We start from the raw sequence: 72089 nt of genomic DNA, 5'->3' as shown, positions 1-72089 counted from the left end.
CTGTTAAAAGAATCCTTAGATACTTAAATGGTACTCAAACTTTAGGGTTATGGTACTCTAAGGACTCACAAATAGATTTATTAGGATATTCTGATGCTGACTTTGCTGGATGTAAACTAGATAGAAAAAGCACAAGTGGAACTTGTCAATTTCTTGGAGTTAACCTAATCTCATGGTTTAGCAAGAAACAAAATTCGGTAGCACTGTCTACCGCTGAGGCCGAATACATTGCAGCCGGAAGTTGTTGTGCTCAAATCTTGTGGATTAAGCAACAACTCGAAGACTTTGGAATTAAACTTAATGAAACACCAATAAGATGTGACAACACAAGTGCCATAAATCTATCTAAAAATCCTATTCAACACTCAAGATCCAAACATATTGAAATAAGACATCACTTCATAAGAGAACATGTTCAAAACAAAAATATAATTCTTGAATATGTTTGCACCGAAAATCAATTAGCTGATATCTTTACAAAGGCCCTTAGTGAGGATAGATTCTGTGAAATTAGGAGAAATCTAGGAATTCTTGATCCATTTGCCTGAATTAATTTTCAAATTCCAATGATTTATGGTCAAAATTTCCTAAGAGCTCAATTTCCAATACCTTTCCTGGTCCCAAAAGCTCAAGTTTTTCATTCTAAAAACTCATCTTAGAGCTAAACTCCTTCTCCCCAAATTTCAAATTTTTCTGGAATTTATTCATATTTTTCTGATTTTCTGAACTTCATGAGTCGACCCCCATGAGTCGACTCAATGGCAAACTTGTAATTCCCAGCAACTTCCAACGGGCTGAAGGGTTTATATTTTGAATTACTGTTCGTGAGCCGACCCTCACGCTCGTCTTCCTCCTTCCGAAATCCATTCTCCCTTCTCCCATTTGCTCCATTTCCAAGGCTTAAGCTTGTGGAACTCCTCCCGCCTCCTCTCCACCGCAAATCGCCACTCGGAGAAAGGTTCTTTTGTGACCTCTTCCCTTGTTCTTCACGGTTGGAGCGTGCCCTAGCACTCCACCGTCCCTCTCAAATCCACTCTTTCTCTCCTCCAAAACCTCAAATCACTGTCTTGTGATCCTTCCTCCACTCTCTCACTTGCTCCTCAAGTCTCCTCGCCTGGTATTGAAGAGGGTATGGCACCAAAAATGAAGCTTCCCCAAAGGAGAAAGTCTGTCCGAGAACTTGAAGAAAATGTCAGAAAGAAAAGGCAAGCGGCATAGTCCTCCTCTGCTCCCACTCCAGCTTCAGTTCAAGGTCCTTCACAGTCCTCTCAAACTCCCAGTAAGAACCCTCTCTCAGATAGAAAAGTAGAAACCGGAAAAACATTGACTTCCGGTTCTTTGAAAGTGAGGGATTTTCTTTAGCAAGTAAGATCAAAAATCAGGGATGGAGCTTTTACTGTTCACTCAAAGAAGTCACCTTTGTTGACCTTGTTAAGGAGTTTTATCAGAATCTTATTTATGGAAATGGGTCAGTAACTTCAACTGTGAAAGGGATTGATATCTGTCTGGATCCTGTCATTTTAGGAGAGATTTTACACTTACCTAGTGAAGGTTATGCATACATGGAACTCCCCGTGAAAGAAGAAGGTATAAGTGTTATACTTGGAGGAACCTACCAAGGGAATTTGAATAAACTAGAGGCCAAGATTTTACCTATAGAAATGAGAATCTTACATCAAATGGTCACAAAACTTTTCTTCCCTAGGAGTGGTAGGCACGATCTTCTGTCAGGCAGGGACATATGCATTATGTTTCACATTATCACAGAAACCCCTCTAAACCTCCCAGCACTTATGATAGAGGCCATGAGAGAGACTCTGAACAGATCTAAGGCACATTTGCCTTATGGTATGGCCCTGACTAGAGTTTTCAGGAGGTTTGGAGTTAGTTGTGAGGGGGAGGCTCCCACCAAACTGTCTCATGTTGATACCTTCAACCTACACACCTTGCATCGAATGGGGTTCACAAAAAGTGGTGGTGGTTGGATCAGGGGAGCTGAGGAAAGAACAGAAGAAAGAGCAGAAGAGAGAGCAGAAGAAAGAGCTGAAGATACAGCAGGAGTCAGAGCTGAAGAAGAAGAAGGTCCATCATCTCCTGTTCATGACTTCAGGGCAGCTTCACCAGATATACAGTTCTTTCTGGATCCAGAGGCTGGCCCTTCTGAGTTTACCAGGATACCCACACCTGTGCATCAGCCAGAGAGCAGAGCACCTCCGCCAGAGTTCACACTGTCCGATTATCAGATTGAGCGGATTGCACAGCGTATGGTCTCTTTGATGTCGAGTCAGATGAGCAGTACTTCATTTGTACCAGGGGCTACTTCTACTGATCAGACTTTGACTCCCCACATCTCCACAGTATATCAGATGATGGCAGATCAGTCCATGAGGATTCAGCAGCTTGAGGACACTGTACTGAGACTGACTGGCAGAGTTCTCGAGTTACAGGGGCAGGTCTTCGATTTGGCACACCCTCAGCCTCAGGAGTCTACGATTGAGGTCACTGATCTCACTGCAGAGGCCGGCAGACTCAGAGGAGCTCTTGAGGGCAGTTATGAGTTACTGAGGAAGGAGATCAGAGGATCAAGTGAGCAAGCTACTACTCAGTTCACTGCACTTCTCCAGGCTGTCTCCAGGGCACTGACTGTACTTGATCCATCAGACTTACCCTTTCGTTCAGTCCCTAGCTTCTCAGCTTCTCAGCCACCCAGTTCCTCCCGTTCGCCTGCTCGTGCCAGTACTTCCACTCATGCCAGAGGCAGACGGGGTAGAGGACGCATCTCTGATCCAGATCCATCTGCTCCTCATCACATTTCTGATGATTCTGATCATTGATCATTTCTAGATCCTAGGTCTTAGTGTTTAGTCCTCTCTAGGATCTGTATTTTTGGGCCATGTATTGACATGAGCTAGTTGACTTTGTATGATACTTTTTATATTACAATCTATGTACTGAAACAATCATGCTTTACCTTTGGAATGATGATTATCTTACTTTGGTTATATATTCTCTTTTGTGAAATATTGTCTTCTCTTTATGGTATTATCATTTTATGATTGCTGTTAATAGTTGCTTCATTAAGGGGGAGCAAACCCTACAAGAGGAGAAATTAAAGAATGCTTCAGAAAAAGGACTTAACCTTGTTTGATGATGTCAAAAAGGGGGAGAAATTAAACACAAAGAAATCCATCAAAAGCAAACACTACAAATTATGAGAAATTAATACATTGATAATTTTAAGTACAAATGCTAAATATACTGCAAATAAGTACCTTTTAAAATTACTCATACTCTGATTTGCTGTAAACCATTGAATATGCTTTGATAGGCTTTCAAATTCCAAACCCACTCTGATATATTGAATACATTGCTCTAATACTTTGACAATTTTTTTTTACTACTCCGATACATTACTCAATTTTACTCTGATACATTGAAAAACTGTTTTTATTACTCTGATACTTTGCAAAATTTTTCTCTGATACTTTGTAAAATTGTTTTCCCTACATGATACATTGCAGATTTTCATTTCTCTTGCTCTGATACATCTTAAACTTTAATGATCTAATACTCTTTCCAAATCAACTATTAAATATGCTTTGGCACACATGACTAGTTTTGAGAATTGAGAAAATTTTTTTTCTTGCTCTGATAATAAAATCAAATTTTCTGCTCTAACACCAAAACAATAATCCAATGAGCATATCTTCCAATCTTTAAGCAAATGGACAAACCATTTATGCATACAACCATTTGTATCACATGCCAAAAGAATCATACTCTTTTCAAGCATATGCACCTAAAATACAATCTGTTGAAATTCATGATTTAGAAAAATACTTTTGTTCAAATGTTTTGTCATCATCAAAAAGGGGGAGATTGTTGCTCCTAGATTGATTTTGATGACTACAAAACAGTTTGAAGGGATACAAATATTTTTTATTTGAAAAAGACCTTATGCTCTACAGGGGCAAAATTGTAATTTCATCAAAACTCTGATTTGATAGCATCATCGTGTAGAACAAATGATATGTAATCTATTGGTGAAAGTTTCATGGTTTTTGGACTTATATTTTTGGAGTTATGAAGGTTTGAAGTTCATGAGTCGACTCATGAGTCAACTCATGAAACTATGAGCTGATTGGCACGCAAAGATTAGCCATGGCACGCTGGTTTTCTGGCTTGGCACGACCTGTGAGTCGACTCATGAGTCGACCCACAAGGCATGAGTCGACTCATGAGTCGACTTCTGCTGTTTTGGGCCAAGAAAATCCAGAAACCAAATCTCTGGACTTTGCAACAGAGGTCGACTCATGAGTCGACCCCTGAGGCATGAGTCGACTCATGAGTCGACTCATATGATGGGATTTTCCTGTAACGGCTAGTTTTTGGCCAGATTTGGTTGCTTTTTAATGCTGCTTTTTGTGCTCTAACGGCTCTTTTTCTGCTTAGTTTGTTTTTCCTTGTCTCTTAAGGCTATAAAAGGTTTCAAAAGGTGGAAAACAAAAAGGAGAGAGATCCAAATATCCAAGAGGCATTCAAGTGATTTGAAAAGAAAAAATCAAGAGCATTCAAGAGGGCATTCAAGTGCATTCAAGAGAAGGTTTTTCAAGCCAACTACTCAACATCATACAAGAGCTCATTTAAAAGCCTTCAAGAAGCCATCAATCAAGCTCACCAACTCCTCAAGCATTTACTTCATCTCTCATCCACTTTGAGGAAATCCAAGAGGGACTTCTTCATTTGAGTAAAGCGTATTTATTGTTATATTCGCTCACTTAAGGAGCTATTCTTGTACTTATTTATGCTCTAAACTGATTTTATCTTGTGAGTAATTATTTTTATTTTGGAGGGTTTTCAAAATAAGGAAAGGTTGATCCGAACCTGAAATCGGAGTGTATTGGGTCGGCTTGTACCCGGGAAACAAGTGGACTAGCTTGGGATAGCTAGTGTCGGAGTTTCCGACGGTTGTATTCGGGTTGAATACAAAGTATAGTGGATTGGAATTCCCAAGTAGGAGCTTGGGGAGTGGATGTAGGTGCAAGGTTGGCACCGAACCACTATAAATCATTGTGTTTGTGGCATGCTTTATTGTTTCTCTTTAATTCTCCATTATATCCTTGCATTCTTGTTTTAAGTAATTAATCTCAAACTAAAGTCTCTCTCCTCATTCATCAAGCTTTTGATATATAATTTTTACAAGTAATTAGTTAAGCCTAAAATTTTTAAAACCCAATTCACCCCCCCTCTTGGGTTGCATAGCTGGGCAACAATAATATCTCTAGAGTGAGGTCCTAAAGACTGCCATCAATATCTTAAATAGAGTTTTTAATAAGACAGTTTATAAGATATCTTTTGGGTTGTCGGTTGATAGAAAGTCTAGTACTAATTTTTCATGTCTAGGGCTATCCTATAAAGATTAAGAGGTATAAATCCAGCAATGAAAGTTTGGACTAGAATTGCTTGATGTTATTTAATAGGCTATCCAGATAATACCAAAGTATATAGATTCTATTGCCCTGACAAGAAATATAAAGATAGTTGAGTCTAATCATATCAAATTTCTAGAGTTTGATATGGATAATTACATATACTCTTATATTGGAGATATGATATTAAAAAAAATAAGTTATTATTCTTATCTTATTTATCCAAAAAAATATCATATTTCATCCTAGAAGGATAGTGGAAGAGCAATATTAGATATATGAATCGATTATAGCACCTCCATAGCTAATTAATTAATAAAGTACTAGTAAAGAAATCACATAAAAAAAGAGGAAACTCATCATTTCTAATGACCATTTGATTTATTTAGATGAGAATGACTATACCATTGGCCATATAGTTAATTCAGTCTTATGTGATCAGACTATTACATATTCTTAGTCAGCTAAGTAGCTGGAAGCTATGTATGATGAAATGTAATTTATAGTTAAAAATAAAGTATGGGATCTGGTAGAATTATCTGAAGGTTTTAAGTTTATAAGGTATAAATAGATATTTAAAATTAAAAAAAAAATCTAAAGATAATATTAAACACTTTAATGCTAGATTGGTTGCATAAGGATGCATGGAAAGGGGCATAAATTACAATGAAATTTTTTTTCGATCTGTTGTAAGGATTCTTTAAGTGTAATCATGGCACTGATAAATCATTTTAATCTAGAGCTTCATCAGAAAAATTTTATATAAATCAACCATAAGATTTTATTGAGAGTTGAAAAAACATATAGTATACAGATCTAAAGGATATATCTATGATCTTCAGTAGTCATCGAGGAAATGATATCTTAAGTTTGATGATATTGAGCATTCCTTAAGACTTACAAATAATAAAGTACATAAATATATGTATCTTAAGATCAGTAGGAGTAAATTTCTTTTCTTTATCTTATATATGAATGTTATTTTCTATTGTGGCATGAGATCAAACTTTGCTATCTAAGGTCTTTGAGATGAAAGATCTTAGAGAAGTTTTATTTATATTCAGTATTAAGATTCATAAGAATAGTCTATGATATATTAGGGTTGTCTTAGAGAGCTTACATTGATTGTATATTGAATGAATTTGGTATGTATAATTATAAATATGGAGATACATATGTGGTCAAGAGAGATAAGTTCATGAGAAACCAGTGTCTTAGGAATAATATAGAAAAGAATCCATAAAGAATGTGTCCTATTCAACTACGGTTTGTAGTTTCATATATGCAAAGATTTATGCCAGATCGGAGATAGCATATATGGTGAGTATATTTTATGGATATATAACAAATCCGAATATGGAGCATTTGAGATATAGCTAAAAGGATATAAGGTATTTATAAAAAATCATAACAAAATGTATGCTAACTTTTGAAAGTCTGATTATCTTGAGGTGATTGAATATTATGATTTTGAATTTTGCTGATTGCATGGGTTGCATGAAATTTGATTTTATTATATTTTAATAATAGTTGGAGAAGCTATTTCTTAAAACGATTTAGGATAAATTATGTCTGTAGTCCTTAAACTATATCAAATTTTTTTAAATTATCTCTAAACTATAAAAATCTAAATTTTAGTCCTCGAACTTTTTGAACCATTTTAATATTGCGCTTCGCCCATTTTCGATGCCTTTCTCGCACCGAAAATCCTATGCGGCAGTAATCGGTGCTTACATAGCTCCGTTCATTTGAACAAGTGGCACTGACACTGACTGGACCATTTTTTTTCATTCTTTTTCTTCTCTCTACCCCCCGCCCCCCACACCAGCTCGCCACCCATGCATCCCCGCATTTCTCACTCCCACCGGCCTGCCCCTCCGGTCGCACCCCCGCCTGCTCTGGTGCCGGTGGACGTGCCCTATCGTTTCTCCGCATGAAGGGAGAGGAGGAGCTGCTCGAGCTCCTTGATGAAGTTGATGGCCCCACCGATAATGGAGGTCTAGTTTTCCTGCAGCCAAAAACAACATCGTTAAATGAGGAAACATGGATGGAATTGGTAGAAGATGAGAGAGAGACAGTGAGCATACGCATTGGACGGAGGAGGGGGGCATGACGGCATGAAAGGCGGCGAAATGGTCGCCTCCCATCCTGTTGAGCCTATGGGGGGTCGCAGAACCCACTGGAGGGGGTGGCGGTGGCAATCAGGGGGGCACATGGGGGTGGGGCAGGGTAGGGAGTGGCCGGGGGGCACCAGCGCACAACCCATTAGCATCGGGGTAGGCGGGGGTGCAACTGGAGGGGGTGGACGCTAGGGTCGGTGTGTGTGCGGCTAGAGGGGGTGGGCGGGGTGGGCGCCAGGGCAGGAGGGGGTGCGACTGGAGGGGGTGCGGTGGGGTGAGTGCCAGGGTGAGAGGGGGGGTGTGCATCGAAGAGGGCGGGGGTGCAGCGGGGGTGCGGGCAGATAGGTCGGTTCGGAGGAAGGAGAAGACTCCTGTATACAGGAGACTTCTTTGTTCCTTTTTTTGAATGCTTTGCGATTCGTGTGAGACACCAATTGAGCTTGATTGTCCACGTAAGCACCAGCTCAGGGCAAAAGAAGTAAACTGATGAGAGAAAGTCGTCGGAAATCGTCGGAAGGGCAATATTAAAATGGTTCAGAAAGTTCGAAGATCAAAGTTTAAATTTTTGTAGTTTAGGAATCATTTAAAAATTTTTGATATAGTTTAAGGACTACAGATATAATTTACCTTAATATTTAAAACAGACTCTTATGGTATTTTATGCTATACTGGTAGAGTTTGTGGCATGTTAGGAGTTGCAAATCATATTGTTTAGTTGAGAGACTTCATCCCAGGGCTTATAATTACTGATTTTATCTCAAAATTATTTTAGATTTATTATGATAATAGTACAGCTATATTTTTTTGAAAAAATAACAAAAATTTTCAGCACCTCTATCCATATAGAGATAAAATATCTTTTGATAGTCAGAGATTTGATTAAAGGGAGACATTGTAATTGAACATATAGAGATTGATGTAATGCTAACAGACCTATTGACCAAAGGACTTAGATTCACTATATTTATTAAACATGTGAAAAACATTGGTTCATTGAAATTTGTTGGTATACTTGGTTAGTGGGAGCATTATTTTATTGAACATCATATGGATATTATAAAGCTTTTATTTTTATTAATTTTATAATAAAATATTATATTTACATTTGTGTACATATAGTTGTTTGTAAATGTTGTTTAAATGAAAATCTTAAGCATCAAGGTGTTGGTTAAGCATAAATGAATTGTTTTATATCGAATTCTTAAGCATAAAGGTACTGCTTAAGTATGAAAATATTTCTTATATTGTAATTGATATCGTTGATATCATGATTCATCTTGAGACATAAAAGACTCATCTTGAGATATATGATGAAATTATGACATAAGCTTAAAATTGTTGTAGCTTTCATTGGAAAGCATAAAGGGGTTTCATTTGAAACCATAAAGTGGTCTAATGATGAGCTTTGTATGTTTTGATCAAATGGATATAAAGTTCACACTATATGCACTATATCACTGAAATCTATGTCGATAAGGTTATCAACATTTGTAACCATAGAGGGGTCTAATATCAATAAATAGTATGAAGACTGCCGTGATTTAATGTTAGTGGTTTTAGCGAATCAGATTTTGACTAAAGATATTATTCATTCAGGACATTTACATATATGGCCACATGAGATGCACTTAGCCCGAGAGACGTTTTCAAACTATATATATAATAAATATATTTTCTTGAATAATAAAAAAAGATGTCTTAATCAATATCGCTTAAGTGGAAGAATGTTAGAAATTCTCATAAGGTAGGCTTCCATTGATTATAGACTGATTTTTCATTCAGATTTATTATCAAAAATATGGGCTAAGTTGTCATTTGAATGAATGGTTAAGGAGCTCATGATTATCTGTGATCATATTATTTTGGATCCTATCGTCTTAGTTATGTGATGTAGCAGATATCGGTGTAGACCTGATCGATTAATGGGCTCTGTGATGGATGGACCCATTAACATTACTAACTTGACTAGGTCTCTACTCCACTTATATATATATCCGCCTGTAGAGAAACTCTACAGCATCAAAATCTGTGTATTTTTTGGATGGACCTATCCTATTGAGGAGATAAATATAAGGTGGAGATAGAGAGGAAGATCTATGCCGTCATTGTTGATTTCTTTTTCTACAGGATGCTGGTACTGCGATCGTTAATGGCCGCTTAGGGATTTCAAGGTATGATTTATTAATTGGATATTATTATTGACTTCTTAAAAGATTTTCTTGTGTTCTAATCTTCTGCATGAGATCCATGAGAAAATTTTCTTCAATAAATTTCCCACAATTTAGTCCTATATACCTTAGAAGGAAAAGATCTTGTTGTGGACAGGCTGCGAATCTCCTCACCAATTCACCTTCATATTTAGTGATATCCTCCCACCCTACTCGGTTGCTGAATGTTTTTATGCTAGAAGTTCTTTGCTGAATTTTCTGTAACAGGCTTTTTCCTTTCTTTTAATCTTGTACGTCCGTAACATACACACTCCCTTATTTTGATAAATTCGGATGCCTTTTGCCTCCCTTTTCATCAAAAAAAAAAAAAAAAGTTTTATTGGCCATGCATGATGGTGAAGAATGTGACCAGAGAGAACTAGGAGGATTTCAAGCTGACTTGCTGGGAAAGTGGATGATATTATTTGAGAGATTAAATTTCATTCTGGTTATTTCTTCTAAGTATGCTGATGAAATGCTATCATAGTTTGATACTTTGTCTTGATTCATTTCTACATCTCATAAAATAAACTAATGGGAGAACCCTTCTTTCTCCTTAAAAGAAGCCTCATGTATGCGAAAGGACAAACATTAACAAGAAAATGTATGTATGTGAAAGGACAAACATGTGGAGAGAGAGAGAGAGAGAGAGAGGTGTTTATTCTGAGAAAGAGATAAACAGAGAGAGCGATATGCATGGCATATAAGGTTGTAAGGTAGCAAATGGCCATTGGGAAAGTGAGTAAACAGTACTTGTGCATTTGCTAGTTTCTGTAATACAAAAACTTCTGGAATAGAAGAGAACGTGAGAACAATAAATCCTCTGAGTCGTTTCAGAAGAACCACAAGCAAATTACAGTGCCACCATACGGGTAAAGCAAGACAAATCACCATTCAAAGAAACTTTATCCGTATCTGTGCATCACCAATCACCATCCTCACCAAATCCATTGAAAACTATTCTGATGGCATGACTGTAATTGTCTCAAGGGATTCCTGTGACCATCCTTGACTGCCCCATCTGCCTTTCAGGTACTTGTTTGTACACACACAACAGAACAAAGCATCTCTGACACCAGCATAAATGACATCTCTGCAAGCCTTTTCTTATTCAGAAGCATATTAGAATTAGATAAATGGGCTGATCAACGACCTAAAGACCAACTGTTCCACCAAACAATTTAATCTTATATTTTTTTTGGATGAAAGTCTAACCTTAAATGTTAGCTTATAAGTTTATAAAATATAATCTAGAAATTTCATTATCTTGTCATGTGCTACTCGCAGAGAGCATCTTTCTTTGTCAAGCTTTTCTAAAGAAATCATGACCTGAAAGTTGCAGCAGAGATTCCTGTAAGCTCAGCAAGATTAATCATTGGAAGTGGCAATGGTTGAAGAAAGGGAGAGGTTTCACCAAAAGTGAAATAAGAAACATAAAAGGGTATTCATCAACATACAATGGAAGAGTTTTTGGTTACAATTTATGGCAATTTTTCTATATTTACTTTGGAGCTGCTGGACCCTTGTCAGCAAGGGAGCCAAGGATTGAGCTGGCTAGCTGGTTGATTGCAGTAGCCAGGCCTTCCATGGACTGGATACTGATCTCTGCCTTTGACTGCTCTATCTTGGCCTTTCTCTCCTCTATTCTCATGAGATCCTTGTGCCTTCTTTCCTCCTTGTCTTCGCTAGCTTGGAATGCTTCTGCTAAAATGGAAGCACTTTTGGAGATTGCTGAGCTTAGTTTATGGGAACTGTTCTTGCTGCTGCTTCCTTCTCCTCTTCTCCTCTTCCTTTCAGGTGAGTTTGAATGCTCATCATCATCAGAATCTGAGCTATCACAGATCTCCAACAAATCCAATGGAATCAAACAAATGAGTGATTGTAGAAAACAGGGGGAAGGAAGATTTAGTTAATGAAAGCAAGAGTTTTAGGATTAAATTTAGCACATATAACTCTACTATAGACTTCAACAAAAACACATGGAATCAAAGAAATGAACAGCTATAAGGTGAGACAATGGATAAGGGTGAGTGAATAAAAGCAAGAGCTTTAACATTAGGCTGGCAAACTAAACCCTAATCTAGATAAGATATTTGTCAAAAGAGTTGAAGAGAAATAGTCATTTCTATCATAAGTTGATTAGAATAAAAGAAAATCAGCACTTGAAGTGGAAGAAGAGGAAATAAATTGCAGTTACTAAATAATAAAACCCATCAATGCATGAAGAAAGTGAATGAGAAATCCACCAAACAATACTAAACTAAGGACATGTAAAATTTAAGGGGTGCATGTAAAAATTTTAAAAAAATCTAAAAGTTTTATTAAGAAATTTGCAATTAATTAATTTCAGAAAATGAAATTGGCAATTAATAAATAGAAGAAAAGATTGTCAAATAAGTGGCCCAGAAGAATAAATCTACAAGAATTCATCTTGCAGCACTAACATAAACAACCATAGCAAATGGCTGTATCAGTCGTATAAATTAACTATATATTGCGAGAGAGAGAGAGAGAGAGCGAGAGAGAGAGAGAGAGATTTACCTATGGTGCCTGCTGCTTGTGCTTGTGGGAGCGCATGAGTAGGAGATAATGGTGGTGGTGCTTGTGAGGTAGGGCCTGGCATCACTGGAGGCAAGGAAGCTGAGATACTTCCCATATGCCCCTCTTCTCCCCCTAATTCTGCCATGTTAGAAGTACTACCACTCACTCCTTCAACACCCCTTCTGTCCACCGCCTCAATCAAAGCCTCATATATCTCAGGCAAGAGATTGGAGGGCAGGTTCCTCTCCTTCCTCTCATGCCTCTCAAGCTTCCAATAAGACAGCCTATCACCTTCTTCCACTCCCAAACTCATGTCATATGCTCTCACCTTCTTGAAGTCCCTCATGAGGTTATCCCACCTGTCATTGCACTGGTTTTGGCTCCTATAGCAACCATATCTCCAACAATAGTCTTCCACCCATTTCCACCTCATCTCTGACGGTCTACTGCTACTGCTACTTCCACCCTCCCTCCCCTCACTCTCTATGGACCTTTTCATCCTCCTCTCATTGTCAATCTTCTTTGCCTCAATCAAAACCATTGTCTCATTGAGGGTCCAGTTCCCTTTTCTGTACTCCCTCCTCCTCTCTTCTCCTCCCACCACCGCAAACATGGTGCTCTTATCAGCCATATTCCCCTTGCACCCAACCCTACCAGCCAACAAGGCTTTCCATTCTTTCCCTCATCTTCTCCTTCTCCTAGGAGGCTTGATTTGATGTTAATAAATGTTGTTGCTCTTCAAACTTCAAACCTCCAAACTAGAATCAAAAGGTGGAAATCTTCATGTAATTTTTGTTCTAAGGCTATGGATTGCATGCACATAAAATATCAACAGAGGAGAAAAGAACAAGGCATGAGGAGGAGACCTTTTAGCTTTTCCTTTTTCCGCTTCTCCCCCTTTTTATGAGCTTTTGATATGATGTGGGTCACACTTTGAGACTCTCAGACTTCAAACTCTTTCTTTAAAGCCTACGACCTACTTATTGGTGCCACCCCACCGGAGTGAGGAAATGGACTCCATGTGTGCTTCTTACAAATATATATATATATATATATATATATATATATATACACACCTCTAGATAGGGTTTGGGGGTACATAATCTAAGGTCCCAGCTAGCATCATTGGGTTATAGAAAATAAGCCAAGATCAAAAGAAAAAGCCAGGCAAATCTACTTAGCTGACAGCTTCAACAAACCCAATAGATCTCCATACATAGAGTGATTAGCTTTTTTATTTTTTTTATAGCATCACTAGTTTATTATATATATTATGTAACATCACTTTTTTGCATGTATATAATTGTGATAATTTAGACATCTTAGGTAATTCCATTTGTATTTTTCTTTTTCGGGGATGCTGATTAAATGAAACCGACAACAACATGGACTTAAGGCCTATTTGTTGCATCAACTTATCCACGTTCAAGGTTTGAGTCATGCTGACGGAGGTATTGTTTGCCAAATGTTTGATCTAAATAATTCTGAGAGGAGATTCTCCCAGCTCATTATTCTCATGATCCAAAAGAAAAGAAAAGAAAAGAAAAGCAAAAAAAAAAAAAAAGCAACCATGTTCGTTGTATAACTTGAACATGAAATGATGAAACAGGAAAAAAAAAAGTTCTCTTAAGGTGACAAGGCATCAATTTCTTTTATGATTAATGTTTGACTCGTGTGTCTTTTTCTTCCCAGACCATAAACACCTTATTGATGGAAAGCTCTGTGCATGGGTATTGTCGTGTGAACAGTGTAAGTGATATCAAGTGATTTTGTCCCACTCAGTACCCCCTGCGAGGAAACTTTGCAAAGGAGACATTTGCTTTGCCGTGATGCCCGTTAGATGTTGGGCATTCAGATTAATGCTGGTACTCCAATCTTATCTTTATTATTCCATTTTTTATAAATTATGTGATTCATGCATTCATCTGATAGATGTAGCACTCGTTTATGCTTGTGATCCGATCCGCATCCCCTCTGATACTTGATGCTGGTAGTTTAATGGGTGGTGCGGCTTTGAATTAAATAGAGCAACACAAAAACAATGAACAATTCTCAATAACAAATAGTAGTAAATAGCAATTGTGAGAACTATTTGATATTGGTAGCTTAACAAATAGCATAGCTTTGAATTAATTGTGTTATGCAGCTATTTTAAAACATCATAATTCTCCCAAACAGTTAATAAGAGAGCATCAACTCACGTCTGCCCCTCAGTATGTGCACCCATAAACATGATCTTATTATCTTATACGTGTAGCTATACCTGTTAAGATTCTATTTAAAACCCAGACTCTTGGATGGATCTAAGAGTGTATAAGCACCACAAGAGTTCTTAATCTATCTGATATGGGACTACTATTTTTCAATAACATTAATGCTAATCTTTTTTTCTTTCCACTTATTGCAAAGAGTTTGGTAAGAGCTGTCAGGCATGAGATTCTATCTAAATCATATATATATATATATATATATATATATATATGTATGTATATGTGTATGTATATGTATATATGTATGTCTAAGTATAGATGTGCAAGGTTTAACATATAATGGCCATTGAGCAACTGTTATAACAGTTTTGGGTTACTTGGCATCACTATAACAGCCCATTATCATGCATATAAAGAAGATTATTTATATCATTTCTTTTAATAAAATAAAATATTATTTTTAAAATTTAAAATTTTTATCTCAAGTTTCTCTCCAAAAGAGTTTGTACCATCTCAGAGAAAAAAATTATTAAATAAATTGTGATTTGTAAAATAATACCTTTTTGTTATCTTGTGTCATAGTGCAGATATAACAACTGTTATAGCAGTATCATTTTAATATTAAAAAATTGAGTTATGAAATAAATAATAGCTGGTATAATCATTATAATGGTTAATAAACGACTTTGTTGAAGGTCCATTATGAAACCTAGCACACAGAAGCAAAGTGAAAATATCCAAAAAAAAAAAACACAATAAAAACAAATATCCAAATTATATGTGTGTGTGTGTGTGTGTGTGGTTCATGGATTTTGGCATATTACTTAATTATCCGTTAGAGCACGGCCTTCCCTTCTATCTGATCCGAGCCACCGTTTGACCGGGTGGGTGATGACTCGCAGGTTGCGACAAGTCGTCGCGATCGGTCTTCGTGAGTTTAGCTTTGGATCCCTGAGGGGTTGCCGAGAGGCATGACTTGTCTTTTTCATCGAGATAGATAGATTAAAAAAAAAAAAGAAAAAGAAAAAAAGAAAACATCTCCAAGGTCTTCTAAAGATGAGACCAAGCCTTGCTGCCTCGCCCGCGAGTACCAGACTACCTGCCCAATTTTAGCAGAGAATATAAGCTTGTCCCCTCCCTTTACTAGTTCTTAAACCATTGATTCATCACTCCTTCACTCTCAAGGGTTTTGCACTTTCCATTTTCTTAAGCCAACGTGTCTGTGCACACTTTACTATAGTTATTTGATTTGATGTAATTGTTAATAAAATTAGGATGCGTTGGGTTTGCAGTTAGAATCGGACTTGGAATTGAGATTGGAACGAGAATTAGAATGCCGATAGCATCTGATGTATTAGATTTATGACTGGAATCAATATCAGAATCAAAATAGAATATGAATACTAGAGAAAAATAAGATTTGGATTTTGAGAGATTAGGGCATTCATGTTCCTCCCTAGAATTAGAATAGAAATGAAAGGAATAAATATAAAAGCCACACATTCTGATTTTCATTTCAGAATCCAACTCTTTCTAACCAAATAAATCCTTAGCATTTTGGTTGCACTTGAGTCTCAACTAATTTGTATAAGTATATGACTTAATATTGCATTTATAATTCAAATAGTGTTATATGGCCCAACAATGGTATCATTAGAAAGAAGAAGAACAAAGCTATATGCTACATTGGAGGAGAGAATTGCTAGGATTGATGTAATGCATTGCGGAATGATGTACTTCCCATGTTCTTTGTATATAACCATCCATCCGAACCTATTCGGATATCGATAAAAATTTAAAATCTAATGAATATCCATAATTATATCTATATCGATAAAAAAAAATAGATATAAATATGGATAGACAGGTATTCGATCTATATTTAAATATCTAATTTCATTTATAACCTTATTTGATTTTATATATAATTCAAAAACTTCTAAAAAAAATATATAATTATATTAACATGCTATTAATTTGATTTACTATCCACTTAGTAATATCTATGATTCTATGATCATAAATTTGATTGTTCGATATATCTGTATTTTTATCTATATTTTTACTATCTGTATCTATCTAAAAAAAATATTAATATAAATTTTTATATCTAACTAATATTCATATTTGTATTCATCAAATAAAATAAAATATAGATATAAATATACTGATATCCGAATTTAGCCCAAGGCATCAATCACCATCTTTTATATATCTAAACTATTGATTATTTGGTTGCTTAAAAAGTTGCAACTACTATACTTATCATGCATGTTCAATCAGATTGCAAATACTCACTTTTCTTTTGTGGAAGAGAAAAAAATTCTTTAAATATTATACCTTTTAAAAATTTTTTTGTACACTATCTTTAGTAGAGAAAAAATATACAGCTTCACTAGATTGGGCTACGTAGCACAATTAATAAGAAAACAGATATTTAATCCAGCTTAACTTTTTTTCTTGATTTTTTTTGATCAAAATATTCTTGCTCACTTTTTTACTTTATTTTGCTCAGTCAGGATATTATAAAAGCTAACAGAATATCATAATAATATTATGACATCTTGTTACATCTTATATATAATTATTAGAATATCATAAAAATTAATATGATGTCATAATAATATTATGACATCTTATTGCAATTCTATGACATATTGCATCCTATATGCCATTATCAAAATATCATAAAAACTAATAGGATGTTATAATAATATTATGATATCCTATTACATCTTATAGACAATTATCGAAATGTCATAAAAACTAATAGGATGTCATAATAATATTATGACATCATATTGCAACTCTGTGATATCCTGTTGTATTCTATAAATAATTATCAAAGTATCATAAAAATTTACAGGGCGTCATAATAATATTATGATATCCTGTTGCAATCCTATAATATTCTGTTGTATCCTATAAATAATTATCGGGATGTTTTAGAAACTTATATGATGTTATAATAATATTATGATATATTGTTGCAATATTATGATATCTTATTACATCCTATAAATAATTATCAGAGATGTTATAAAAATTAACAAGACATTGTAATAATATTATGATATCTTATTACAATCCTATGATATCCTGTTGCATTTTATAAATAAATATCGGGATGTCATAAAATTAACAGGATTATTATGACATCCTGTTTGTATTTTATAATATTTTATTGTATCTTATAAAAATATATAAAAAAGCAACATGATATCATATCATTAAAAAAATTTATTTTGATTAGAAAAAAATTGAAAAAAAATTAAATTGTATTAAATATTTACCTTTTTATTAATTATGTTATAAGGTGAGATATAGGGATGGCAATGGGTAGGGTTTGGGTCGGGTAGTATACTACCCATCCCCAAACCCGAACTTAATACCCTATACCCAAATCCTACCCGATACCCAATCGGGTAAGAAAAGAGATACCCATCCCCATACCCAACGGGTTCGGGGATACCCGTGGGTAACCCATTTCCCTATACCCAATCCATACCCGCCCCATACCCAATCCATACCCATCTATTCTATACCAAAAAAAAAGTAAAATAATTTTATACATATTATCAATCAAAAATAGAATTACCAATTATATATACATACATACATACATACGCACATACACACTTCTAACACACACACACACATACATACATGCATACATATATGCATGCATACATATACATACATACATATATATAATTATATATATATAGAGAGAGAGAGAGAGAGATCATATATATGTGTGTGTGTGTATATATGTGTGTGTATATATATGTATATGTATATGTATATGTATATATATTCGGATATGTATATATGTATATGTATATGTATATATATATTCGGATATGTGTATATATATATATATATATATTCGGATTTGGGTTCGGATATTATCCATATCCATAGGTTCGGGTCGGGTTCGGATAGAAAATAGCACTACCCATACCCTACCTATACCCGTACTATAGTTTTCGGGTTTTACCCAAATCCGAACCCAAACCCAGTCAAACCCTATTTTTCGGGTTTGACCGGGTTCGGGTAGGATGTATACCCATCGGGTCGGGTTAATTTTGCCATCCCTAGTGAGATACAATGAAATGGTTCATTTTTTTCTCTATCTCACGTGGTGGACAAAGAATTACTTTAGGCCATATTAGGGTGAGAATTGGGTCAGATTTGGTGGACCACCCTTTTGCATGAACTTAGCTTTAAACAAATTTTTGGCCTTCAACCCGGACCCATGCTCCATTAATTTTTTAGGACTTGGCGCCAACCCAAATTGGCCTGACATAAATCGAGCTCGACTGGGTTTAAACTATCGGCCCTATTCTAGGAGGGGAGGAGAGACAGGAGCAGAGTACTTGGAGAGAGAAAAAGGAACATATTTTTTTTTATGATGTAATAAGAGAGAGGAGAGACACCTTGAGGAGCCTTTATCCGTACTGAGCCATCACCGCCCATTGTTCGCCATCATTACTTATTTGCAATCTTCCACCATTGCTCATATTCTGCATCCAATGACTACCATGCCTTGGAACATGGGCACGGGAGGAGGGGAATGGAGAATGGAAGGCACCTGGGCAATCATGAAAGCAACGTTCAATCAATGATACTTGGTTGTCATCATTTATAATTGAGACTAGAATGGCATCTGATCATCTTCAAGTCCACCAACTTTGTTCTTAACTGATAAAAATATCCTTGGTGAAATGCTTTTCATAGTGGTGGCTTGTCTTTCATAAATCCAAAATTTTCATCTAAATATCTTTTTTTTGATGGAAAAAAATATATATGAATGTCTTCAACCGACCCTTTTAATCATCACCCATTCTCAAAAGCTCAGGACCGAAATCCTATGATATTGCCCCATACTAAAGTTTCAAAGAATGGGCTCACATTGAACACTTTAATTTCTTCAAAACAATTGCATCGGAGGTGCAACTTGTCAAGCTGAAAGATGGAAGCGCACCAACGGTCGAAAGGACAGCATCAGCATGTGGGCAGACTAGTTGGCCCAGCCCAAGGTCCAATGAGCCTTTTAATATTTGAACTAGAATTTCCAAATTATGGGTTGGCATTTGAGTATGAATGTTGGGTTGGACCAACCCTAATCTTCTAGGCCCAAAACCTACTATAACCTTCTCGGATCAGGCCGAAAGGCCAATTCAAAGTGGGTCCCTATCGTTCCATCACCATGCCAAGCTTAGCACATTATATATTGTGGATATAGAAAGGGAGATTTTCACCGCTTTTTAATGCATGTATAAATCTTTTTTCCTACAATAAAAATGATATTTGACATTATTTCATGGGACACGGATACGAAATAGGCCAGATATAAAATAAGAATAAGAATTTGGCATTTTTCTCGGGCCAGGAGGTGTTGATGATACGAATAGTATTTTTTTTATTTTTTTTTATTTTTATTTTTTAAAATAAATTATAAAAATAATTTTTTAATTTTAATTTAATTTTTTTATATTATTTTGATTTTAATAAATATTAAATTAATTTTTAAAATTTTTAAAATATTTTAATCATTTATTTACCAACAAATGAATGATGTTAACTTTATCACTCAATGAACGAAAATATCTCACACTTAAAGCATTATTTTAACTATTTATGCCTCACCTTTAATCATTATTGTTGGCCTAATCAAGATTGATGGTCTACTCTTTTTTTTTTTTTTAATGGTATAAATTGATGGTCCACTTTCTTCTTAATAGTTTGATCTCAAAAGGATATCCCAATAGACTCCGGCCACATCAAGAATTAGGAATCATCAGATATATCCTGACTTAGGCTGGTTTCGTATTTCGAACCATGACATCTAAATTACGATGGAACAACTTGCATTTCATCTAAGTATCATGAAAAAATAATTTTTTATATTATTTATGGCTTGGTCTAAGCTCCCATTCCAATTCTTGCGGTGTTCCGATCACACTATTCTATAAGCGTAACCCAGAAACCGAAGATGCGTTAGCGTCTCATATCATTCAGTGCCATTCTTTTTGTTTGTTAACGGTTCCATACTATTCATAGAGCCATTTACTGAATACTATGATTATAAAATATTTTGCAAACAATTTTTTTTCTCATTCTTGGTAGTTGTGTGAATTTTTAGATCCAGTTTTAGGTTGAAGTTGCTGCATGCACTATGCCTTGGGGGCATAAAGGATTTAGAAACTGCAACTAATTATGGAATAATTCAATAAAATTTCGTCGACGATAACGCCACCCGCTGGTCCCGAAGCCGACCTAACAGTCCAACGCCAAACGCGCTTCCTTTCCGGGGAAAAAAATCCACCAAAAACCCTAACTCTCTTCGTTCGCGTGGGACGGTTCTTCATTTCTTCTCACCGATGGCCTCCAATGGAAGCTCTGCGGTAGGCCTTTCTCTAGATCCTAGGGTTTCCTATCGGCAATTATTAGTGTTTTTACCCAGCTCGACCGATCCAGTTTGAATACGAAAAATACGGGTTTTTTGGGTTTTCTTTTTGTGATTTCAGATGGTGGGTGATGCGGAGAGCAGCTTGGAGAAGATCAAACGGCAGCTGACGTCGGGCTCGGGGAGGTATCTGCTGCAGGGCCCGCTTCTCAAGCGGTCCGAAACGGTGTGGCCTCGATCTCTTGTTATTTTATCGGAATTGGAGTCGTAGTTCCTACATTTTGCTCTTTTTAATGTGAAAAATTGGATTGTCCTGGAATTATTACTTGATCTGTGGCTTTAAAGGGGATTTTATTACCATTCTGATAGACATTTGAATCTTAGACCAATCAGTTCAAGCACATAGAAAGTCAGAAATGTAATGCTGCAAGAACTATTATCACGGAGTTGGTGTATGGAGAATTCTCTGGTGTCTTTGGGTGTTGACAATTGTTGCTTATGAAATGTAATAAGAGAGGCTTTTGTGTGCATCATCAACAATTAACAACATTCTCTGCAAGAGGGTTTGTTAAGGATTGCAAACATGATTTCATTCTGAAACCTGAATTGACTTGGAAGTATGTAGTGCTCAGGTATGAATTCCATGGAGAAGTTTTCTTAAGTTGAGTTGTCATGTACCAGTTCTGGCACATTCTACAGGAATTTCACAAATTTTTCTCATATAATGTAGTATTTAGAATTTCACTGGGGTATGCTTCTTCCACTGTTGCATTCTTGTGATCGGGATCACTTGGTATTATGCTACTTTGTTGAATTGGATAATCTGAAGCTCGGTCCAGTTGAAATGCTTAAACACTTCATCCATCTTTTCCCTTTACATGAGAATTCGAGGAAATTCATCATTTTGATTAACAAGAACCATCACTACTGTGCTATGCCATAACATATGCCACTCCAAAATTCTTTCATTCAAAATGTAAATTACTCCAAAAATTTTTTACTCAGAGACAATTGCCTAACATTCCTCTGGTCTTTTACACCAGTTACAATGTTTGTTGGCTGATTATATAGGCACGAACAGATTTACAAGTGTGTGATGTTGTCAAGTAGGGGGTGTTGGATGTGTTGGTACATGGGCAACACGTACACAAGCTGCAACGAAATCATATTTGTGACCCTCTCTCTCTCTCTCGCTCGCTCGCTCCCCTACCTCCCTCATTTCGAGACTTCAAAGTTTAAAATTGGTCTTTTCCTTGAAATGGTTTCTCATGAGTCATGAGCAATCATGAGTAGAATTACTTGTTCTCATCTGCTAATTTCTTTGAACAGATGACCTGACTAACTTTGATGAAAACCAGCACACTAGTGCTAATAAATTGCACTCACCTCATACATATATATTGGAAGATACAGAAGAGATGAGCACAATTATCAGTTCAACAAAATTAAACGAGTTGATGTTCCATATGGTTCACATTACATAACTGAATGGCAATACTCGTGATATGGATTCATATTGAAGAAGGATTTATAAAGCACATACCAAGTAATTGAGGTTGGAATGGAAACAGCATTGATGTTTAATCCTTACAATATCTTTCCAAAAATGTAGGTTGATTGATGTATCCTAGATTTTCTTTAAACAGGCTTAACAAGCATTTGCTAACTTTGCTAAACTTGTTTTCCTAAATATTGTTCATTTGCAATTTTATTTTTTCCGCTTGTTACAAATATAGTCATCCTTGGTGGTTTTGGAGGTATGCTATGGAAGAGCTCCAATGTGGACAAGCTCTGACAATGTTTATTCTCATATATTTAACAGCTGAGGAAATGGAATGAGAGATGGGTGATCTTGGACCCAACATCCGGAAAAATGGAATACAAGTATGTTAGCTTGGCAAGTCTTAGAAAAGTTTCTACCTTAAAACCCTGCGTGGCTCATGATAATTTACCATTTTATTGGCATAGGACTCGGAGAAATGAGACTGTTGTCAAGGGAACAATCATATTTGATTCAAACAGTACCATCACTGTGTCCCCTGTGAACTTCCAGTAAGACTATCTATGCGCCCATTGTTTGATTATACATTGCATTTACATAAAAGCTCTTAACTATTCTTGTTTTGCTTCTTGCAGTGGGCTTCCAAGATATGATGGCTGTTGTTTTTGTATCCATTTGCTCTGATTTTGATTGAGTACATAGAAAAGTATTAACTGTTTCTGATGTTCCTTTGCTTCTACTAATACCTGTTTGGTTATTACTAATGCAAGGTTTTAGCACATTTCTTGGGTTTCTTAACTAGCCCTCTAGATATCGGAACTCCACGTAAGAAGGACTACTTTCTTTGTGCTGAAACCCCTGGTGCTGCAAGAGCTTGGGTATCCACTTTACAGTAAGCTTGTGGAGCTACAACTTTTCACTATATCAAAGAAATGATGCATTATAAAAGAAATTTTTGTTTTCATTTATGCCGTTTCACCTTCTATTGTTTAGATTATGTAGATGTACCATTTTGGTAGACCTACAGGTCGCCGGGCATGCAACAGAATTTGTGATTGATAAAAGGGAACATGCACTTTTAGTGTTAATGTTACTGTATATTGAATTTCAACCTAAATTAGTGAAAACAAGCATGTCCCTGCTGATTTATGCCCCAATGCAAAACATCTGAACTATACCAATTTAAGACCTTATAATGATTGGATATGGCTGGACGAAAGCTTCTGGTAGACATCATTTGTTTTCATTATATTATAATTTTTATTTTGATGAACTATTGTGAAGCTCTCATGATATAAATGAATGATTAACATTAATTATATGTATCCGACCCAACAACATTGTGGTGACAATATACAAAATTTCTCGTACCTTGCAATCTTCATTGTTGATGCTTATGTAATTATGATTCCTTTTTCTTCAATTTTAATTAATGAAGCCAAATTAGTGTCCAAGGTATAAAGTTATCTTCAAAACTGTTTCCTAATGTCTTGTCATCTGGTTTTTGGATACCTTATGTTTGTGCTTGATTAGGTTCATCTTTTAACTGAGCTTTCTTGCCAGTTGGTTTTTTGATTGCTAACAATCTGGTTTAGTGATAGATAAGGGCAGCCCTCCATTTTAGACTCAACTTCTTTTTGAGATAATCACACAATTATAACCTGCTTGAACTTGTCTATATTTAAAAAGCAACCATGTTGCTATCCTCACCCATTTTGTCTCTATTTATCTTCATTCCCTATGATTACTCATTGTTTTTGCATTCAGCAGGTGTATTGTGCATGTACATGCACCACGCTCTCATGCATGCCTAAGGTGTTTGTACATGCAGATATGTGGATGAGCAACTCTTATATAAAGTATTTGTCTAACATAGATTTGTAATAATTCTAAATAATGTGTCAGGAAAAAGAGCTGCAATGGTTTTAAGTGTGGCTGAACTATTCAACATATAAACCATTGTTGTAGATGAAACTGTCCCATGGAATACCTGTAGTTGAGGTGGAAGGGTAACTGACAGATGTTGAGGTGGAGGCTGTCAATGTCAACTAGACTGAGCTGTAAACCTGGCAAGAAAGAGGTGGAGGGTTGGGTGGAAGGAAGGAAGAGGAGAGAAGGGGAAAAAGACTACTCCCTTTATTTCATGAAAGAAACTAGGGAAGGTTATGTGATCCATCACAACTCCCGGGTATCTTAGAGACTTGGATGTTAGAAAGAGATCTAATGGGTGAGAGAGTTACTTGGGAGCAGAGCCAGCTTTTAAATCAACCTTTTCTCACCCAATAATGCTCTCAGCCATAAGATCTCAATCTAATGGATGAGATAACATTACCTGTATCTTTAAATTTCTAAACTTTTTATAACTTGTATAAATGAAATGTTAATCAAGTATTTCAAATATTTTAGTAACAAAGGATATACGTTATATTTTGTCTTTTATTTAGAAATTATGTGAAGATTATTGAGCCAAACAGAAGCGAGCTAGGTGTATCTCATGTTTGGCTTGTTTATTTTTTGAGGTCAAAACTTCGGTTCAAACTTGGTTCCTTTATTGTTCAAGTGAGCCTACAGTGAGCCAAACATAGCTGCTCATGAATATCTCATCTATTTGACAGCCCTACGGCCAGCCAGTTTGCTTCTCATTTGAGCTTTTCCATAATTCAATCATGGGTTTTGGGTTATCTCGCATTCATCTATATGGATGAACTCAGGGCCCATTCTTTTGTAGGTAAATATCATGGAAAAATTGATGAATTTTTTTATTGACCAATTTATCGATATTTTCATGCATTTCAAGATGGGTTAGTTACTTTTTCATGAGTAGCATTTATCCATGAAATGAGAAAAAATCTTATCCACTTAAGGGGTGGCTAAATCATTTACCCATCAACCGAAAAAATAAAATTTTTAATTCATTTCTAATATACCCTTAACTTTATAAGAATAATATAATATAATATATTATATTATATTACTATATATAATAATATTTATATAATATATTATACTATAATATACTATAGTATAGAATATTATATTATAATAAATTATTATAATACAATATAATATACTTAATTACTATAATATAATATAATAATATAATAATAATATAATATATTATCCTATATTATTATATATAATAATATTATATAATATATACTATTTTATATCAATTTAAGATATGAGTATAATATAATATATATTATTGTAATATATAATAATATAATTATATATAATAATATATATATTATTATATATATAATAATATTATATAATATATATTATATTATATTAATATAATATAATATATATTATTATACTATATTATTATAATAATAATATATAACAATATAATAATATAATATATTATTATAGATTAATATAATATAATATAATATGTTATAATATATTATAATATAATAATGTAATAATATAATAATATAACAATATAATATATTGTATTGTTATATATAATAATATTTATATAATATATTTTGTAATATATTATTATATTCTATATTATTATAATATATTATAATTATTATAACAATAATATAATATATTATATAATATCATTATATATAATAATATTTCTATAATAAATGGTATTATGGGAAATATGTATAGATCTTAGTAACTTATCCAGAAAACTAGTAATGCAAGAGAACATAGATAATAGATTTCTGAGCCATTTTTCAATGCATAAACGAACATGGATAAATTATTTTTCTATCTAAATATTGCCAGAAAAATACTTACCCAAAAAAATACAGATTCCTAGGTAAATTTTTTAGCCTCAAAAGAACGGGCCCTTAACATTTTCCACAATTAATGATTGATGTATATAGATGTAAGAACCTTACATAGAACAATGATGGAAATGCCATTTATGTGTGTGGAACAAGGGGCATGGTGCTAATAGATATTGACAAGATGGGCATTAATATAAAATTCAAGAACGTTCCAGCAGTTGCTAAGGAAAGTCAATAGCCTATGATGCACAAGTTGTAATAGATACCTAACTAATTCCGAAAGTTTAGGTAGACTGTGTATATAGGCCATATTGATAAATAAAAAAAAATATTATTATTTTTACCCCTACTTTGAGCTATCTAAATCACAAATAGCATATGTTTTAAAGTTAACATGTAGAAGATCTTTTCAATGGGAAATAATAAAAACTAAATGTATTGAAGAAAAGATTATGGACCTATATTGATGCAAATGGCATGAAATAACTCAAAAATAGATGGATGGAAAGCAAGGGTTAGATTATGAGACAAAAGCATCAATGAAGAATTCTGTGCACATTTGTTGGACAGCATATTCAATTGCTCATAAGATAGCAAATGTTAAAGAAGTTTTATTCATGCCAGAGTCTAATCCACTTGAATTTTGTTGTCACCATGGTTAACATTCTTTCCTGGTAATTCATTTGGCCACATCAAGAGGTGCCCCCAGTTATAAATTCTTTGTGAAGATGGTTAGTGAAAATATGAACTGCTGAGAGGGCTAGTCTTAAGCTTGCAAACTAAACTGGGTAAGCAATGTCTACAATTACCTGTCCAGTCATCTCTATTTTTCTGCTTGCATCTTAAGCCTTTTATGTTAGCAAGCCTTATACCACAAAATTTAGTAGACTGCATCATATCCAAGTGTTAATACGTGGAGTTTGTATTTAAGTTTTAGGTGCGTGTAATGCATATGCCAGTTTAGTGGCCTACTGTGCACAGATTTTTTTTTGTTGTATATCATCCATATTTCGTGGCCTACTGTGCGCAGATTTTTTTTTTTTTTTGTTGTATATCATCCATATTTCAGTACACTTATGGGTCTCCTGTTCATAACTTGGTCCCTTTTTCGCTATGTAGCTTTAGATATTGACATGTGGATCTCAAGCTGGGTATATTATTTTTGTCGAAAGCTACACTTTAACATAATTCAATTCTCAAAGGGCTTTATTCGGTCCATTTTTTCCTTAGCATTTAATTGTCATCTTTGTTTGTAATCTCTTAGCGTGCAGTTTCTTTTTGTTTTTTTTTTTTTTTTGCACAGTGCAACTCAGTTGGTCCTTCGGGCCCATAAAGAGGCAGTTAATTCATTGAGTGGGAATGGCTCTGCAAAATTAGGAACAGTTGCTGCTGTAATTGCAGCTGCCAACTCAACTGCAGTGGAAGCATCCAAAGAAATAGAAGCAGCAATGAAGATATCTATGAGAGCAGCTTTGGGCTTGTTGACAAATAAAACAAGTGAAGGTCACCTGGATGATCTGACAATTATGAAGGTACGTGCTGTTATTGTTCATCCTTGTTTTAGGTGGTGGTTTTATAAACCAGATATCATGAATGCTTATCACTAACCTTCATTTATTAGCTTCAGTTTGGGTGATCTGAATTATGAATAGTATTCCAGATGTATATGTACTGCTGGGATTTGAATGCCTTGATTCACAATATCAGCTTGTGACCATGGTCCACAACAATAGATCTTCTGGTGATCTTACATCAGCAACAGGAGAGTTTTCTCCCTTTTTTTTTTCGTTTTTCTTTTAAGATATTATTGGTATCTTACTGACTTGTCAATGATCACATGGGATCATATCCTGGTCATAGATTTAATGGATATGATGATTGTATGAGTTAAGATTGCTTAGCTGGTGGTATAAGCAGTTGTGCTTGCAGGCTAGTTAACCTCTGACAAATGGAAAAGGTGGGGATTGACATGAGACTGACTACTGATTGTAGAAGGGAGACTTATATTTTGTCATGACTGCTGATATTTTTTGATGATTTGTTATATGGAGGAAGATTTCAGAAGAGAAGGGACTAATATTGAGTTTGAATTAATAAGATCAGGAACTGCAATTTTACTAAATGTAGGAAGGAAACTGAGACTCCAACTAATAAATATGGCCAAGAGATACTTTGTGTGACCTTTAATTTATCATAGAATACTGATAGGCGAAGGAAGACCTGATAGAGTGATATTCTAAAGCAGATGAAGAGGTGAATTCAGGGCATTGGGTCATAGGTGCATGCTTTTGAAATAAAATGAAATTTTCAAAGAGTAATTAGACTGACATCCAAGGTATGCTGAACCGGTACTGTCGATCGGATCGACAGGACAGTGGTATGGTTCGGTACGGTTTTGTACTGTACCGAACCGACGAAGGCAAGCGGACCTGAACCGGAAGAAAAAAAGAGAGAAAGAGAGAGAAATAGAGAGAGAGAAAGAGGAAGAAAGAAAAAGACGGAAGGGAAGGAGCCGGCGGGGCCGCCGGACGGCCTCCGGCTGGCTGCCGTGGTCGCCGGAGGGTGCAGTCCACGCGCGCGGTGCCACGAGCGTGAAACAGGGGCGTCGCCCTTGTTTCGCAAATTTTTTTAAAAAATCTAGTTTTAAGTGAAGTCGGCAAATAGTTTGCCGGCTTCACGATTTTTGTATTTTTTTTTTTAAAATCTCTTAAGTTGGCAACTAGGTTGCCGATTTCATAAGTTTAAAACAAAAAAAATAAAAATAAAAAATTGAAACAGACGGTCGTCTGTTTCGAAAAAGAAGAAGGGAGCGGAGCCGCGGAGGGGCTCCGCCCGCTCGACCGCCCTCAGGCCGTCGGCGTCGGCTCGCCGGCCACCGGGGCTCTCGCGACAGAGACGCCGTTTGTCTGGTAAGTCCCTCACCCCCCCTCCGAGCTCTCTCTCTCTTTCTCGCTCTTTTGAAAGTTCTATCGGGCGATACAGGGTTCGGAAGCCCTCCGACGGCCGCAGCCGGCCACCGCCGGCCTCCGACGGCTCCCACCTCCCTCTCTCTTCTCCTCCTCTCTCTCTTTCTCACTTTTTCTTTTTTTTCCTTCCTTACCGCCCATGTATCGAATTTACCGACCGAATCGTGCTGGTTCTCCATCGGTCCGGTACAATACGGGGTGTACCGGCCGGTTCGGTATGGTATGGAAAATCTTGCTGACATCACTTATGGATCAGAGCATATTGGATATTCAAGAGGGCCTGTGCAGAATATGAATGATGTAGAGAATTCTGAGGTAGATAAATTATATAACTATATGTAATAGTGGCCTGAAATGAGCCATTATCAGAAGCATATGAATTGCACTATCTTTGGATACAGGGTTGCTACTCAAGACGGTATTGACATGTCTGTGAAGATCTGAGAAGGTCCTTGAACCAAAAGGGGCTAGGATTTGCGATAAGTGAGCTAGGTTGAAGGAAATATCTAAGATAACACAGATGTTGTGAAAAGTAAAAAAGTTTTCCAATAGTGGACACGGTCCTTAAATTAATTACTGCCCAAGAAGGATTGAAAAATGTACCTATAAATCTTTTGAATAAAATTTGTTAGTTATTGCTATGATTGTTTTAGTATCAGCTTTCAGGATTGATTAGGATGTATGGATTCTGCCTTTGCCACCAACAGGTGGCCCTTCTTGGGTTGTTCAAACTCTGTCATGTTGACCTGGAAATTTTTTTTTTCTTTCCCCCCTTCTGGACAAACTGAAGGCAAGTGCTACACTCTGTTTTTAATCCTCAGTTCACAACTATCAGTTCTTGATAAATAAAAGCTCGGTTTGTGTATAAATTGGCTCTCTATATACATTTCCACCACCAGCATTATTGGTTGATCATCTGAATGGTGCAATTGATTCTGTCTGATAGAGTTAGGATCTCCCTTTCCGAAGGTTAATATGCTTCCTAGGAGACTTTGCTGACCCTATGGAAAAATTCTTTGTTAAGTCATAGAGGCTGTTTCCGTGATTTGAACCTGTGACCTCCAGCTCACAATGGAGCAACCTTGCCATTGCACCAAGGCTCAGATGTTAATTACAAACTAATTAACTGATTTATTTATATTTACAGTCATTTGCATCTCAAGTAATTGCTAAGATCTCATGATATACTATGAGGAATTTTTCTAGTTGCTTATCTTGCTATGTTCGTTTCACCATGGCCACAATTTAGTGCTGTGCAAACAAACAGACTAAATTTAAGGATCCAAGATTCTAAGAAAATATATTTGATATATATGTTGGTGTATGCTATCTGTACTTTTACAGGAGACTCTTCGAGTGAAAGATGAGGAGCTACAGCAGCTAGCTAAGGACCTTCGTGCTAGAGATTCCACAATAAAAGTGATAGCAGATAAATTAACAGATACAGCTGAGGCTGCTGAAGCTGCTGCTTCTGCAGCACATGCAATGGATGAAGAGAGAAGACGTGCATGTGCAGAAATAGAGCACCTAAACAAGGATGCAGAGAAGCAAATAGAGTCATCCATGCTTAAGGTCACTAATATTTTTCAGCTATTATGGATGGAATTTTTTGGAAATTTCTCATTTTCTTAAAACAATAGCATGTGCTGTCCTGTTGTAGAGTACTAAACTTACTGATTATTGACTATTTGAAGAACAAGTTTCAGCAACTTGTAAATACAGCAACATATTTTCAACTATACTTTGGTAAAATTCTCTCTTTTCTATATGAATACAATTGCACTCTGTGTATTACATTATTTTCCAATAAATTCAATTGCTTTTCTGCTAATGATTTTAACCTTAACTTTATCTTGTGAATGCCAAATCCTTCTATTTGCTAACCACATGAATTTTGCCCCCATTCTTTGTCCATGCAGCATACTGTTCTCGCCCTTTTTTTTTTTTTTGGTGTGGATAATGTTTAATTATATTATCTTCAAAAAGTGAGGTCACATTTATGTTAGACACTAAAGCATGACAGCAGCATGTGATTTGTTTCTTATCCAATTCTAGAAAGTTCATCACCAGCAACTTGAAAAATATTTTTAGGTCTTGCTTTTTCAGATTCCTTGTTTTATTAATTTGGAGCCACTCAAGTCAAACCTTCCATGCCATAAGTCTTTCTCAACAAATCATCACCTGTTAGAGTTATACAAATCAAATAGGAGCTATATGTCCCTAGAGGTGTTAAATAATGAAAATAGCAGCAAGCAGCATTTACTAACAAGGAGAATAAACTATTTAGAGACTTTGTATTGTCTTCTAAGGTTTTCTTTCATAATTTATTTGTTCTTTTGAACAGCCTGAAGTTGCTAAACATGCACTTCCAACATTATTTTTCTGTATTTTCAAATTTTCCCTTCCAAGTTTGTCTTTACCTTGAATAACCTCCTAGACTGTTAAAGAGACAAAGAAGAATAAAGAAATGAGATTCATTGAATATAGCAGGAGTAGATTTAGTACAACCTTTGTTAAGAGGATAAATTTGAACCAATTTGGAAAAAGGAAAAAAGGTGAAGCACCCTGGTGGTTAGAGTTTGGTGCTGCCAGGGAGTTTGAGAAAACAGTAGCATAGATGATTCCTGAATTTGCAGCTTATGTTTCTTGTTAAGTTTCCATTCTTATACCTTTGCGAGTTATCTTTTTCTACTCCAGATTTCCAGTCCAATGAGATGTTTGCACAAGATGCTTTACCTTACTCTTTGCTAATATGTTTGCTGATAACAGTTGAGAGAATCTGAAGAAAAGGTAATGGCCCTAAGCAAAGACAGAGAGATATTACTGAAGCAGAGGGACTCTGCAGTTCAGGAGGCACAACTATGGCGTTCTGAGCTTGCAAAAGCTAGAGAACGTGCTGTGGTTTTAGAAGCAGCTGTTGTCAGAGCTGAAGAACGGGCCAGGGTTTCAGAGGCAAATGCTGAGGCTAGAATAAAGGATGCTGCAGAAAGAGCAGCAGCCACTGCAAAAGAAAAAGAAGACCTCCTAGCATTAGTAAATATCTTGCAATTACAAGTACAGAGGTTTAGTTTCTGACCTATTTCCTCTGCTGTATTTCTTGTAGTTTGGTCAGCATTTTTCAGTCATGTGCTTATGTCCAGGCCTTTTATATATTCATTTATTTTAAATAATATGTTTCTGGATAGGAAACACGGGCAAGGTAAGATTCATAAAACAAATCATAGAGCCAGCATTTAAGTTTGTATCTTTGCATGAATTTTTAAATCCTTGCTAAGGCTTTCATATACAGAGTCCAAATACAGAATTTAATTAGATGTCGTCTGCAAATTTATTGAAACAATGAAAAAGCATGTACTGACAACCCATCAGACACGTCACTTTTGTAGTTCATTCAAACAACTACAAGTTGCATCACATTTAAACTTTCATATAAATACATGTGAAAGTATACCTGCATGGAATGCTTGTGGTTGGATGATGGTTGTGGATTTGCAGCACTGCACGTGCAATGTGTGCATATATCACTCTTTGGGCTAAACATTTTAATTGCATGCAAAGCAGTGGATTCAATATATGCTCCTGTTCAATTTTACTGGTTCTCATAATTGTTAGTTTCTGTTGCAGTCTGTTAGTCAAAAGTTAAACTATTGCCATACCTCAAAATATAAAGTAACTACGAAAAAAAGAGAGAAAATTATAGTCCTAGATCTTTCCGTACAAATTCTATGATCCCAAGTTACATATTCCAAGCTTGATCAACTTGAGAGATCAAGTCCTAATTATTAAATTTTCAGTCAAGACTGATCTGTTTCAATTGAAATGGATTGGTTTGAGCTGGACATCCAGAAATGTTCTGGCCAAGACTGACTGAAGCTTTTGCTTTTTGTTTTGCATATTTATTTGACCACTCATTTATCCAAGGCTCTAATGATCTAATCCATGTTATTTTTGTCTGAACTTTGTTATCGTGGAAAGTAGGGTGCAAACTTGTTGCGTGCCCTTTTTTTTTCTTTGACTCATGGTGTTTTTAAGTGATGAACAACATTGTAGTATGTAGAAGTAAGGATGTATATGCATGTATAGCAACTTAAGTTATTTTGCAGAGTGAGAAATGTAATTAACTTTGTGTGCATGTTTACTTGTCCTTTTAGTTAATGCAGATTGGGTGATATTTGGTATTATAGTTAATAGATTAATACATTCATATGATACAATTAATTAGGGGTGGTAACAGATCGGGTCAATCGATACCCGTGTCCGCCCCGTCAGGGAAAAAAAAAATCATATTCATACCTGTCTTGGGCCGGGTTAGGTCAGACTCTAAGGATTGGTTGGGTCGGATCGTGTATACTCGAATCCACTCTTATTTCACCTTTCTCTGTTCCCCATCTTCGCTGCTGCCCCACCGCCGCCCACCACCCCATCCCCAAACCCTACAAACTATCATGCTTCCACCAAGATTGAGCTCTCAAAACCTCAAGGGACCAACTCACACCACCACAACTCGCACAAAAACCCCAACCAGAACCTATAAACCCCTTCGATCTCCCTCAGGTGTTCTCCTTCCCCATAGATCTCCGAAAAAGAGAATGAAATAAAAAGAAAAAGAAGCAAAAAGGAAAAAAGAAGATCAATCTATGTGGGAAAAGGTGTTACCTTTTAATTTTTTCCATTTTTCCTTTGTTTTGGTTGATTTTTCCTATGTTTTTTCCTTGGTGTTTCCTCTGTTTTTTCAATCCTCAGGAGTCTTAGTCGAGTAGGAGATTTGGATCAGCCGAATAGGAAAGCTTGGACGATGGCTAGGGTTTTGTTAGAACCCTAGCTGCTGGCCCACTGCTAGGGGTGGGGGGATGGCCTTAGGCGGAGGTGAGAGAGGGCGAGGAAAGTGGGGCGGTGGTGGGGGGAGAGGGAAGGCCTCGGGGCAGCGGGGTCGTCACCGTCGGCCGTTGGGGGCTTGGTGGAGGTCATAGAGGGCGGAGAAAGGACGGCAGCGGATTGGCAGCGGCAAACTAGCAGTGGGCAGACCGACGGTGGCAGTGGGGACTCGGGGAGAAAGGAGAGTGGCAGTGAGAGCCGAGAGGGATGGGTTGGGTGTGGGTGTGACCGTGAGAGGTTAAACGGGGTTAATGCCTTAACGGATTATATATATATATATATATATATATATAAAGAGAGAGAGAGAGAGAGGTCGGTTCGGGGTAGGGTATATCATTATCGGTATCCGATCCAAACCTGCTTCGGATATTTTTTATAAAACCTATACCCGTCTCGGATTTTAATCGGGTTGGGTAAAACCCGTCCCGTTCAGGTTGGGTACCCGGCGGGTTGAATCAATTTGCCATCCCTATAATTAATGCGTAAAGATTCGATTTATCATGAAATTACCCAACTATTTAAATTATGACTTTAGATGACTTGGAAAATACAATAAAATTGTTTAAAGTAACTTGCCTTGATTTATTCTATTATTTTTTTTATTTTTTCCGTCTTTTTTGTTTGGAACTCTGAAACTTGGAGCCAAACTCCCAAAATCACTGTAATTGAAACTCTGACTAGGTCATCAAAACTGAAACTGAAACCGATCCTTAGTACCATGATTATAACTGACTAGGTTTATCTTGTGTATCTAAGTGTGGCTTCAGATTTTTTTTTCCCAGTGGTTTCTGTGTAGTTGTACATCTTCTGCCAAGTGCAATTTCGAACACCTCCTTAACAGGTGTTGCTTGCTATATTATTGAACTTTTTTACAACAATCTAATAAAGAAAACATGTGAAAGTTCAGATGAGTAGTTGCATGTTGGGCTTTTATAGGCTTGTTTTAGAAGTATTGCATTGAAATTAGTACGGCTATTTTCCCTGCAACGCCACAGAGGTTTTCAGAATTTTTTAGGAAACTTTGGAATTAAAATACAGAAACTTTTATAGTATGCTAAAAACACAAGCTCATGTAGCCAAATCACTTCAAGAAAACATACATGATTAGCTTCACAAGTTTCCACATTTACCATGATCATGCTCTGTGTAGTTCCAAAGATGCTGCTGGCGCCACAAATTTTGCACAATTAATTGCTCTATCTCCACTTAGGACCGTGAATGATGGTGAATGGGTAACAACTAGAAGCACCATGTCTGCAATTTGAGCAGAACGTTGGGGCAAAGAATTGTCAGAGTGCAATATCATAAAATAAACTGAAAGTTTATTAAAAGGTGGCTATCTGAGGGATCAGATTATGACCGAAGAATCTGATGGTTCATGGGCATCATGTTAGCCATGTTATCTTTTGCTACATTCATGTGAGACATCATGTTCAACTCATATGAGCATTGGAATGTGCTCGCCAAAGTTCAGTTGGCATGTTTATGAGATTAGAGACAGTTTCTGATCACGGGTCATTGTTTATGGTTTTGCTCAACTATGGACATTTAGTCCTAATCTTTAGTTATTTCATGATTTCATGCTTATTATATAATTTTTAATCAAATGTTAGAAACTTGAAAATAATACTGTTCTTTTCTTGTCAGACAACAAAGCAACACCAAGCAGTTCCTTGAAAGATCGGAGTCGTGCTCTGGCACTGATGGCACTCTTCCAAGGACAAAGCATGTAGACTTATCAGAGGATGATGTAGATAAAGCTTGCTTGACCGATTCAAGATCAGTTCCTGCGAATAGTGTAGCCCAATTGGGAGTTGATGGAGTTGAAATCCATTCTATTGGTGATGCTGAGTGGAATGATATCCAGTCCATGGATGCAAGGGTAGCTGATGTAAGGGAGATCGCCCCTGAAGCAGAGCAAAGCAGCTTGGACATTCCTGTAGTGAGGCCGTCCGTTGATGACCATCAACATAGAGGCAACCCTTCCCAGCCGTGATGTTTCTGTGAGCTATTTATTGAATTTCAGTGATGGTGGTGACTATGGGGCATTGTATAACTTAATATTAGTAAATAAAGGTGTTGGAATATGATCTGCCAAGGGAATTCTTTCAAATCTTTATTTGATTGTTGGGATAAATTTTTAAGGAGCTGCCAGGTACCATAATTTGAAAATCTGCTAGATGGGTTGTTTTTTGAAGGATATGTTTTTGATATCAGATTTATGGTCATTGAATGAAATTATACAGGTGAATAAATGTCTTGTAGTCTTGATTTGTCATGATTGGGAATTTTCTTGTGGTTTATCTCTTGATGCCCTAGTTAGGGTTTTGCAGCTTCAAGCAATATGTGACAGATCCTATATTCACATAATTCTGATTGCAGATCATGAAGATCCAATCAGTGGCAAGCACAAATTAAATAAGCTATATATGGTGATTATTCTCTATCCTTAATATGTACAGCCTTCAACTGTTATCAAGTCCATTGTAAGAGATGGATGGGGGGACCGTGGTCTTAATGACCAGATAGATGGCAAGGCAGCCTGTGTAGCTATGTGTCACAGAAGCTAGGCTGAATTTGTAAACCATAGATATGCTTTTAGAAAGCATTGGTAATTCGTTTTGGTGAATTAAAGAGAATATGCAAAATGTCCATGTGGATTTGAAGAGACTGAATGATTAGGTTCAAGAGGATTTTAAGGGAAGGAGGAAGCTGGATGGTTGAGACCACTGATATGCACAAATTTTAAGTGTTTTTTTTTTTGTTTATGGAACTTGTCGTACATAAAGAAAAAAAAAGTTAAAATCAGAAAAAGCACATTTGATTAAACTATGTCCTGATCTTCCATGATTACCAAATAGTATATTACATATTAAACATTTGAGGTACGATCATATCAAAATTTACACCTTTTGTGCTGCTTCATTTACATCCATCGCTATTGACAGATATTTTCTTTACCCTCAACTCAAATCCAATCTTATACTTTGGTTAAAAATTTTAGATATAAAAATGAAAAAATTTTTGTGTATCGCAGGCAGTGTAGAACCACGCACATAATCCGTGATGATTAGTTTTTGCATGAGATCGATGAAATTTTTTTTTTTTTTTTTCACGCAATGTATTTTGGTTCCATGCATGAATTAATCACTGCAGACAGTGTGTGTGTTTTTGCACCGTTCACAATGCACAAAAAATTTCTCTACAAAAATTCATTATAGCCTTTATCCATGCAAGCTTCCTCACCATTTACTCTTGGATATTTCATTATAGGCAATTGGATATCCTATATAGAGCTTCGTAGAATAGCTTTTATTCATTTTGTTGCAGAGGCTGCTTCAACATTGTCTGCCAGGCTATCAGCTGCCACATAAATACTAGAATAACGCCAACATGAGTGGTTAAAACCAGTGTGAGGATGAAGCATCACCATTTTTTTGATGATTGGCAAGCAAATTAGAAGGGTCAAAACTCGAAGGCAGATTAAATAAATGTCCTGGAATTAGCGTATCCAATATTACTTTTTGTTCTCGTCAAGCAAAGACAAAACTATACATGCTTATCTTGAAGCCGGTTGTCTGCAATTGTCATTGGAGAAACAACTAAAAAATAGTGGAAGAGTTATTAAAGTGATCAAATAGAGATTTATTATCCCATAAATTTGATTAAACCTGTGTTAGACTTCATGCATATAAATACTTTAATATCATTTGAAAACATATATTTAGTATGATATTAAAGTAACTAGTATTTGTTTTCGAATGATCCAAAGACAAAGGAAATTGAAAGGATCTATTAGTCACCTTTTTTTTTTCTTTTTCTTTTCTTTTCTTTTTCCTTCTTATCCTCATAAAACATGCCAACAATGCAACAACAAAACTGCAATCCCTATTTACAATAAAAGCATGTATCTAAATAGAAATAGGGCTCCATATCAACTAAGCATATCTAAAATCAAACCTCCCGAAGCCTTCAGCAGCAAATATACAATTTTTATTGGCCAAAAACAAATCATCAAATAAAAGATAAAGATATTCACATGTTCCAGAAAGGAAAGAAGATCTACCACCAGACCAACCTTCCTAAAACCGATCAAGAAAATATTCTAAAAATGCTAAAAAAATCCCATATTTTATACCTAAAATACTCCCTACAGCAATAGCAGAAAGCTCAAAAAAATCCCAGACAATCTATTTTATTTTAAAAAGAACTAAAAACAGATCTTGGTTCTCATTTTTTTAAAAAAACATTTACATTTAATTTGTTTGATCCAATTTCTTTCAATTAAGACTTTTAACTAAAATTTAAAAAATACTCGAGTTCCCCGTTTCAGAGAAAAAATTTTGATTTTGCTTTGTAGGGCCAATTTCCCAAGGAAATAGGCCCACCAAAAATTGGCGTATGCTGCTCTATGTGGCGGGCACACGGTATTCTTTAGTAAAAGGCGAAAGAATAGTTCGCTTTGTGCCCACCACGCAGCTGCGTGGCTTAGCAAGGCGGACGGCAAAGTTACTATATAGAATGGTGGGATGCTTGGTCTCGTGTTTCTATCCGATATGGGACTAAAATATTCTATTTCCTGCTCCTATTACATGATTCATTGCAGAAACATAAAACATCCCTTGGATCTCATCTCATAACGAACCCTTCTTCCAATCCTCGTCCTCTACCGCTTCCTCCCTCGCACTTCTCCGCCTCTCTCCCCATTAATCCCACCGCCGAATCTGTCAGTGGACTCTGCCGACTATGCGCCATCACATAAAGTTGGGAAGCATTTGCCGAGTTTATATGGATTGCACCTTTTTAATGATGCTTCTCTCTTGTTTGTGCTAAACAATAGAAATCCAATTGCAGTTTGATGTATCAAATTAACATAAAATTAGGTGAAAATCTTTAAATGGATAGAACAAGCAGCAATTCATGCTTCTTATCTCATGCATACCTGTAAAAGAAAATATAAGGGAGAGCCATTGCATAATGGCAAGTTTGATTCACTGTGACTTGGAGAAAATTGGTTCGGAATCTCTCTGAATATCAGAGCGAAGCTGCTACATCTGACCCTCTCCAGACCCCGCTATTTAGTAGCACTTTTAGATTGCGATGATTGGGTTAATGATGATGGAAAGGGGACATTACTCCATCAATGGTCATGGAGAGGGGATGCCGTCGGCTTCTAAATAGAAAGAGACCGATATAAAGAAGGATGAGAGGTCACTGATGCGAGACATAACTGGGACAAAGCCTTTCAGATGTCTTAGGACTCACCTAAACTCGCACACTTGCAAAGCCCCAAGATGGTCCTCCAGTCATCTCACAGCAAACCCTTCCAAATGGTAAAGAGATGCCAAACATTAACACATAATACTACTGGTGCTAACTTGGCTCTTGCCTGCTATAACTTGCCTCAGCTTGTTTGATTTTTAAACAATGGGGTCTTCTTAAACTTTTCACATAACTATGTGGTTGGTTTACCATCTATTGAAACTTACTAGTTAGAGTAAAGAATGAATCTTTTATTCCATTCACTAGACCCCACAATCGTCTAACTTTTTTATTTTTTTGAAAAAAAAAAGGTTTAAATAAATCCAAAAAAGTTATCATATAATTTCATGTTAAGATAATAAGTTATATTGTCACAGGACTTCGGTTGAAGTTGATGTGGCCAAGGTCGGATGCCAATCCGAGAACTAGGACGTCGAAAGAGAATTTGTAAAAGAAGTCCACTCTCATCGGGGGCTATCCGGTTGGAAGATCTTCCGATACTTAAGTCAGTTGGAACTTGAGAATAGTAAAAAAAAAAAGAGGGAGCAAAGGCATAAGCATACTAGAGGATTTTCTTTCTAGAGTTCAGCTTACCTCGAGAGTCCTTTTATTATTTCTTTATATAGAGATGGAGTCGTAGGCCGGTATATCTGAATCCAGTAGGCCGTTAGACTAGACCATGATTTGTCAGACTATTAGAGTAGGAAATCCACCCATTAATCTGCAAATCAAGGTTATTAGTCATGGATAGTGCCTATGTTCTGAAAGTTTGTTGGAAGATTTCAATTAATTACCGACGTGGCTGAATGGGCCAGTGGCCTGTGGTTGGCTCATAGTCAAGGCCTCATCTATCATCGCGGGTCATGGGACCTCACTCTGTGTGGTCGGTAACATCCCGACCTTAGGGTCGGTAACATCCTGACCTTAGGGTCGGTAGGTGCCTAAACCAAGGGTTAGACGGAAGCCGATGAGATCATTTTGACTTGACTCTACATAGTGGTCTTGATGAGTCATTGGTTAGAGTCATCAGTGCTAGTCTGATCACTGGATCGATGGTGACACGTTGATGTCCTCGACGTAAGTCTAATAAAGTTATCCACTTCTTTATTAGGACGTTCAGATGATATTCATCATTGAGGTTTACCTCGATACCTCAGTCAATCCAAGAAGGATATCTGAGGATAAGTTTCAAGGATGATGCCCGAGGTGGTATGACCCCATAACAGGTTACACATTATATTTGTTAAATAAGACATCACTTTATTTTATATAATTTTGTTTTTGTATTAGTCTATAGCAAACAATTGTGAACATCATATAATTAATTATCATAATCAGCAAAGATGCAAGATTTATTATTATGATGATATGACAATCAGAATTAACAAATCGATTAAATCTGCTCGTTGGATTCTTGAATTTAAACTGAAACTAAAATGTGATTTATATGCATTCCACGTACATGGGTGCGAGGATGGGGTGGCTAAGAAATGGAATCATATGTAACAGTAATTTTTCTTTTTATTTCTCTTCTTGCACTTCTAGATTGATATATAAAAGCGATCCATGCACACTTCATTTAGAAGTATATAGTTAAATGGCATAACTATTGCACCATACACCATGATGGAGGTTGGGATATTGTATTTCATCTTATACATTAGCAAGCAAGAATGACTTGGGACCTATATTGACAAATAGGATCTAATTTGCTTACATTTATATGGACATGCACTTTTTGAGCTAATAAATGCCCATATTTATGTTGCTCTAGATATTTTAAACAAGATTATTTCATACATGATCTAGAAATAATCTAGATCATTGACATCATTCATGTAAATCTATTACAATCTTATCAAAGCATTAGTCTAATATGGTGAGTAATTATCTAAATTTTTGAGTAAATACATATGCCCTAGTATCACTATTGCTACCTGGATCATTGACATCATTCACGATGATCAGTTTGCAATTTTACCAAGCCTTTGCTCCAATATGTTGAAAATTTTCTAAATCGTTAGGTAAGCATATATACATCAATCTTGTCATTGCTATCTTTTTCACAATCTCAAGTAACAATATGATTATGATTTTCAAGTATTTATTATCCCTTTTCTACAAAATTAATTACGTTTCGTGAAAGACCCTATATAAAGTCTTCTTATGAGAGCTTTTTCTCTTTGCGGATGCAATCACATCCAAGTAATAAAGCACCGGTATACTAATATAACTCCTATATAGTTAATTATGAATTGATACATAAGACTCCTTGCTCATGGATGTGTTAGTCTAACGTCAGTCACGTATACTGTAGCCTTGACACTCTAATTATATTTAGGGTTGAGAATATAAGAAATCAAAATTTCCAACCAAAAGATGAAAAAATAATACTACGTGCACCTCTATATGGAATTGTTGGTATGCTATACATTTCTTGTTGTCATGATATCACTTTCATGAATAGTAGTATTTAAATATCCCTCATATATTTGAACAATTAACATCATATCTTGAAGATGCATGCCTTACCAGCTTTCTCATGGGACTTGTCCTATAAAGTGGTCCATCAAAACCTTTTTTCGTTAAAAGATTAATATCAGATGGACCACATTATTTCTTTCTATTTATATTTTCTTTATCACCATGATATCAATTTGGCTCATAAAAATAATATTTGAACATATTTTATATATTTAGTTGATGTGTTGCTGATGAAAGATATATCTTATGTTGTGAAAAAATTCTTCCCGGATCGGAAGCGCTGGAGCAAGGTGACATTCGATAGGTCGACGGCGGTCGGACCTACAAGAAAAATTTCATCGGAGGTGGCTCCGACGAAGACCCTCCGATACACAAGTCAGATTCATATGCAATAAGTAGGAAAGAATATTTACGGAAGAGGGAGGAAGCGTACCTAGAGGGTCTCTATTTATCTTTTTATATGTGAGACCAAAGCCTTGAGGAGAGAAGAGGATTTCAGGGATCTTTTATCCCTAATTGAGTATCCTCGAGAATTGTATCTGATCAGGTTCTTTCATGGCACGTGGAGGCCACGCACGTTAATGGCATGGGGACAAAAGGGGCCTAAGAGCTTTGTTTTGCTCGTGGCCATCTCTGTGCTTTGATGGAAGAATACAATAAGGCCATAAAAAGGCTTCCGACAGTCATCATAATGGGCTGTCATCCTTAATGAAAATGATCTGATGGGCCAGAAAGAGGCTATAAAGAAATCTCTTGGAGGTCAATGGCTAAAGCTTACGGTGGAGGTCAATCCCGGGATGCGATGGCCGAAAGAGATCGATAGCCGATGTAAGGGCTGGGGCCGTCATGGGGCCCATAGGCTGAGGTAGGGATTGGTAGCCGAAGTGGGATCGAACATGCGCGAAGGGCACGGGCTTCCATAAGCCGAAGCCGAGCGCATAGGCGCATCCTCCCTCTGCCACCTTTTCTCTTTCTATTTTGTTCTTTTCTTTTGTCTTATTGTAATGCCCATGGGAGAATGAAATAAGGGGAGAGAGAGAGAGAGGTAATTAATGCCGTTGGATCCAGTTGACTCAAGAGCAGACATATAGTGGTTGGGGTGGTTCAAAAATTCTTCACCCCAGATCTTCGACCGATACACATCTTCGGCCAATCCAAGAATACCCCCAACAATAACCCTCTTTACTCCCGAGTCCGAGTCATAATAGAGTTGGACGAAGGGAGTACTACTAATTTGTCGAAGACGTGTCGAGGTCATCTCTTCACTTTGGCTTTTAAGGAATTCATCACATAAAAATAAATCTTAAATGTCTACTATATTGGAATGCTCACACAGCTAATTTGAACCTTAGCATTAGGAAGGTACTAGTTGGGTCTCTCATGATTCTTTGTTGACTTTTTACCAGCTATACTATTGGCTGATGACATAGAACATAAAGTTTCTTTATCCTCATATTGAGTATCCATGGTGGTCTTAGCATCCTGGTCGTTGAAGATAATTCTAAAATATTTTTCTCTCTTTCAGACCAATTAGAACTTCTACAGACATCTCATCATTGAACTGATTCTACATTTACATGTAACTCCTCATCTTCAAGTCGTAAAAGAGAACTAGATCCAACTCTTGAACTACCAACAGATGACCCTTTCCAGATACAGATGTGGTGGGTTCAGCATTGATGGACCTCGACGTCCATACATGGGTTCGATGTTGACAGAGCAGCGCACGTGGAAGGTTTTGGCTCCACAATGGGTGCCACCTTGGCTCTGCTCGCTAGGGAGCGAGAGGCCTTGGGCCTTCCTCAGTGCCGCTCGTGGAAGAGCGAGGGGTCTGTGGATCTTTGCCGGCATTCTTCAGCCTCTGCTATATTTCTATTGCTAAGATTGTGCTCATTTATTTTCAACTGATTGCAGTAACATTTCTGCATATCATCTTTTAGGACCCCTCTTTTGGTCTGTGTCTTTAGTGTAGTCGAGATATTATCCCCCAACAGTTTTAGTATTATCTCAGTTTCTTCTTCTTTTAGGCACTCCTTTGGAACATCTAATTGGCGAGCTTGCAGGCTAACCATTAATGGAATTCAAATAGTACTCAGAGTACATTACATTAGATGAAACCAAAGGCATGAATTTCTTCTACTACTTTGTAGTATACTCTCTTAGTCTAAGCTGGGGTTAGGCGAAGCGCCAGAGGATATGCGTTCGAAACAATATCTATTGCATGGCCAACCATTCTTGTTGGATAACTTGGGTCCATTTCTCTTAAATTAAATAATTGACGTAACCCTCTTCAGTTCATGATTTGTTGCTTTCATAAGTGGCCCAGATATGAGCTCTCCAGTATTGGTGCCTTGATATGGCTTGACATTAGGTGCATGGTCTAGTGTTTTCATCTTGATTTGATTTGACGAAAGCATGCAAGAGCTTTTCACCAATCGTTCCAATCAGAACGGCCAGAGGGTTGGCCAGAACCCTATTCAGATGTATTCGGATTGGATGCTGGGATGGCATTTGATTTTGCCTGTGGTCCGAGGGCCCCCTCGGTGACTTCGAAGGTGAAGATCAGCTTGGTTGCTTCGGAGGGATCTGTTCACGGGCGGTCTTAGTGCCGGTGGGCTTTGGCGCGCAGGAAGCTTTGGTGGCAGGGGCGGCTCAACATATTTGGAGGCCTAAAGCTAAAAACTAAAATATAATTATTTAATTAAAATTTATATAAATTTTTTATTAAAATTTTATTTTTCTAACTTTTTGAGATGTAAAATTTTTAATTAAATTTTTATAATCAAGTTCTCCTAATATTTTTTTTTCAATGGATAATATAGCCAATCCATTTAATCTTTCTTGAGACATTATTGATCTTAAGTAAGATTTTATTAATTTTAATTTTGAAAAACTTTTTTCTGCCGAAGCAACACTTACTGGAATTGTTAACATTATTCTAAAAGCAATATATGCATTTAAAAAAGAGTCGAGTCATCTTATATGATTGAGTATATCCATTGGACTATTATCTTCCACTTGTATAATTTCTTTTAAAATTTTTAGCTTTAAAAATAAATCTAAACCATCAATATCAGAGTAGTTATTATATTTTAAAGAACACTCAAGATTAAGATAATATTCTTTCAAACTATCATTATCTAATGACTTCAATTTTTTACCACTAAATAGAAAACCAAAAATATTTTCATATATCTTAAATTGTTCAAATCTATTTTGAAGCAAAAAAATTACTTGATCTACTATATATAAGAAATAATCAATTCTAAATAATTCTTCAAGAGATTTTGTTATTTCATTGTCAACATTCTCATCAAATTGTTTCTTTCTGCGAATGATACGCTTATCATGAAATTTAGGTTCTATTTTTATTTCAGATGTAATTTCTTTAGAAAAAATCATAGCGGATGAAAATTCATCTTTCTCTATATTTTTAAAAAAAAGAAAGAAGACCTTTTAATTATTCTATAGCAACATCAATATGCATATCTGTTGATTGTAAACTTTTGCTAACTGAATTAACAGCAAATAATATATCATACCAAATAGTCATGCCCAATAAAAACTCAAAATTTTCAAGCTCATATGTTGCTAAGCAATTAGCTTCGCTTTTAGTTTTAGGATCTTCACTAACTTCTGTTAATTCTAATAAAGCATCTCTTATTTGTGGAGCTTGAAATCTTATTGCTTTAATACTTTCAATATAACTTTTCCAACATATTTGTGATAATGATTTAAGAGTTAGACCAGAAATATTATCTTGTAAAATTTTTCATCATTTAGTAGAAGAAGAAAATAGTGAATAGATATATTGTACCATTCTAAAAAATGATATAGCTTTAGTACAAGAACTAGCCATATCACAAAGTACTAAATTTAAACTATGACAACCACATGGTGTATAAAAGGATCTAGGATTTATATCTAAAAATCTTTTTTGTACTCCTTGCTATTTGCCCTTCATATTAGATCCATTATCATATCCTTGTCCTCTTAAATTGTTAATATCAAGTCTAATATATTTTATTTCATCCATAATGACATCAAAAAGATCTTTTCCAGTTGTATCATCTACTTTTAAAAATTCAAAAAAATATTTCATAATTTTGATTGGACTTGATGAAATATCTACACATCGTAATATAAAAGATATTTGCTCTTGATAACTTATATCTGGAGTGCAATCAAGTATTATTGAAAAATATTTTACTTCTAAATTTTTTTAATAATTTTATTTTTAATTTTATTTGCTAACAAATTTATCAATTTATTTTGTACATTATGTCCAAGATAATGGGTATGAATTTTATCATCTTTAATACGTCGAATATATTCTTGCATTATCGGATCGAATTCTGCAATCATTTCAATTAGACTTAAAAAATTTTTATTATTTGTTTGATAGATCTTTTCATTTTTTCCACGAAAAGCTAAATTATTTTTACCAAGAGTTTTTACTACAGCAAAAATTTTTAATAAGACTTTTTTCCAATATTCTTCATCTTTATTTATTTGTTCTTGAATACTTTTATCAATTATTTTATTTTTCAATAGTCTCATTTCTAAATCAATTCATGAACATATATTAATAACATACTCATTACTCATCTCATGACTCTTAAGTTTAGCACTAAGATTTCTTCAATCTCTACTACCAACATTAGCTAGTTTACTTATACTAGAAGCAGAATTAAATAATTTGTAACAAAAATAAAATACTCTGTCCAAGTCTTTTGAATAAACTAACCATCTTCTTTCATACTTCTCCCTGTTTGTCAACTTTTGAATATAGTATGTAGTAGAAAAATATTTTGAAAATTTATCTTTAGAAAAATCTATATCATCAATTCTAATTGGACCTTTTTCTACTAATAAATCTTTCAAATTTGTATCAATATTTGTCCATTGACTTGGATCATAAATATTTTTAGGAATGCAATCATTTAAATTAACCAATTGATTTTCTTCACTATGATTTTGAAGATTACCTTGAATCTTTTCATTGACTTTTTCTTGTTCTAATATTTCATTATCATTTAATTCTAAAAGATTATTAACTTATTCATTTAAAGAACATTCATCAATATTTTTTAATTTATTATTTTTATTACTTATAAAGAATTTATCGAGAGCTCCTTTTTGAGATTGTATTAAACTTTTAATTTTTCTTTTTTTTGAAGCTTTGAATAACCAGATTCATATTTTTGAGTTGACATATTTAAATTCTTATTATGAATTATCAAAAAGATATAACTATTATAATTATTTTATATTTCTTAAATAGCCAATACAAGATCAACAATCAAAATTTTTAATTCAATGAATCAAATATTAAATAAAATAAAGATAATATATAATAATATAATATATATTTTAAATTAATTAAAAAATAGATAAAGATTAGAATAATAGTATCCGATTGTTCAATGCTGATTGCAAATGAGAATAATAGCACCCGATTGTTGAATGCTATGTAAAATATGGAGCATCCACTGCAACACTATTCCACTATTTTTATCAATTATCTAAATATAACAATATAAAAAAAAAGAAGCAATTCAGGTTAGTTTTATAAAAGAAAAAAAATGATCGTTGAAATTTTTTCGTTGAAGTGGTTGAATCAGATTAATTACCGCTGTTAATCTGCAAGCCACCCACTGCTTTTTTTTTTCTTTCTCCCACGCTCTCCCACCATCCCACGCTACCTGCCCATCAGCCACGTGTTTTAATTTTTGAAAAAAAAAACCGATGCCACATCGGCATAGCCCTTTCGTCTTCCATTCCACTGCTCTGTGGCTGTGACCGATCACCGGCCGATCGACCGTCGACGAGCCGCGACAGGCGTCATCGGACCAAGCAAGAAGGGGGGACTTAGGGGCTGTGCAGGCCGCAAGGTCCGGCAGGGGCCAGGGAGGGGCCTTCTTCCGGGCTCCGACTTTCGAGAAATGAAGGCGGACCGACGGCCCACCGGCCCGGCGCACCAAACAGGACGGAGGGGGAGTGCCGAAAAATAAAAAAAAATGAAGAAACTTACTGGTGGAGGCCGGGGGGGGGGGGTGGACCGCTCTACTCAGCAATGGTGTGGTTCGTGTGGACTGTGGAGTGGAGCCGACGAGCCGTGGTGGTCCTGGACGGCTGGACCTCCTCACCTCCTGGCTCCTGGTGGTCTTGCCTTGCCGTCTTGCCGGTCGGGGAGGCCTTGTCGGGCTGAAGAGATCGAGACTGGTGGAGCCGTGGAGCGTGGACTTGGAGGCGGGGCGGGACTGGGACGCCGGAGGTGGAGACATGGAGGCGAAGGTGGGATCGGGATGCTGGGATGCACCGATCGGCCGATGCGGTTGCTGATGGAGCGTGGAGGCGGGACCGGGATGGCGGGACATCAGACGGTCGGAGGTGGAGGTGTGGAGGTGGAGGCTGGACCGCGACTGGACTTGGAGGCGGGACCGGGACACCGGAGATGGGATCGGGATGCGGTCACTGATGGAGCATGGAGGGCCTGGAGGCGGGATCGGGATGCCGGAGGTGGAGGCTGGATGCCTGGATCGGGACGTCGGAGGCGGGAGGCGAAGGCTGGACCGCGATGTCGGATGCGAGCGAGCGGGGGGCCTCCTGGGGGTGGGGGCCTAAGGCAAGGGCTTCGGTGGCCTTGCCCTTCAGCCGCCCCTGTTTGGTGGGATTGGTACTATTGGTTAGGGGAGTTTAGATTAGGGAGTTGGCCAAGATCGATTGCGTCGATGGTGCAGCATGCATGTGGGGAGGCAGCAGATCCACAGACACGATGAAGCTCACGACGGTTGGAGCTAACATGGGTGGCCTTGATCTTTATCAGAGGTGAACATGCACACGGGGACTTCGATGTCGATAGGGGGCATCCGGAGATCACCTTCGGTCGGCCATGCTTTGGGATCACCGTGAGGTCACCCAGGCAGATCTGTTGATGGGTTTCGGCACCGCCTGGGAATGGTGTAGGGGACCTCGACAACGGTGGGAGGCTTGCGTGAGAGAGGTGCAGCCGATCATAGGGGACTCGCTCTGGCTGGTCTGGCTTGGAGGTAACTCTGGGGCCAAATCTGGTAGTAGACTGGGCGAGATCGATGGGGGCTTCAGCATCGTCCGAGAGCCAGTCAGTTGGAAGGGAGGTGAAGAAAGCTAGGGACTTCGGTGATGATAGTTGGGGTCGGATTCGCTGGAGAGTTTGGTGAAATTAGGGGCCCGATCCCCCTGTGAACCTCAGCACATGTCGGGACTTAGTGTGTCAGCCATAAGTGATGGCAGAAGAGGAATTCGGATGGAGGATGTGAGATGCAGACCAAAAGGGGGTTCGTTGGAGGGGTTCGGCTCCACTCAAGGGGGAATCAGTCGAAGGGGTTTGGCTTCGCTTAAGGGGGAATCGGCCGGAGTGGTTCGGCAAGGGTAGAATGCGCAAGAGGGAGAAGGGGTGCCTAAGATCGGCTTTGTCGGTGGGGTTCGGTGTGGCATAGATGGAGGATCATTCGGGGGCCACCTGGGACTAGACCCATAGTGGCCAAGGAGGGATCGGTGGCACAGGGGGCCGGATGCACGCACGTGGGAATGTAGGATTTCAAAGCCGGATCGACCGACGAGCATGGTTGCTCGGAGGGGATCGCTTACGGACAGCGCATGGGAGGAGCGGACGCATGAGAGAGAGAGAAGGTCTAGTCCCCCATCTTATTTATTATTATATTTTTTCTTGTTGTTTTTTGCTTTTTATTCTTTTAATCTTGCCCATGGAAGTGTCATGGATCGAATTGTGTGGGCTTTGGAGCTCTGGTCACTGGTTTCGGCCATGCATGGGCCTACAGAAGGAAGTTTCAGCTATACATGGAAGTATGCAGGGAAACTTGGGAGTCTTCGATCCTAGCTCAGAAAAGCACGTGCACATGAAGGCGCACAAGGGATTGCTTCAATAGCATCACAGGTCTTGGTATACATGAGAGCCCCAAGGAGGTTTCAGACTCGCCAGCACTGAACTCGGCATCGACGGTGAGCGTGCGAGCATGCATGTGTGGAAGACCCGTGGCAGATGGTCGGATGGGGTTGGCTGGAGCCATTTCCTCCCTTCTCCCTTGCTTATTCTCTCTCTCCTTTTTTTTATCTATCTGGTTGTACCACCCATGGGGTGATGAGATATGAGAAGGGGAGAAATTATTGCACCCATCAGGTTTAGGGCGATTCTTGGAGCATGTGCATTACAAATAAAGCACAGTCAGGAATTGAATGGAATACAAAAATGATACAGTTTTTGGGGCACTAGTGACTTTTTGGTGTAACTTCACATCTTTAATTTAGTCTTTTTCATGTATTTATCACTTCAGTTTCATATTTTTTTTATTATCTGAACCTAGCATTCTGATTTTGGATTTGGGGGTCTAGTCAAGGATCTTTGTCACCATGCTAGGATCCTAAGGTCTGCATCAGACTCGCCGAAGACTCTTTTCGATGAGGAGCTAAGAAACTAACCCTCTTGAGAAGTCTGAAGGCCTTGATCTTCAGGGAGTCTACATGTAAGGAGTTTGTGATACAATTACAAACCAACAAATATGTAAGCATCTAAATCGAGATTTTTATCTGCACTCTCATCATGGTGGGGACTTCATCTGCACTCCCATCATGGTGGGGGCTTTTTCTGCAGTCTCACTATCGTAGGGGCTTAATCTGCACTCTCATCGAATAGATGAGGGCTTAATCTGTACTTTTATTATAGCGGGGGCTTAATCTACACTCCCATCGAATAGGGGGGCTTAATCTCACTCCCACCATAGCGGGGGCTTAATCTACACTCTCACTATCGTGGGGGCTTAATTTACACTTTCATCATGGTGGAGGTTTAATTTATACTTCCACCAAATAGGTGGAGGCTTAATCTGTACTCTCATCATGGTGGGGGCTTAATCTGCACTCTCATCGAATAGGTGGGAGATTAATCTATACTCCCATCAAAGTGGAAGCTTAATGTACACTCCTATCGAATAGATGGGGGCTTAATTTACACTCTCACCATAGTGGAGGCTTAATCTGCACTTCCACTATAGTGGAGGCTTAATCTGTACTTTCACTATCGTGGAGGTTTAATCTATATTCTCTTCATAGTGAGGGCTTAATCTGCACTCCCATCGTGATGGGGGTTTAATCTGTGCTCTCACCATAGTGGAGGCAGATTCGGAAGCTTAATCTGCACTTCCACTATTATGAAAACTTAATTTATACTTTCATCGAATAGGTGGAGGCTTAATCTACACTCCCACCAAATAGATAAGGGCTTAATTTGTGCTCTCACTATGGTGGGGGCTTAATCTGCACTTCCATCATAGTGTGGGCTTAATCTGCACTCGCATGATCGTGGGGGCTTAATTTGCACTCCCACCATGGTGGGGGCTTAATTTGCACTCCCACTATAGCAGGGGCATAATCTGCGCTCCCATCGAATAGGTAGGAGCTTAATCTATACTCCCACAATAGCTGGAGCTTAATCTGCACACCCACTATCGTGGAGGCTTAATCTACACTGCCACCAAATAGATGGGAGCTTAATCTGCACTTTCACTATCGTGGAGGCTTAATCTGCACTCCCACTATAGTGGGTGCTTAATCTATACTCCCATCGAATAGGTGGAGGCTTAATCTGTGCTCCCACCATGATGGGAGCTTAATCTGTGCTTCCACCGTGGTAGGGGCTTAATCTTCACTCTCACTATAGTGGAGGCTTAATTTATACTTTCACCATGATGGAGGCTTAATCTGCACTCCCACCATAGTGGAGGCTTAATCTGTACTTCTACCATAGTGGGGGCTTAATCTGCAGTCCCATCGAATAGATGGGGGCTTAATCTACTCTCCCACCGAATAAGTGGAGGCAGAGATGGGGGCTTAATCTACACTCCCACCAAATTGGTGGGGGCTTAATCTACGCTTCCACCATGGTGGAGGCTTAATCTGCACTCCGATCGAATAGATGGAGGCTTAATCTATGCTCCCACTATGGTGGAGGCTTAATCTGTACTTCTACCATAGTGAGAGCTTAATTTGCACTCTCACTATCGTGGGGACTTAATCTGCACTCCCACTATGGTGGGAGCTTAATCTGCACTCTCACCGAATAGGTGGGTGCTTAATCTATACTTCCACCGTGGTGAGGGCTTCAGATCGGCCAGGCTCTGACTTTGGCTTCAATTTTTGATTTCAATACTCATGGACCAGAAAATTTTTCGATTCAGATTACGTATACCCCATTTGTTGGGCACAATCGAGGATGCTCGAGGGAATGTTTAACTGATCCAGTTGATTCATGGCCACGATCAACTCATTTGAAGTGCATCCACGATCGAGGTCCTGGTCATAAATTTTTGAATCATCTATGTGATGCTTTTTAGGAAGTTTTGCTAGCCACATTATTTTTCTGTCGCTTCATAGGCCGCCTTAGCATGGAAGCAAGGCACGTGAATGGAGGAGCTTACAGACCTCTATTTCTTCTATTTCTTCTCCTCCCTTTCTTTTCTGTTGTCACTGATGATAGGAAGGGGCTAGAGGGCAAGGTAGACCATAGCGCCAGAGGCATTAACTCAAAACCCTATTTTCTCTCTTTATTATTTGTCTTATATACTTTTCTTCTTTTTTTTTTGTCATATCTTGTCCTGCCACCCATAGTGCCAGAGGCATTAATGCCCCTGTTAAGATACTTGATGGCAGGTGTTAGAGATTTTTCTCCCCCATAAAATTGAAGGAAGAAAAATCTGTTTCTTTGAAAAAATACAGCAGAAAGCCAGAATGCATCTAAAAATTTTCTATAACAACTTAATAAATATTAGATCTTTACCTGATATGCAGTAGAATTTGAATTAAATCTCAAAGATTCTGAATCTAAAGCCTCATGTAGGTCTGAATCCACAAATCCTCTACTTTGCGCGTACGTCAAACTTCGCAGAAAGGTGGGATGAAGCCTCAGATTGAAGCACCTTCACAAGGCAATAAGAGAAGGGAGAGAGACTCTAGTGTGATGCCTCACACCAGCGAGAGGGGATGCCCAAGAGGCCTTGATGCCGTGGAGAGAAGGGACGCCCAAGGGAGCTCACTTTAAGAGGGAAGGGGATGCCCACTACTCCTTTATGCCTTCTCTTTCTCTCTTTCTCTCTTTCTCACCTTAGCACACAATCTAATTGTTATGCCATGATAGTTAGAGATCCTTCCTTTTTATAGATGATTTTTTATGACCCATAAGACTAGGATTCCTAATTCAAATAGGCTTTGAATTAATCCATAACTTATCAAAGAAGGAGTCCTAAGAGAGAAAAGATTGGCGCCCAACTAGGCACCCTCATGCACCCACACCTACGCCCAAGTGTGGGGCGGCAACAACCAGCACCCCATCACCTCTTGATCGGCCATGAGAAGTGAGAGTCTCAATAAAAGTGGACTCTAATGATCTAATCTAAATATGGATCAATTCAAATTCAATTCGAACATGATTCGAATCAAATTCGAATAGGTTGTCAATCCCAAACTGTTTAGGATTTAAGACAGTCTAACTTAGATTTATGAATCTAATTAACTCTAATTAAATTAGATCTAATTTAAAATTAATTAGTACTTAAATTCAGTCTCTCATAGACTTCTTGGATTAAAGATCAAATCTTGTTTATCCCTAGAATTGAACCTGAACCTTATGTCTAGTACTAGCTAGATATAGTCAACTGTTTAATCTCACATGATCCATAACTTAATTCTCAATCAAGTTAATCTATTTATTTAATCAAGTCACGTACTTTTAAATTGAACATATAGATTTAAGTCAATTTTTTTCTACATCACTTGATTTTGTGTATGTCTCAATAGGTTCGAACACTAGATCGATACTACAGAAACTATTTTTTGTACTAATCGAAGTTATCATCTAGCAATGGATCTTGACATTCAAATAGGTCAAATTATCGCAAGGCAATATCCAAGAACCTATGCATATGGTTACCGCATAATTCATCTCTTTGATATTGAATGCTTTAGGACGTTCTAGGGTTAAACTATCAACCTGGAAGGATCATCCATATTATATTCTAACCTTTCAAATCTATTACATTGATTATCCTGATCAAGATTTTACTAAATTAAAATATAGTGATACATCTCCAAAGGGGTCAATTCCATCTTGATCCACACACAGACTTTGTAAGTACTTGATTGTACCCAGTAGCCTTCCGTCACTACATTAGAAATACAGATAGTCCGGTATCAAAGCATAGTAAGTTGCTTGCAAGTCATTACAGTGATCTCAGATCTGAGGGACACTTATGCCCATGCACTTCGCGAGCTGGTCTTGACAGCAGAGCGCTAAGTAAGTGAGTCACTTGTTCCATAATAATGTACTCCTACATCTCATCTGTATAACATACCAGTATCTCCACACTCTTTGGTTAAGAGGATAACCAACTCATATGACACATAACGATCTTCACTTGATAAACATTATCGTCCTTTAATGACGTATTATTTGATCACGAATATGTTTAAGAACTATACGATAAATCCTCTTTTATCGATTACTTTATAGTTCTAAGGACTTCATCGCAACACAAGAGTTCTAGCAAGGAAGATGTAACTTTGTGATGAATAATATCAAAATAATTTTTATTCATTGATTAATAATTTATATACATATTACAAAATGAACACAATTGTCCAAACGATTAGTTTTAGGACATATTTTTCAACAACTCTTATTTGAACTAAAGTCAATCGGAATAATATCTTATATCCATCTTTCATTTATGATCATCAAACTCTTTGATTCTGAAAGCTTTAGTGAAGGGGTCAGCTATGTTCTTCCTTTTATTGATCTTCTAAAGCTCAACGTCACCTCGATCTATGATCTCATATACAAGGTGATAGTGGCACAGAATGTGCTTGGTACGCTGGTGTGATTTTGGTTATTTCACTTGAGCTATAGCTCCAGTGCTGTCATAATACAACAGAATAGGGCCATCAACAGAGGATACAACTCCAAGCTCGGTAATAAACTTTCACAACCACACCGTCTCCTTTGCAGCATTGGATGCAACAATATATTTTGCTTCACATACAGAATCGGCCATAGTATGTTGTTTGAAACTCTTCTAGCAAATTGCTCCTCCATTTAAAGGTAAATACGTAGCCCGACATGCTTCTACTGTCATCATGACCTGATTGAAAACTGAAATCAGTATATCTTATAAGTTTCAAGTCAGTATCCCTATAGATAAGTCATTAGTCCTTAATATTTTTTAAATACTTAAGAATTATTTTTACAACTTTTTAATAATTTTCTCCTAGATCAGACTGATACCTGCTTACTATCCCTAGTGAATATGTCACATTCGATCTTGTACACATCATAGCGTACATGATAGACTCTACTATTGAAGCATATCGGATTCTACTCGTACACTCTCTCTCTTGAGGGGTTGTTGGATAATCTTTTTTGGAGAGAGTAATCCCATGGCCTATCGAAAAATAGTCTTTCTTAGAATTCTCTATATTGAACCGTTTCAACATGGTATCGATGTACATGGATTAGGACAATCCAAGCAATCTTCTAGATCTATCTGTATAGATCTCCATCTCTATGATGTAGGATACTTCTTTCAAATTTTTCATGAAGAACTATGATGAGAGCTATAGCTTTACACTTTGCAAAGCTGGGATGTCATTTTTTATTAACAGTATATCATCTACATATAGTACAAAGAAGATAACTACCGAATCGTTAGTCTATTTGTAGATGTAAGGCTCTTTTTCGTTCTTAACAAAGCCAAACATTTTGATCACCTTATCAAAATACATGTTCCAACTCCTAAATACCTGCTTTAGTCTATAAATGGATCTATTTAGTTCGCACACCTTAGATTCGTCTGTGGATGTGAACCTTTCAGGTTGTATCATATATACCTCTTCTTTCAGCTCTCCATTTAGAAAAGTAATTTTGATATCCATTTGTCAGATCTCATAATCTAAATGTGCTGCTATTACAAGTATAATCCGAATAGACTTGAGTATTGCCACAGATAAGAACGTCTCATCATAGTCAATATCATAATGTTGATGGTAACCTTTGGCAACTAGATGGACTTTATAGATCTCCACCTTTCCGTTCGCTCTTCTTTTTTTTTGAAAATTCAGTTGCATCCTATGGGTTTTATCCCTTTGGATGGATCAACTATTATCCATACATTATTGATCTCTATGAACTTCATCTCGAATTTCATGGCCTCAAGCCACTTTTAGGAGTCGGATCTTTGCATGGCTTCCATATAGGTGATCGAATCCTCATTGTTCTCATTTAGTTCAATAGGATCATCATCCTAGATCAAGAAACTGTATTATCTGTTCGGTTGATACAGTACTCTATCGGATCTCCTTAATGGTATCTCTACAAGCTCTGAATTTAATTTTTTAATCAAATTCGATTCTGTGTGTGCCTGATCTTCTACCTCATGAACTTCATCAAGTTTAATTTTATTGACATTAATTTTTTTTGGAAGAATTTTTTTTTTCAAAAAGACTATCCTGTTGCTAATGAAAATCTTATATTCTTCAACGAGATAGAAGTAGTACCCTTTAGTTTCTTTTGGGCACCCTATGAACAAGCATTTATTAGACTTTAGTTCAAGCTTATCGTCTCTAAATGCTTGACATAAGCTGAACATCCTCAAATCCGAAGATGTGAGAGTACCGACCTATGCCCTGACCATATCTCATATAGAGTTTTATCGACAGACTTGCTCGGAACCTTATTAAGAATATAGCAAGTATTTTTAAGAGTGTATCCCCAAAAGAAGATTGATAGATTTGCAAACTCCATCATGGACCAAACTATGTCTAACAGGATTCGATTCCTCCTTTCAGATACCTCATTATGTTATGATGTTCCAGGAGGGATCCATCGAGAGATAATCTCCTTCTTCTCTAGATATGTCAGAAAATCACTGACGAGGTATTCACCTCCTTGATCTGATTGAAGAGTTTTAGTACTCAGTTTATTTTTCTACTTCACTATGGAATCATTTGAAAATTTTAAATGATTCAGATTTGTGCTTTATAAGGTAGACGTATCCATACCTCGATAGGTCATTTATAAATAAAATGAAGTAATAATATCCTCCTCTAGCAGCTATATTTATAGGTCCATATACATTACTATGTATTAGATCTAAAACATCACTGGCTTGTTTATGTTTTCTCTTAAATGGTGACTTGGCCATCTTACTAAGTAGACAGGATTCACCGGTTGGTAATGATTTACAATCACTAATTTTAAAGATACCCTCTTTGATGAACCTGTCTATCTTATTCTTGTTCACATGACCTAGTCTACAATGTCAAAGATAGGAATCACTGATATTATCTATCTTAGGATGTTTGTTTGATGTATATATTATACCAACAGGCTGTGATAATATATATTATCATATTTTAATTATCCATGCATAATTATAGTATCATTTATAATGATATCACAAAAATTATTTTTTATTAAAAATTTGAAATTAAGTTTGGCCAAAAGGTCTACAGAGATGACATTCATAAAAAAAGAAGGATAATAATGACACTCACCTAACATGACACTATAAGACTCGAAAACAAGCTGCATAATTTCTAATGCTAAAACTGGAACAAGACATCCATCTCCAATGTTCAGAAATCGCTTGTATTTTCTAAATTTTTTACTGACCTGCAGTCTCTGCAATCTCTTTGAGCGCGTAATGAACAGCTTGAGACTTAATTTTGTATATAGTCCATCCATCTTTCCTTCTTCTTTTTCTTGATGAAAAAGAAGTGTAATACACTTGAGCAGCTTATGTAGCTAATACAAATTGCTCGTTGACATAAGCTTTTGATCCATGTTTGATTTTAATAAACCCGTATCGTGTATCAACTTTCATACCATTGTCGATATTGAACCATTGGCACTTAAATAGAATAACACTATTACCTCTAATGTAGCTCATCTTAATCACTTCTTCGAGGATTCCATAGTAGTCACTTTTTGTCTTATCTTTCCATCAACTGTATTTTATATACACACCACTGTTCATTGTGCTTTTATAATTTCTATATTGTTGGGTGTAAAATTTCAAATCATTTATGTTACAGCCATTATAGCATGTCACGTATTTTTCAAGCTTATAACCTAATTGTCTCAGCTTCGTTGGTATAGACTCGCTCCCTTGAGTGACCTACATATTATAAAAAAAATAAATTAAAAAAATTAAAACATATAAAATGATAATGGATGCTCACCAATTGATGAAACCAACATGTAAAGTTCTCTAAGCATTGTGTTGATATTTCTTCATCACTTATGCTCAAGTTTTTTTCTTTCAGCATCTCATCATATTGCCTAAACATGCATAAGATAAGTATACTGAAATAAGTAATTAAAGAGTTGGATTTATGATGGACACTTACAGGATATATGGGTCGACCTCCATATAGTTTAGCAAAAAATATATCTCTGCCTATCGAAATTTAGTATTAGAGAAAATCTGACGAACCTCGTGTCCAAATTTTCGAGCGAGATAGACAAATATTGAGATCTTTTGCTCTGATCCCTCAGCACCACCATCATCATTTTGGCCCACTTGAGTTAGGTTGGTGTGCACACTGGGTTTAAAGTAGTGTCGGTTGAAATTTGAAATCTCATCTATTATATGAGCCTTTATAATAGAACCTTCGATTTGGATCTTATTTTTCACTTTCTTCTTGAGACTGTGCATGTATCTTTCAAATGGATACATCCACCTGTACTGCACTGGACCACTTACCCTAGCTTCATATGTCAGATAAATCATGAGGTGCTCCATGGAGTCAAAGAAGCTAGGAGAGAATATATTCTTCGATTTGCATATGGTCCTTGTACTGCGAGCATCAAGACTGGAGATGTGATCGATGGATAGTTTGGTAGCATAAATATCTCTGAATGGAAGGCTAAGCTTGATCAAAGAACTCCATATGGAGTTGGAAAGGAGATTATGCCAAGCCAATGGGAGTAAACGTTGTATGAATACATGGCAGTCATGGCTCTTTTGTAGGAACCAGATCTAGGGTTTCAGGGTGTGATCTTGAAACTTTTTCAAGATCATACAGCGGAAGACTAAAATAAATCAAAATTTATTTTTTTTTAAAACTAGAGAATCTCTAGATCTAAGATCCTATTACATGATTATTATATAGCATTAAATCAAAAATTAAAATATATAAATATAGCATGAACTACATGTTGATCATATCAATATATTTTTATACTACATCTAATGTATGTATCAAATAATAGATCAGATCTATTACCTTGCAAGTTAGACATTCTAACCTCGCTGATCTGGGCTTGAGGATGATGTTGCAAGCCGCACACACGTCCAGCCTCTAGGAGTCGTCCACACGAGCCCACGAATCTCGATCAGAAGTTCTGCTTCAGAAAATCAGCACAGTATGCTAGTACTGCGCTGATCCTTCTTTGATGGTTGATCAGATACCTCCTTCTTCTTGATTTGGACTCTTTCAAAGATGGAAAGTAAAAGAAGGAGTTTCAGATCTGAGACACTCTCAGAAAACTCAAGATGGAGGGAGGAAAGATATGAAAACAAAAAACCCTGGTCTTCTTCTCGTTTCTCTCTCTAGACATCCTAACTTGTGTCTTTTATATCTCCACGACCCATAAGTCTTTCTCTCTGATTTTTAGATGGCTCAAAGGTCTCTCAAATCTCTATCTTTTTCAAAAATTTTATGAAGAAACTCATCTTATATAGAGAGATATGATAGAGTCCTTGTCTAGGTCAAATACCTAGTCAAGGCTTATCCAAACATGGCAAGTTATGGGATGCCCAACTCTTGAGCACCTCCTTCATATTTTCATGCATGGATCACCAAAAAAGGATGTACAATATATACCCTAAAATCTACAAAAATTCTAAAAAAATTTGGATAAATTCGGTGCAAAATTGAAAGAGTTTTGGATTTCTAAAACTCTATCTCATAGAATTCAAAATCCAAACTTATTCCTTTTTGATTTGATCCAAACCACCTTCCATGTAAGAAAGAAGAGAGGAGACCTTTTGTGAATGTGGGAGAGACCTGGGAGAGGGCTTTTGTCACACCAAATAAGTGGATATTGGCGTTGAATAAGAGAGAGGGCGTGGGGAAGGCTTATGTGGCGCAAGGTGGAATCCTAGTCTTACTAGGATTCTATCTCATGACTTGTTTTAATTTGGTTTCTCAAACCAAATCAAATCAAAATTAGATCAACCTAATTAAAATAGGTCTTAACCCAATTAAGAATATAATTTAATCAGATTAAATTAGATTTAAATCTGATTTAATTTTCTAATCAAATTAGAAATTAGATTGACCCAAGTCCTAGTTGAACTAGGACTAGTTTTTCCTTGCACTTGGCTTATCCAATAAACCAATTGAACTTGATCCAATCAAGCCCAAACTAAATCTAATTAAATAATATTTAATTAGACTTAATCTCAGCCCATTGGCTTAATCAAATTAAGTCAATTAGCAATCAAATTGCTAATCGATCCTCTTGCAACACTTGCACTGGGTTAAATGTCAATCGTATTGATCATTTCACCCTAGAACGATTCTTAATCATTGATCAACCATCCGATCGGATCATGAACTCTAATGTGTGTGACCTCATAGGTCCAAACCTAAGTCGGTGGTACAAAAATAAATTTTTGTACCAATCGAAGTGATCATCTAGCAATAGTACCCGATGATCGGATAGGTCGAATGTGTAGAACAACATCCTTAGAACCCATGCGGATATAGTTTTCATATAATTCATCCCCTTGATCAAAATGATCATAGGACACCCCAGAGTTCAACTGTCAACTCTAATCAGGTTGTCCACATTGTATTTCAAAATATCAAATCCATCTGATGGATTATCCTGGCCAAGATTTTGCTAAATTGAAATACAGCGACTCATTCTTCTCCAACTCTTGGAGTGGTCAATCCCATCTCGATCACACTCTGACTTCGCAAGTACTTGACTGTACCCAGAAGCCTTCCATCTCTGAATTAGAAATTCAGTTAGTCCAGTACCAAAGCATAGTGAGTTACTTGCAAGTCACTGAGACGATCTCAGGTCTAAGGGACACTTATACCTATATCCCATCAGAGATATTCTTGACAGCAGAATGCTCTGAAGTTGGTCACGTTCAATGACGATATACCCTTACATCTCACCTGTATGCTATACCAGTATCTCCACACTCTTTGGTTAAGAGGATAACCAACCCATATGGCCTACAGCGACCTATGCTCGATAGAAGCTGTCGTCCTTATTAACAGCCTATCATTTGGTCGTGAATAGTTTTAAGGACTAATCGATAAATCCTCTCTTTATCGAATCTAAATAGTCCTAAGGACTTCATCATAACAACGGAGTTCATTAGAAGATGAAAGCTTATGATGAAAATGCCAAATATATTTTATTTATTAACAAATCAATTATAATACTTGGTTGCTCAACCGTCAACAGCTTGACGATTGGCTTTTTGGGACACATTTCCCAACATCTTTAACCTATGAAACCTGCAATCTTTGACATTGACGCACCGAGTTAGATTACTTATATAACCATTTGAGAATTTAAGGCTCTTACACCATTCACAAACATCCTTCAGTTGATTTCTTATCAAGGTAAAAGATGCTTTTGGCTTCAAAAATTTTTCAGATGACACCTCAACTAGCTCTAATAGAGGATGCTTGCATATGTTCTTCATACCTGCTCGAGCTTTGAGATTATCCTTCGTCTTGCCCTTGACATCCATAATAGTATAGAAAATATTATTGAATACATTCTTCTCGATATGCATGAGGTCAAGGTTATATTGGATCAAATTGGTGGACCACTAGGATAATTCCCAGAAGATACTTCGCTTCACCCAGTTATGAGTTGTACCGAACCTCCGAGGCTTCTGCTTGTTAAATTCAATGCCAAACGGGACTTCATCCAATTAGGATACCCTTTAAAACACTTCCATACCACTGAGGCACTGGGGTGTATGATCCTTCTCTATCTTATTCTTCCTGAAACTGTCTCGCTGCTTTCGAAAAGGATGATGCTCGAGAAGGAATTGATGATGACAATTGAACCAGTAGGATTTACGATCATGCTCAAGTTGAAATAATTTTGTATTCTCAATGCAATAGGAACATACTAGCTTCTCACGAGTGCTCTATCCTGACAGTATCCCATAAGCAGAAAAATCGCTAATGGTCTACATCAATGTAGCTTTCATTACAAAATTTGCTTCTTTGATGCATCAAAAGTATGAATATCATCGGACCATAACAATTTCAGCTCATCAACAAGAGGCTTTAGATATACATCAATGCTTCTACCAGGATGCTATGGTCCAAGAATGACTAATGTAAAAAAGATGCTATGTTCTTTCATGCACATCCCAGGTGGCAGATTGTATGGAATGATAAAGACTGACCAACATGAATAAGGGACCGCTGCATGATTGAACGGTCTAAAATCATTCGTAGAGAGACCCAGTCAGACATTGCATAATTTCTGAACAAATAAATGGTGACAAGCATCCAATTGCTTCCAAGCCTTGCTGTCCGATGGATGACACATCATATTGGGATGCTTACGTGGTCCTTCTTTGTGCCATCTCATCTGTCCGATAGTACTCTTGGATAAATTGAGTCTTTGAAGTCTAGGAGTGAGGAAAAGGTATCAAAAAATCTTATATGGTATGTCCTTCTGATTCCTACCCTCTTGCCTCAGCTTAAATCGACTTGCACCACATACGCTGTATTAGCTCTTTTGTTGGTCCTTATAGAAAAGCATGCAATCATTATGGCATGCATCTATTTTCTCATATCCCATGTCCAACCCTTTCATTATTTTCTTCGAAGTATAGAAGTTTCCAACAAGCTTCTCATCCTTCAATAGTATTTTTTTTATTATTGCTATCATCCTATCATAACAATTGACCATCATATTAAACTCGACCATCATATTATTATTGCTATCCTTGTAACTTTCTTCCACATCTCTCCATGCAGGTACCAATGCTTATAGTTGGACATAAATCCACTCTTATACAAATAGATAGTAATTGTATCTCAATCAAATATTTTTCTATTGCCACATCTATTACAAAGGCAATGAGCCCATCTTTGATGTAAGAGTCTCACATTTCTAAAAATAAAATCATAGAAGTACTCTACACCCTCCTTGTATTCAGCAGAAATCACTATAACAAAAAAAGATATTTACGATGCAAACAAAGCATCACAAATAATAAATTTTTATTATAAATAATTATTTATGATGGAACTTCCATCATTAATAATTCATCACTAAAAATGGGATCGTAGATAATATTTTACGATAGAAAAATAATTTCATCACTAATAATTACTTTTTTTATGATAAATTTTTTTCACTATATTTTTTATTTTTTAAATTATTTATGATGGAATAATTATGTCACAAATAGATGAATTTATGATGAAAATATTTCATCATAAATAATTTTAAAAAAGATTTTAAATTTTTTAAAAAATAAATTATTTATGATGAAAGATTTTTATCGCAAATAAATTTATTTGTAATGGATATTCTATCATAAATAATTTTATCATTAATTAAAATATAATATTTTTTAAAAAATAATTTATAAATATTTATTTTTTTATTTATATTTTAATATTTTATATTTATAATCTATAAAATTAAAATAAAAAATTTATATAATAAATTCATAAATAAATTTTATCATTTCATTATATTAAAATATAATTATAAAAAAAATAAATTTAATAATTATAAGAGGTCTAAAATAAAAATTAAAAAATATAGAAATAAGTCGTTGTCCATCAAGCATCAGCATCTGAAGAAGGAGAATGGGTGGAGCATGACGGACCGACCTGCTGCTGCCTCATCAGCTTCATCATTTACTCCATCTATGCCATACGCTTTATCATCTACATCTGAAATGACTGATAGGAGTCGACGCATGCAGCCAACTCATCAGCTGTCTATCGATCCTTAGCAATCCATTGTCGATCTTCAGCAGCCTACCTCTGTTTCTCCATCAGTCGGGTATCGCAGACGGCATGGATGTCAGCCCTGGATGAGCATGAGGATGGAGGAGCTCTGATCCCATATCCTAAGATCTTAATATAATAAAATCTCATACCAAGCATCTGATCATAGATCTTATCATCTGTGGGTGCAGTTCAGCCCTTAGGGGTACGTTGGGATCACATTTCTATCATACGATTTTGAAAATTAAAGTTATAGCTATTCTAAGTTTGTACTAAAAATTAAAATATCAATAAAAAAATAGTTGAAAAAATTTACATAAAGCTTCTGACTTCCAGCCATTCACTCTCCTGACTGTCGCTGGTGGGTCTGCTGGTAGATCTCGGTTCTATCAAGAAGCTTGCCACTCTCTAAATCTCTCTATAATTTGAGAATAATTAATATAAAAATTTTTAAATAATTTAAGTATTAAAATATGTTAAATAAAAATTACTTACTATCTGCTCTATATGGTGAGCGAACAGCCTCGAACCCCTACAGTGCGAGATGGTCTGTCTCATCCGATTTGCGACATTTCGAGAACATCGATCCTAAACAATTAATAGTCAAATTAGTAACTAACTAAATTTAAGAATAAATAATTCAATTATTAAACTCTAAAAAAAAATTTGGATGCTTAACCTGATATGTTGGGTCCTCATACCTACAGCATATGACAGCCCAGTCCTCGATACTGATACTGTCATATGGCCACTATCGCACTGCCTCCACTCCATGGTCCTCCACTATAGTGTACCAATGGTGATGAATGCGATGCCAGTAATCCTTAAAACACGAGCATAGATGGTCATCCACAGCTCACCGCACGTAATCATACTGAAAATCAACAATATCAAATACAGCCTGTCAATAACAAATATTATAAGAATACAATATTAATTAAATATTTTATTAAGTACTATTTAATCTGTAAGTGGCTATAGAAGATCTCTTTTTGAGCCAGTGTAATGTGACGCCAATCGAAGAGCATCACAGGGGCATAGCTACGGCATATGATGTCCAGCTCAGTCCGCCGTGGCTCGCACCATCCCCTAATTAGCATGGTGAAGCCAGATGAAATCTTGATATGGAGACGCTATCCCTCGTGCTTGCATCTCCAACACTCCAGGATGAGATTCTTCGACAGACCTCGCCCTCACCTCACCATCTACACCGAATGACTTGAAATAATAATAAATAAATCATTAATATGATAGCTATCTATAAACTTAATAGATATAATTAAAATTAAATTTTATTATATAAAAAAAATATTAAAATATCACTTGGATCCACCTCTACAGCGCCCTCTGGTGGCTCTGATGGTGCGGCAGTAGAAATGGAGGAAGACTCTTCTTTAAGGGGAGGCTAGGAACTCAGATGTGGTCGTCCCCCTCCTGGTGCCATACCTCCAATGCTTAAACCATACATATAACTAACTTGAGATATAAATGAATATAATAATAAATAATAATAGTAAAAAATATATAAATACTAATGAATAGAATTGTATTGCATACCATTATTGCAAGAAGATTCAATAAAGAATATAGATTTACTCATCAATATCCGTATTCTCCTCGATTTGTAGGTCCTCCTTCAAATCACAATAATCGACTAATATATTATCTTCTATCTCATCATCATTTATAAATTGATTGTTGCCCTCTGAATCATCAAGATTAAATATAAAATTAGCTTCAACTTCGTTGGATGGCAGATCAGCCCTATTCAAAGGAGTTGTCATAAGTTTTTCGTTAACAAAGAGCTCAGTCAATGTTTGTTCTTCTTCTTGAAAAGCTTCATCTTCATGTAGATTTGAATTTTTATCCATTCCTAGTTGGGTTGGTATATCATATACATCTCTAGGTACTATTCTTTGTACGACATGCCAATCACCTCGATACTTTGGATCCTTCAAATATATTACTTGTTTTGCTTGAGTTACTAATATATATGGCTCATTCTGATATCATGTTCGTACAAAATTTAAACTGATAAATTATCGATCGATATAAATATCGATCTTCTTATTACTAATATCACATCATTCATACTGAAATAAGAATATCAAATTATTAGACCTATACTTCAGTTCTATGATATTTATCAATACATCAAGATATTCAATCTCCTCTTCTTCTTCACATCCTATCATAGCAATCTCACTATTCTAGATCCATCTTTGCATCTCAAGCTCTCTTATATGAAATCTCATTCCTCCAATAATACAGATTGCATAGTGGTTAACTTTTCGATTGGAATCACATGCTAAATCGTACAACTCATCGGTCGCATCTTCTTTTTTATTGAAATATTTAGATTTCATCTACAATATAACATAAAAAATTATATTGGTTTAAATAATTAATTTTATAATTATTAAAAAATAACGTAATACTAGTAAAACTTATATGGTCTCTAAACTATTTTGTAAATTTTTTTCTATATCGATCATCAACATCTGTATTTTTCTCCCTAGATGTATCCTTTTGTGCTTATTGCAACAAGTCAAGATTTTTAATTTTACATCGATATAAAAAAATTAGTTAGAATACTAAAAAGTATGCTAAGATAGTACTTAATAAAATTTTTAATTTTTTTATACTTATTTAGAATATAGAAGTATACTTTGGATAGCTCATTCACATCCATAAACTTATATCTCTTTCCACCCATGGGTCGAGCTATTTGTTTGAATATAGATAGTATTGGCTCATCGTCACCCCATTCACGATTTGCATTATGATCTGTATGATTGAATCTTATTTTGATATTATCAAGATACATCGAGTAGAACATGACACACTCCGTAGCTATATATACTTCTGATATAGATCCTTCAAGTCATGCTTTATTGCGTACATATTTTTTTAAAATATTATAGAATTTATAAATAAAAATAAATTTAAATTTAATCAATATATTTACATCTTGTAATTGATATGATAAAGAGATTATGATTTTTTTACTTTTCAATAGGATACATCCATCGATAATATACCGACCCAATCAAAAGAGCTTCTTTTGAGAGATGAACAGTCGGGTATACCATAACATCAAAAAATGATAGTAAATTTTTTTTTTTAACTTACAAAGAATGAGCACAATACCTTATCAAACTTCTCAAGTAAGTTAATTTTCAAATCTTAACAATACAGTTCTCGAAAGAATACTCCCAACTTAATCAATACAGCTTGAACATCACTACTCAGATAGCCATGCATGACCACAGGAAGCAAATGCTGCATCATCACATGAGAGTCATGATTTTTTATGTCAGAGATATTACCATCGTTGTTGTCAATATACTGCGATATATTTAAAGCGTAAGCATCAAAAAAATTTATGATTTTGAACCATGCACAGAAACTCTTCTTCTTCTCGCCAAATAGCGAATAACATGCAGGTGGTCTAAAAAATTTATCACCTCGGTGAACTAAATGCAACTCCGATCGAATTTTTATTTTTTGCAAATCAAGATGAGTTTTGAAATTATCTTTTATTTTTTCTATAATATTCAATACTATACCGATGATATTATCACAAATATTCTTCTCAATGTGCATTACATCCAGGTTATGACGAAGTAGTAGTTGCTTCCAGTATGGTAGTTCGAAAAATATGCTTCGCTTCATCTAATTCAGCTTAGTTTCAGTATGCTTTTACTTGTGAGTACTCGATATTTTTTCAAATCTCATATTTCCAATGGCTTCAAGTTGTTCTAAAACTTTCGCTCTACTTAACTCCTTAGGTGACGGATGCCAGTCGGACTTATCATCAAAGTATTGGTTATAACGGGTCCTCCAAGAGTGATTAGCAGGTAGAAACTACTGATGACCCATGAAACAGATTTTCTTTCATGCTTTAAATGTAAGGAGGACGTATCCTTATTGTATATTAGACATGCCAGATATTCTTTGGTACTCCACTCAGATAAGTTTTCATACATAGAAAAATCATTTATGGTCCATAAAATTGAAGCATACAACTTAAAATTTTTTTGACTGATAAAATCATATGTTTATATTCTATTTTTCTATAGCTCCTTCAGATCATCAATTAAGGATTGTAGATATACATCAATTTTATTACTTGATGCTTTCGGACCCAAGATTAATAGTGATATAAAAATAAATGGTTCTTTCATGTACTTCCAAGGAGATACATTATATGGTATTAGCATCACAAGCCACATGCTGTAGGAAGTGCTCAAATTGCCAAAGAAATTAACTCCATCTATCGCTAGACCAAGCCGAATATTGCATGGGTTACTCATAAAGTACGGATGCTTTGTATCGAAATCTTTCCACACTATAAAATTAGCTGGATGGCTAAGTATGTTCTCCTCCAGAACTTGTAGCTCATGATGCCATCTTCTTTCTTCAGCTGTCTTTGTGGACATATACAGCCTTTGAAGTCTTAGACTCAATAGAAAATACCTTAAAACCTTATGAGGTGTCTTCTTTTCATTCCTATTATCGATTTTGTACCTAGACTTACCACATTCCAAATATTCACTTATTTGTTCATTTTTCTTATAAAATAATATACAGTCATTTTTGCATGCTTGTATAGGAATATAGCCAAATTTCAATTTTCACATATATGTTTTTGCTTTAGAATATGATTTTGAAAGTCTCTCTCTATCAGATAGAGCTACTTTAATCAATACCAAAATTTGGTCACATGACTTCTGACTCCATCGGTTCATAATTTTAATATGAAGCAATTTGATCAAAAATTCTAACTTGAAAAATTTTATACAATTTGGGTAGAGTGGCTGGTCGCTGTTGTAGATGGTCAAGAATAAAAACTAACTCAAACTATATAGATAGAGTGAGTCAGAATCATCTCCACAGAGATTTAGGGTGATCATCTTTTTTTTTATATGAAGAGAAAAATAAAAGAGAATTGATTATAGAAAGATTAAAAAGAAATAGAATAGCAAGAAGTTAAAAGTATAAATTAATTTATAAAAGAAAATAATTTAAAAAAATAATCAAAAAATTCTGAATCCACCATGCAAATTAAATTTATTTATTTTTTTTATATTATAATATTAATTCTTGTAATTAAGATATTAGTATAACTTATCTCTAAAGGATACGGACTATATTAGTAGATTACAGCTTGTCCTGTTGGAGTATAAACTATCTAAATTCAATTATAAGATCTAAGATTTAATCTCATATACTATGATCTCTCTCCAAAGTACGTACCATATCCAGAGATCACGACATATCAATAGAGGGTATAGACCGTGTAGGCTGGATCAATATCTCAAAAAAAAAAAAAATGAAATAAAAGTATAATTTTATTATATAAAAATTAAATATAAAAAATAAAAATAAAAACTCATTTACAAGCTTTATCATATTCCTGGATTGAAGGGATTTAGCCACGCATCAAGATCTCTAGCTCTATAATCTCTCAATATTTGATTCCTAAAGCTTCTTGATTTTTTTTCTATTTTTTTTTACTTTTTCTCTAATTTTTTTCCTTCCAAGATTTATTCCCAGACCTCCTATTTATAAATAAATTTTTTATATTTTTTTGATAGGAAAAGGAGTCCTAAAACTCTTAGAAAATATATTAAACCCATAAAAATATTTTTGATCGTTGGATGGAGCTTGGACCGCCCAGATCAGCCCAAAAATCAGCTCTTTTCTCCTTATCAGTGTCGGATTCGATTCTAACTATTTGATCATGCTTCAGATGAGATCTGGGCCATCGATCAGTGCTTCTGATCTTCTATTCAAAGTCGAAAATATCCTCAGCCATTCGATCACTTGATAGATCACTTCTGGACCGTCGGATCATGCAGAAGAATCTTATTCAAAGTCGGCAATGTATCTGGATCATTGGATCTGGATCGAATTGAATCTCAACTAGTCGATCATGTAAAATAGCTTCCACCCACCTGTGGACCGTGCCTGTGGACCGCAAACTATTTCTATGGATCGCATCCTGATTTCTATGGATCGACCGATTGGTCTACCGTACATCGGAGGTAATAAAAATTATTTTTAAGGATATTTTAGCTCGATTTTTACTCTGATTTTTATCTAAAAAATTAGAAAAAAATATGCATTAAATTTTTCAATAATTTTTCATCATTTTGGTATTTAGATTCTCAATTAAATCAACATCTATTTTTATAAATATGCTCTAATTTCATATTTTTCTAAAATTATTTATTTTTATAAGAAAATTTAATTTATTTATGAAATTAGATCTTTAAGAAGATGTTAATACCATAAGTTATCAAAAATATCTTCAATAAATATAAAAATATACCATTTATCACACTCTTCAACTTAAACTTTGCTCGTCCTCGAGTAAAGAAAGAATTTAGAATTAAGTATCATTTAACGTAAAATTTTAAATTTTATCAAATAATTTTCAAAAAGAATCACTAATGTCCAGTAGAGTGTGAATGAGATATGTCATTGAAGTATTAATACTAAGTAATATAAGAGTTAAATTAAGAATACTAAATTTTTTTGAACTTTTTTAAATTATTTCTACCTTTATCTCTAAATCGTTAACCTCATATGGACAAGTATATTGTTACTTCCATCTTTCATTTATTGATTATTTTTTTTTTTTTAATGTTGTACTACTATTGAGTGTTTTAACTCCTTAAGCTCTTTCTGTTTGATCTATGTAGTGAGTTTTCAGCCAATGACTCCCAAACCAGATGACTTTAATATTAAATATATGAAGAAATGTATAGTTATCCTACACAAGTCCATAAGAAGTAAACTCTTCTTTGATGCTGGTAGAAAAATTTAAAAATACTCAAAGAAAACTATTTAAGTTCTAAACTTAACTCCTTATTGAGTTTTCTTAATACTTGATCCCTCAATATCTCACAAACTCTCTAATTTGTACATCAATTTTTTTAAAAAAATACTTGGTTTAACTCAATTCTTAAGGGTAATCAGGTGCTTAAATACTAAATTTTAACTTACTTGAGGACTCAAAAAATTCAAAAATTTTTATTATTCTCCTTCTCAACTTAATCGACATTATCCTCAATGGAGTAAAAAAATAAAGTAAAGGGTGCATAAAAAGAGAAAAAAAAAGAGAGATGTCATCTGATCCAGAAGTCTTTTCAAAATTGATTCTCCTCCCAACTTAGCCAATATTATGCTCAAATTCCTTCAAAAGATACGAAGCAAGACTTAATTAACTTAAATAAAATACAAAAGAAAGCAAAAACAAAAGCTGAAACTGAGTTGCCTTGCAAAAAGTACTAAATTTTAAGTCTTCAGCCAGATCAGATTATTAATAGGCTCTTCCATATAGAGCGATCCTTTATTCCTAAAAAAAATGAAGATCAGTTAAAACAAAGTAAAAAAAAAATTAGGTTACCTTCCAAAAAATGCTAAGTTTAATGTCTTTGGTCAGACACTAAAAGAGTGCCTATCCTATTACTGTCCGAATCTTAACATGGGTCTGTAATTCTCTATGTGTTTCTGGTTCTTCCTCAAGGTATTTTTTACTTGGGACCATTATATTACTCATTCTTTTGATAACTAACAATTCTTTCTCTATAATTAGATCTAGGTATAACTTAAGTACTAGTTGGGGTTTTAAGAGACCTAGATCTATATACTCGATGTGCTGAGGAAGTATTTCTGGATCTCCTATTGTTGCCTCTTCCTTTTCAAGCAGAGGTTCAACCAGTGTCATGAGGGATTCAACAATTAATTTTGGATTTAGCTGAGTGTAATGGTCACTAGGTATGGATACCTCATTATTATTATCAACTTCAGGTATCTCCTCCAGTTCCTCAGACCTTAATATTCTCAACTGATTGAACTGGTCTTTAAGTTCTAGACCATTTTGAGCTCTAGGATCATCCTCTAGTTGGCTTGATAATCTATCCTCTTGTAGTTTACTAACCGCTATAGGTGATTGGCCCAATTGTTTAAATAACTGGTCAGTGGTTTGTATAAAATTATTGAGAGTATTTTTAACATCTGAGGTTGATTGCGCTAAGATATCTAGACTCTTTTTTAATGTATTGACTCCTTCCTTAGGATCTAAATCTGGTTGATCATTCAGTGTTTGGTTGGGCCTTAGATAGGGTTGATAAAAATTATAGGCTTCTAATGTTGCATCTTGTGACCATGTAAAATTGGGATGACTTTCCCACCTTGGGTTATAGATTGGTGTATAAGGTTCATTTATATAGCTTTCATTGAATGCACTCT

At 36.0% G+C, this 72089-nt stretch overlaps 2 protein-coding genes and 1 non-coding gene across 4 annotated transcripts; 1 reads left to right on the top strand and 2 right to left on the bottom strand.

Moving 5' to 3' along the window:
• Window positions 1-11139: 11139 nt before the first annotated feature.
• On the bottom strand, window positions 11140-13193 carry LOC105046743 (uncharacterized). Its single transcript, XM_029265353.2, has 2 exons — window positions 12298-13193; window positions 11140-11583 (listed from the first exon to the last, which is right to left on the bottom strand). The coding sequence occupies exons 1-2, from the start codon at window positions 12926-12928 to the stop codon at window positions 11258-11260; spliced, it is 957 nt and encodes a 318-aa protein (XP_029121186.1). The 5' UTR covers window positions 12929-13193; the 3' UTR covers window positions 11140-11257.
• A 7257-nt stretch (window positions 13194-20450) lies between these two features.
• LOC105046744 (uncharacterized) lies at window positions 20451-36277 on the top strand. Of its 2 annotated transcripts, XM_010925435.4 has the most exons (10): window positions 20451-20917; window positions 21041-21145; window positions 22742-22803; window positions 22888-22971; window positions 23056-23087; window positions 23231-23312; window positions 27476-27704; window positions 30483-30710; window positions 31908-32200; window positions 35661-36277. In XM_010925435.4, the coding sequence occupies exons 1-10, from the start codon at window positions 20894-20896 to the stop codon at window positions 36007-36009; spliced, it is 1488 nt and encodes a 495-aa protein (XP_010923737.1). In that variant the 5' UTR covers window positions 20451-20893; the 3' UTR covers window positions 36010-36277. The 2 variants fall into 2 exon arrangements, with proteins under 2 accessions (XP_010923737.1, XP_029120879.1); XM_029265046.2 differs by lacking the exons at window positions 20451-20917; window positions 21041-21145 and having other exon boundaries at window positions 22736-22803; window positions 23231-23298.
• A 2102-nt stretch (window positions 36278-38379) lies between these two features.
• Window positions 38380-38494, bottom strand: LOC114914349 (U5 spliceosomal RNA). The gene has a single exon (XR_003801241.1). It is a non-coding gene; the product is annotated as a U5 spliceosomal RNA (small nuclear RNA).
• Window positions 38495-72089: the final 33595 nt, after the last annotated feature.

The sequence above is a fragment of the Elaeis guineensis genome, chromosome 6 (genome assembly GCF_000442705.2).
Source record: "Elaeis guineensis isolate ETL-2024a chromosome 6, EG11, whole genome shotgun sequence".
Taxonomy (NCBI): domain Eukaryota; kingdom Viridiplantae; phylum Streptophyta; class Magnoliopsida; order Arecales; family Arecaceae; genus Elaeis; species Elaeis guineensis.
This window is presented reverse-complemented; position numbering and strand designations above follow the sequence as displayed.

Coding starts and splice junctions, on each gene's coding strand:
- LOC105046743 (XM_029265353.2), bottom strand. CDS start 12,928: ATGGCTGATAAGAGCACCATGTTTGCGGTGGTGGGAGGAGAAGAGAGG. Junction 11,584..12,297: donor ACAAGCAGCAGGCACCATAG/GTAAATCTCTCT, acceptor GTGATAGCTCAG/ATTCTGATGATGATGAGCAT.
- LOC105046744 (XM_010925435.4), top strand. CDS start 20,894: ATGGCCTCCAATGGAAGCTCTGCG. Junction 22,804..22,887: donor TCCGGAAAAATGGAATACAA/GTATGTTAGCTT, acceptor TTATTGGCATAG/GACTCGGAGAAATGAGACTG. Junction 23,313..27,475: donor GCTTGGGTATCCACTTTACA/GTAAGCTTGTGG, acceptor TTTTTTGCACAG/TGCAACTCAGTTGGTCCTTC.